This window comes from Mixophyes fleayi, chromosome 1 (genome assembly GCF_038048845.1).
Source record: "Mixophyes fleayi isolate aMixFle1 chromosome 1, aMixFle1.hap1, whole genome shotgun sequence".
In the NCBI taxonomy this organism is placed as follows: Eukaryota; Metazoa; Chordata; class Amphibia; order Anura; family Limnodynastidae; genus Mixophyes; species Mixophyes fleayi.
In genome coordinates this window covers 342,981,020-343,038,800 of record NC_134402.1, presented here as the reverse complement: position 1 = coordinate 343,038,800, position 57,781 = coordinate 342,981,020, and the positions used below count along the sequence as shown (strand labels likewise).

At 42.8% G+C, this 57,781-nt stretch overlaps 2 protein-coding genes across 5 annotated transcripts; both read right to left on the bottom strand.

The window, feature by feature from the left end:
- Nucleotides 1-9,791: 9,791 nt before the first annotated feature.
- LOC142161360 (serine/threonine-protein phosphatase PGAM5, mitochondrial-like) lies at nucleotides 9,792-21,865 on the bottom strand. Of its 2 annotated transcripts, none has more exons than XM_075216916.1 (6): nucleotides 21,626-21,865; nucleotides 21,023-21,198; nucleotides 19,924-20,034; nucleotides 15,966-16,051; nucleotides 14,387-14,517; nucleotides 9,792-10,459 (listed from the first exon to the last, which is right to left on the bottom strand). In XM_075216916.1, the coding sequence occupies exons 1-6, from the start codon at nucleotides 21,775-21,777 to the stop codon at nucleotides 10,312-10,314; spliced, it is 804 nt and encodes a 267-aa protein (XP_075073017.1). In that variant the 5' UTR covers nucleotides 21,778-21,865; the 3' UTR covers nucleotides 9,792-10,311. The 2 variants fall into 2 exon arrangements, with proteins under 2 accessions (XP_075073017.1, XP_075073008.1); XM_075216907.1 differs by having other exon boundaries at nucleotides 9,793-10,459; nucleotides 19,909-20,034.
- Nucleotides 21,866-28,526: 6,661 nt separating this feature from the next.
- On the bottom strand, nucleotides 28,527-35,891 carry LOC142108770 (serine/threonine-protein phosphatase PGAM5, mitochondrial-like). 3 transcript variants are annotated; one of them, XM_075192630.1, is made up of 6 exons: nucleotides 35,652-35,891; nucleotides 35,049-35,224; nucleotides 33,935-34,060; nucleotides 32,937-33,022; nucleotides 31,395-31,525; nucleotides 28,527-29,239 (listed from the first exon to the last, which is right to left on the bottom strand). In XM_075192630.1, the coding sequence occupies exons 1-6, from the start codon at nucleotides 35,801-35,803 to the stop codon at nucleotides 29,092-29,094; spliced, it is 819 nt and encodes a 272-aa protein (XP_075048731.1). In that variant the 5' UTR covers nucleotides 35,804-35,891; the 3' UTR covers nucleotides 28,527-29,091. The 3 variants fall into 3 exon arrangements, with proteins under 3 accessions (XP_075048731.1, XP_075048740.1, XP_075048749.1); XM_075192639.1 differs by having other exon boundaries at nucleotides 33,950-34,060; XM_075192648.1 differs by lacking the exon at nucleotides 33,935-34,060 and having other exon boundaries at nucleotides 35,652-35,890.
- Between the last annotated feature and the right edge of the window lie 21,890 nt (nucleotides 35,892-57,781).

Below are 57,781 nucleotides of genomic sequence, written 5' to 3'. Positions count from 1 at the left end.
CTTACTCCTGTGGAGCAGCCCCCCGGCACCTCTCCGCTGCCTGCCTGCCTTCCTCACCTCCACCCGGCCTCTCTCTGAGTCCTGCACCCGCTTGACTTACCTGCTCTCGACCCCTCCGGCAGTACTTCTATCAGGTCCCCGGCTCTGGCCCAGCTGCCTCCTACCTGGCTCTCTTCCACCGCTCCTTCATCGATCTTCAGCGCTTCCTGGCCAGGTTCTTCCCTCCAGTGGACCTCCATTCGGCTGTTCTTCCCGGGTCCTCCCGCTGTCTGGTCCACCCGTCCGAGGCCTTCTTCCGGTCGCATCCACGGTCTCGAGTGCCGCTTCTCTCCACCTCGTGGGCCTCTTCCGGTTCTCTGCCTCTAGCTGCTGCTGCCTCGTCCCACGCTGCTGTTGACCGACCGGCATTGGACCTGTGGACTGCTCCAGAGATCGATCCTGTCTCCGCTCCTGTGCTTGCTCCAGGGATAGCCCGGGTCCTCCTGACAACCGACCCGCATCGTGGCACGTGTTCTACGGATCCTCCGACCTGCACTGTGGCTTACTCCCGGCTGACTCCCGGCACGTGTACTTCCGTTCCACCGCAACCTCCGACGCTAACGTGTACTTCCGTTCCACTGCAACCTCCGACGCTAACGTGTACTTCCGTTCCACCGCAACCTCCGACGCTAACGGAGGCTCCTCTCCACGGATGGTCTCTTCACCCTGCTGCTTCTCCTATCACCACCTCTGGGTCTCTCACCCCCCCTTCCACCCTTTCAGTCGGGGTCCCTCAGAGCCCTGTTCTAGGACCCTTACTCTTCTCTCTATACACCTCTTACCTGGGTGCTGTGCTCGCAGTGAATGCTGGGCGTGATGTCACGCCCAGCATTCACTGCAACCACAGCACGGAAGAGGGCAGAAGAGACTCAGCGGCGCGGAAAAAAGAAGAGGATCAGACTTAAGGTAAGTTAAGGGGGCCCCTATATATATATATATATATATATATATGTAAAAAAAAAGTGATTATATATATAATCACTTTTTTTCTACATACATATATATTTTTTTTTTACACACACACACACACACTATTTATATATATATATATATATATATATATATATATATATATATATACCGTATATACTCGAGTATAAGTCGACCCGAATATAAGCCGAGGCACCTAATTTTACCACCAAAAACTGGGAAAACTTATTGACTCGAGTATAAGCCTAGGGTGGGAAATGCAGCAGCTACTGGTAATTTTTTTTTCTTCAAAAGCTCATTTCTGTTTAATTACTGTAATTTCAGTCAGAGTTTTAAACACTCAGGATAATCACAGTCTTAAAAAATGATGTCATAACTCAAACATTTCTATAGGGATTCTCACCAGATCTTTTGTAGGTCTATTAAAGTCCATATTAGAGGACTTTAAATGTTTATGTGCCATTCATTCTCGTTTTACTCACACTCCCAAAAACCAGGCATTCCAAGGATAATTGTGAATGGTCTTGTATGCATTAGTCTATTTATCTTAAATGAACATGCACTACATGTCTTCCATATATTTTAATGGAGATGTGATGGCTTGCAAATAGTCCACACTTTAACCTTTTACTTTACTTTACTGTATATTTGGCACAATATTTTCATGGACCTATTAGCTGCCCTATTTTACAATGTGCACCAACTTAATATAAAGCCACACTGTTTCCTGACCAGCGCAACAAATATACTTTACAAGGAGACAGCGAGACAGCGAGAGAGACAGCAAAACAGCGAGACAGCGAGACAGCCTTTCACTTACCCCGCAGTGCGTTCCACTGACAGGAAGTTCGGCATTTGCGTTCCAAATGCCGAACTTCCTGTCAGTGGAACGCACATGCGTTCCACTGCGGAAGATAGGAGCTCAGGGACCGGACACCAGGTTAGTTCACCTGTGTATAAGCCGAGAAGGCTTTTTCAGCATACAAAAATGTGCTGAAAAACTCGGCTTATACACGAGTATATACGGTATATATATATAATTTTTTTATTTTTTTAGGGGCCCGGTAAACTGTATTGCCCGGGGGCCCATAAAGTAGTTAAGGTGGGCCTGATAGGGTGTCTGTGTTTTTTTACTGTTAATACAGTGTGTGTGAGTGGGGGCCACTATGTTAATACAGTGTGTGAGTGGGGGCCACAATGTTAATACAGTGTGTGTGAGTGGGGGCCACTATGTTAATACATTGTGTGTGTGAGTGGGGACCACTATGTTAATATAGTGTATGGGGGGGAGGGGGTCTTAATATAGTGTGGGAGGTAGGCTATTTAATGGTGGAGTGCATGTGGGGGTAATTATTTAATGGATGCTATTTTATTTATGGGTGGCTATTTAATTTAATATTGGGACCTATTAATTTAAGGTCAGGTGACGGGACCTTTAATTTAATGCTGAGGTGATTTGGGGATGTTAATTGAGTATGGGGCTGATTTTGGGAAGGAGGGTTATTTATTTAATGTGAATATGAATTATTTAATACCGGGGATGGTTGTGGGAAATGGTTATATTTATATTAAAAAGATGTAGGGATCTTCGGATTCCTCCGCATCTCCCATAGAAAAGGTAGTATTTTTTTCGTGACTGCTGTTCCTGAAGTGTTTTAATAAATACACACAATCTTTCAATCCTTATCTTTGTGGTAAGGATTGAAAGGGATTGTGTTAAAAATTTGGTCTTTGCCAAGATCGGTTTCATCCAAGTCAAGCAACCCTCCCACTACTGGAACAATCCTTAGTGATCTACATTTACGCTTTTCAAGAACGTGTGTTAATTTCTGACAAGACGCCAGACAAACGCAACAGACTTTGGGACTACTAGTTTTCTAATGGCCTCAGGGGAGGCATTGCCCCGTACTTACCTCATACATTGCTTATGTTGTGCTCTTTGTCCGTGTCTTTTTGTTTTTTGTTCTGCAGGTACTGGAGACCTCTACCAACATGGCCGTCAACTGTTATGACCTTCAAAATTTGGGCCTACTTGACCAAGTCTTCTGCTACCTCTTACTTGTTTATACCCTACCACAGCTAAGTTCTCTACTGTACTTTACTGTGTTTAGTTTGTATTATGTTATACAAAGATTGGCATCCTGATTTTAACACTGCTTTACTTGTTTTGCACTAATGTTCCACATTATATACATGTATATTTTGTTCACTGTTTTGGTCCTACCATGCACCTTGGACCATTGTTTTCACCACACACATCTAATCACCTAGTGGCTGCCAATGCCACATCACCTCCTACTGGTCATTAAAACCAACTTTGTACACTTTTAGCTTACTAGCCATCCACCTACCTTGGTCTGATTCCTCGGGCTATTCATATTGATGACCCTAGCCCTTAATCTCCCACTAAGACTGACTTCATGGGCTCCTGGTGATCCGAGACCTGCATATTTATCTCGACTGTGCATAATATCCCCAATTACCACTTATGGCAATTAAAATTTTGACCTTAAATGTAAAGGGACTGAACTGTCCATGTAAAATAACTACCCTGTTTCATACTATCCGACAACTAAAGGGTGACGTAGTGTTCCTACAGGAAACTCACTTTTCAGGCTCACGCCACCCTGACCTCAAATTTAAATTTCTCCCGTGTTCTTATCACGTTTGTGACCCAGTGCGCAAAAGAAATAGGAGTTGCAATTCTTTTTGCAAATCAACTTCTATTTAAACCATCTAAGGAAATCAGAGACCCAGAGGAGCGCTACCTACTTCTTGTAGGGCAACTTGATAACTGATACTTTCCTTAATATGTATGCCCCAACTCAAACCAGTCTCACTTTTTCCAAACTATAAGTGACCTCCTATTTTTACATCGCAAGGGTATTATTATTATTATTATTAATTTTTATTTATAGGGCGCCACAAAGTATCCGTAGCGCCATACAAGGACAAACAATGGCACAGTACAAGGTGAAACAGCACAGTACAAGTAACAGTAAGCACTATAACTCTGGGGGCTCAGGCACAGCATGAAAGAGAGGGAGGGACAGGAAAAGTGAGTATAGGCAGGTAACTATGGCCCAAGAGGGTGGACACGGATGACAGGTTGAGAGTCACTGAGGGGAGCGGAGAGAAGCGAGAGGAGACAGAGGGCAGAGGGACTGAGAGGAGGTGAGCTGAGTAGCTGGAGAGCACAGTTAAAAGTGATGGAAGCAGAAGGTAGGAGAGCCCTGCTCAAAGGAGCGAACAATCTAAAGGGAGGGGAAGGCAGACAGACACATGGATGAGACGGAGAGACGGGAGGAAGGGGAAGAAGGGATGAGAAAGAGAGGTAGCCGACCGGTGGGAGTTTAGGCATGAGACTGGAAGGCTTTAAGGAAAAGGTGGGTTTTTAATGTTCGTTTGAAAGAGGACAGATTAGGGGAAGTTCTGATGGAGCGGGGGAGCTTGTTCCAATGGAGGGGAGCGGCGCGGGAGAAGTCTGGATACGTGCGTGAGAGGAGGTAATCAGAGGGGAAGTGGTAAAGTGGTTTTGGCAGGAGACTTCAATGCCACATTAGATAAACATCTGGACAGATCCCAGCCTACCCCTAGATCTACCATTCAAAGTGTGACCGCCAACTCCAAGGGTTTGAGAGCTCATCTCTCCCAGCACCTCTTGTTTGATGCATGGAGGCTTAAAGATACTTTTACTGCTAGAAATTGCACCTTCTTTTCCCCAGTTCACGGGGTGTACACCCACTTGGACATGGTCTTTCTTTGTGTTGAGCTAACGCAGCATATTCTCAATGTCGATATACTCCAGAGCACTTGCTATCCACAAATCCACCGGACAACCAGAGGACTATAATAAACTAGAGGTGAGCTCAACCTTTTGCTATCAAAACTGAAAACACTCAAATGTCTGAATCAGAAGTTTTATGAAAAGCGTGATAAGGTGGACAGGTTGCTGGCGTCCAGGCTGATGGCCAAAATGTCCTTTAGCAATGTTACTCGAAACAAATCACACTGAGGTGTCACCGCACAGGATCCTGACCAAATTACAGAGGAATTCCAGAAATTCTATAGCAAACTCAATAAAATTTCACCTAAAGGTATCTCTCCTCCTGTGCCTGTGGAATCTATTAGAGACTTCTTGTCTCAATACCACAAGCCTAGACTCCTTTCTTGTGCGCTTGAGGTGCTGGGTGCAGATTTCACTCCACAAGAAATTTACAGCGTCATGAAAAGAATAAAACTAAATAAAACCTGTGGCCCAGATGGCTTTACCGCCATGTACTATAAAACATTTAATACCTTGCTTTCGCCTTATCTTACTGATGTAATCAATAGTGTGCTGAGGGAGGCATCCTTCTCCAAGGATGCTCTTGAAGCTAGAATTATTGTCATTCCTAAGGAGGGCAGAGATCCTTCAGATTGTACCAATTACAGACCCATCTCACTTTTGAACACAGATGTTAAAATATATCCAAAGGCTCTGGCAGAGCGTCTTAATGCAGTATTACCTCAGCTAATCCATAAAGATCAGTTTGGTTTCACACCTGGCAGACAGGCAAGCGATAATACTAGGCGTACTATCGATCTTATATTCTGTATTAACACCTCCAAGACCCTAGCCATTGTACTATCATTGGATACAAAAAAGGCTTTTGATTGAATCAGTTGGCCATTCATGCTGGAAACTCTTAAAAACCGTGGATTTGATGGTAATTTCCTGCATGGAATCCAGACCCTTTACTCTGGCCCCTCGATGAGGGTCTTGGTGAATGGAGTACTCTCTTCCTCACTCTTGTGATAGAGCCCATGGCAGCGGGAATACGTCTCTCCCCGATATTAGAGGTCTTACATTTGGGTCTGAAGAGTATAAACTCAGTTTATTTGCAGATGAAATCTTGCTTACACTGGTCTTACCTCACACCTCTTTCCCAATCTTATTCAATGTCCTCGCTTCCTACGGCTCTCTCCAGGGGGATAAAGTTCACTTTTCGAGACTGAGGCCCTTGCACTTCAACTTCCACCTCCTACCCTGGATCTCCTTAAAACTAATTTAAATTTTTCCTGGCAACACTCCAAATTAAAATACTTGGAAGTCTTTATTACTTCCAACTATGAAACTTTGTACTCAACAAACTGTTCACATGTTATTAACACAATTAAGCTGGATATTATCAGATGGCAAAATATGATTATTTCCTTGCTTGGTAGGATTGTCTCCTTTAAAATGAACATATTACTCCATTTACTTTACCTATTCCAAACACTCCAGATGAAGGTACCCAAATCTGTTCTGCTACAGCTGGTTCTCCCAATTTGTCTGGCGTCACAAACCCCCCACTTACTAGCTTTGTGGTTCTGCATAGAGCTACACACAAAGGAGGTAGGGGATTTCCAGATGTTAACCTTTATTATAATGCTACCCACCTTGGCCAAGTCGTGGCATAGTTTTCAAGTGGACTTGGGCCAAGGTGGATAGATTTGGAATCCTCCGCTTGCAAGATGTCTTTTTTGGGCTCGGCCTTGGGGATACCAGCAAGCGATAGACCTAGAACTATGAAAGCCCGCCCTGTAATCTCCTTTACTTCCAACATATGGGACTATTGTAGATTGCATTTCAAGACCACCACAATACCCTCTCTCCCATAGTGCCTTTCTGGGATCACCCTGCTTTCTCACCAGGACAATGCCACTCTCGTTTTCAATCTTGGTACATGAGAGGCATAAAGCTGATTAGAGATGTGCTTGATTATATTGTAATCATTATATTTCACTGGTGTCCATCAAAGAAAAATTTGAATTCCCATCAATCAGCCTTTGTGTACCTTCAGTCAAAACCTGACATTACAAGAGTGCTAACCCTTCTGGAATCTACGTGTGTCAAAGATCCCCTTCAAAGAGGTATTATGTCTAATTTATATAACCTCGTCACCTCCAGACAGACCAACTGCCCAGCCCTCAAACTTAGATGGGAGGCCGACTCGGGCAGGCCACCAGATGAAGCAATCAGAGAGTGGGTCCCGAAAACCTCTGTCTCCTCTCTTGTGAAAGAAAACGCGTATAAAATCTATTTTGGATGGTACCTTGTTCTGACTAGGTTGAAAAAAAAATATACGGGACTACATCTGATTGGTGGGGGGGGGGGTGCAGAAAATGATGATTGCTCCTCCACATATGGTGGTCCTCCCAAAAGATTGCTCATTTTGGCTGCTTTAATAAGTGATGTTACATAGCTAAAAATTACCAGATGTCCCTGGTCCTTCCTTTTGGGCTCTCCATTAGAGACTCTTGATAGGTATGCAGAGAAGCTGTCCATACAAATCCTTAATGCAGCCAGATGCCTAGTGACTACGAACTTTGGGGGGAATAATAAAAAAAAAATGGATCCCCCATCTAGACAATACCTCATCAATAAAATATGGCATCAATGGAAAAAATGTCATCATATCTAACCAATAAATCCCACAGATTCTCCCAAATCTGGTGGGATTGGTGTAATAATATATATATATATATATATATATATACACACACAGCTCCTCTAGTTCACATGACACCAGTGCTCACCCCTAGGATATTTCATCCCTCTTCTTATGGCCTGTCAGATTTGATTGTCAAGTGGATTTTGTTTTGCGCAAATAGAGAAATGCTGCCTGCTGGGAGTCCCGTGTTTTGTCTCAGTCTACACCTTACATCCCTTATTACATTACAGAAAACTCAGACTGATGTCACTCATTTGTTTGATATAGTTCAGACCATATAATGGACTGTGTAATTTATTTGCCTTTGTTACCTTTTTTGTACATTCGTCTGTGTAAGAGCTGGAGCTGTCAAACAGCCCCCTCCAGATGTATATACTGTCAAACATTTTGGCCTTTTACATTGTATGTATACACTGTGTTGGTACTTTATAAATAAAAGGTATCAAAAAAATAAAAGCAGTTTTTAATAAATATGCCCCAAATGAGGTAATAACCTTTTATTACAAGATGCACATAATTCCATGTAATAGCATCAGTTGCCCCAAAATGTTATGTGTGGGATAGAACAGCAGAAGTAAACATTTGTATGACTGCATATAGAATGAAGAGCTGAGTGAACCAACATCTAGGCAGAAGGTTCACACTTATCTAAGTATTATTGAGCAGAAAAACAACTATTTGTATTAAGTTGGCACTTTTACTAAAATTGAAAAGTATCAGAATAATACAATCTGACCAACCTAGTGTGTATGTGGGGTAAGAAATGTGATAATCAAATAGCTATATGTGAAACAGCAAACACTATAAAAATGTATTGAGGTTCATGAAAACAAAAATGATTAGGCTTAATTACAAGGGTACTGTTAAAAGACAAACAAAATCAAGTTTTAGATGAAAAATTCTCACCTATACTAAAGCACAGAATTAAACAAGCATAAAAATGTGAATATTGTTGCATTCTCTCAAGCATGCTTGAAATTGTAAAATTACTTTTCTAATGAAAAGATGCAATAGTGATATGGAGAATTAAGACACCCCATCAAATTTAAAGCACCATTTAATCTCTAATCACTTTCTACTTCATTTTATATTTTGTTGGCAATTTTAAGAGTAAGCAATGAAATAAATATTGCTATATACATCACACATAGTGGTGAAAGTAGGGGTGTATACAGTGGTGTGCCGTATCACTTCTGCCGCCTTCATTGTAAGGCTTTTATTTACATTACTTTTTTATACCACCACTACTAAATTATTACTTTGGCCACACACACACACACACCTATCAGCCACAACATTACAAGCACCTGCCTAATATTGTGTAGGTTCACATTGTGACACCAAAACAGCTCTGACCCATCATAGAGCAAGGACTCCACAAGACCTCTGATGGTGTCTGGTGATATCTGGCACCAAGACATTAGCAACAGATCCTTTCAGTTGTGAGGTAGGACCTCCATGGCTCGGTCTTGTTCTCTAGCACATCTCAGATACTTGATCTGATTGAGAGCTGGACAATTTGTAGGTCAAGTTACATCTTGAATTTTATCACGTTTCTCAAACCATTCCTGAATATTTTTTGCAGTGTGTCAGGGTGCATTATATTGCAGAAAGGGGACAGTGTCATGAAGGAATACCTTTACCATGAAGGAGTTTACCTGGTCTGCAGTATTTAGGGAGTTGGTACATGTCAAAGTAACAGTCACATGAATACCAGGACCCAAGGTTTACCAGCAGTAAGTGTCTTGGAGCATCACACTACCTCTGCCTGCTTTCTATAGTGCATCCAAGTGCAATCTCTTCCCAGGTAAAAAAATGCAGATGCACCCAGCCATCCACATGATGCAAAAGATAATGTGATTCATGAGACCAGGCCACCTTCACCTTCTAATGCTCAGACACATCAAGTTAAAGAACTGACTGTTTACTTGCTGCCTATTTCCCACCCCTTGATAGTTACCATTGTAATAAAAAACACCCCCATTTGCTGAAGTATTGGCAACAGTGGGCTGAATATATATGGAACACACATCTTTGTAGGCATGCTGTACCTAGTTGTCAAAGTAAAATGGCCCTTGTCATTTACCCTCCATGGCCTTTTCCAAGATTCTGGATAGATGATACTAATCATTTTGGACATCCACCATTTAAGGCACTATGGAATTCAGATAGGACTACCCATGACTTGATCAGTACTTGAATGGGTGGCTGTCCAACAACCCCATTAAATTTTAAACAAGTAATTTAGAAAATACAAACATTACAAAAGAAAGTCACAAATCTGACAAACTGCAGAATTAGTTTTGTAATGCGTTTATTGTACTAGAATATATAAAACTGAAAAACCCTCAACTAGAATGTTACTCTGTATCAAGTACAATTTGGACAAAAAAAGCCATTTCAAACTAAACAGACAAGTACAGTGATATAAAGAACTAGAAGCTCTAATGGGCACCTATAACCATTCTTCGCTTAAGTGGATAATTAATTTCAGATACAGCATTAATCTTTAAAGCATCAGCTTCACCATTTTCTTTCCAATAGGTTTTAAACATTGTGCTTGTTATAGGGGAGGCAGGGCTTCCATGTGTTTCCCTCACTATACAACCTGTGTGCGTGTGTGGCTATAGTGCAAATGGAAAGCTATAAATACAAGTGACATCAATCTGCAGACAGGGTAAGTAATATCTTCCACCAAGTGAAACTGTACTGAATGTTCCAGTCCAACAAGTGGTGTTAACCAGACTAGACACAAGTTTAATGGCTTGCATTAGACAATGCTACATTAGTTGGGCAGTAAAGGGTTAGGCGACCTACTCTATAGCAAAAATATATTGCACACGATTTAGCAACATCGACCCCTTTATCTGCTGAGGCATTTAACAGGCATATATCCAGCATCACCAAGTGACCGGAGGCTCACATTGCCATTGTGGTGGATAAGAAGTTCAGTAATGCTGCCGTGGTGGAGAGACATTCGTAGCCAGGCATCAGGAGCCACTTGTAGAGCCCTAGGATGCATGGGAGGAAAACAGATAATGAATATAAACACATAATATAAATACACACTATAATAAGAAGCCTGCCAGTATTGCACTGTAGTCTAGTCCTAGTAACAGAGCAAGCTGCCGGGTCTAGACATGACACTGCAGTTTAAACTGTTACAATCATGTGTGCACAGACCGGTCAGGACATTCAGACCCACAAGACAAACCTCTATATCCAGGCCCGATTTTTATAAATGGGAGGTGTATAAACAGTTACATCCACCCAATAGCTGGGCAGCCAGGCACTGTCATACCAGTTCAGCTGGGTGATATAAGAATTTTGATTGGCTACCCAGCTTTGAAGTAGCCAGGGTCACTGGTGGTCAACTCATTGTGAGTCAGGTGCAATGCAAAGAGTATTTGTCCCCCCACTCTGCCAACAGTTATCATGGATTACATTGAACCATGAAGGTTTGAAGAATTAGAAAGGCACCATGTCCTTCTAAATAATGGGAGCCACAATATTGATGTAATCAATACCATGGTTACTACTTATACTGGGTGAACACTGTTCTTTTAATTATTCAATTCCATTAGGATGGGGAAGCCACTGTAGTTTGCGCACACACACTTGTGGCCCTACAAGTATGTTATGTTGTGGCATTAAGTGCCAGCATGCACTGTTTTCAGAGTATAACCCTGCTAACCAAGAGCCTGTGGTACCAGGAGAGGCCCAGAGCAACTCAGCATTGGGATAGTACAATGAGTGAGGGACCATACATTGTGCCCCCCCCCCCTCCCCTCCTTTAGAGGATGGAGCAAGCTGGCCCTTTAGAAAGTGTAAGGAGTAAAGCCAGATGCTGCATGTACAGTTTGCCCTGAATCACAAGTAAACCTAGTGGTTTGGCTCCAAAAATCTGCTTTTTCAGAGCACATACAAGGCTATCCTTTAGTAAGTTTCCTCCCTTGATCTTCCTTAATTTTGAGCAATTAGTATCACAAGAAGAGGCAGACTAAGAATAAGCTTGAGGGCAAAGAGCAATGGCAAGATTCATTTAGCAAGGGGAGACCTACAGTCATTTAAGATTCTAGAACACCTTTGTCTTTACAGCACGAATAGATGTGAAAGTATGTATTACATCAATTAAATGCATTTTGCATGGATCCACTAACAAGGCTTTGCACTGAAGGCCTGAGTCAGTTTTTACCCTAGAAAGAAAGTACAGAACAGAGGTGCAGAGTTTCTTCTCTTCCACTCATCACACCCTCTCATTGCTGGATACAGGACTTTTTTTTCTGTCTGCACCCACTTTGTGGAATTCCCTCCCCCACACAAAAAGAATTTCCTCTAGTCTTCAAACGTTTTCTGAAAACCCACCAATTCAGACAAACGTACATTACTTGATCTCCCTAGGTTACCCCATTACCACCCTCTGCACAACTAACAAGACAACAACCCTCTGACCAACTTTGCTGTGTGGCTGATCATACAGCCCACTCAATACTTTAAACTAAGGATGAGCGGGCTCGGATTCCACTAATCCGAGCCCACCCGAACAGTGCGGATCCGAGCACTGTTCGGGTACTTCCGGCCGCCAAAGGAATCCGAAACGAGGCTATGACATCCAAGTCTCGCGAGACTCGGATGTCATAAATTCTCACCTTGCGGCCGCCATCTTCATTTCGCCTGACATCAGGGAAGAGGGAGGGTAGTGGTGCTCTGTCCTTGCTGAGTCCAGTGGTGTTTTTGTCCTGTGCTTTGTTCTGCTAAGTGCATAGTTATTTTAAAAGTATAAAAAAAAATTCTAGTGCTATATATTCTTGCAGTCCAGAAACATTAGTACTGAAATCTATAAAAAAAAAATTGTTCACTGTTCCAGCAGTATTAAAAAAAAAAAAAAAAAAAAGTACTGTAATACAACGTGTGCTGCATATAATGGAGTACCAAAATTTGGAGGATAAAGTAGGGAAAGATCAAGACCCACTTCCTTCTAATGCTGAACCTGCTGCCACTAGTCATAACAGACGATGAACTGCCATCAACGTCGTCTGCCAAGGGCGATGCCCAATTTCCTAGTAGAGGACATGTAAAATCCAAAAAGCCAAAGTTCACTAAAATTAGCAAAAAATAAAATTCAAATTATCTGAGGAGAAACGTAAACTTGCCAATATGCCATTTACGACACATAGTGGAAAGGAACGGCTTAGGCCCTGGCCCGTGTTCATGACTAGTGGTTCAGCTTCACCCATGGATCCAAGCCCTCCCCCCCCCCCCCCACAAAAAATTTGAGAGTTAAGCTGTCATCAACACAGCAAACAACTCTGCCTTCTAAAGAGATGACATCAAATCCCCAAGGCGAGTCCAAGGGTGTTGGTGGTTGCGAAGCCTGACCTTCCCATCACTGTACGGGAAGAGGTGGCTCCTTCCACCATTTGCAGCACGTCCTCTGCATATGCTGGAAGGATCACCCACAGTCCAGTTACAGATTTGGCTAATGAAGGTGTGAATGTTGTACACCGGGAGGAGGATATTGATGTAGCTGGCGCTGAGGAGGAACTTGACGAGGAGGATGCGGATGTGGTTATCATAAATGAGGCACCAGGGGGGGAACAGTTGTTGTCCATGGGATGAAAAATTCCATCTTGCAACTCTTTTCTTGGCATTATGTGACCGTCCAACAGTCATTTGCCATGAGCACGAAGTACGACAGTAGTCATCCTATGGCAAAGCGGATAACTGCGGCCTTAACAGCTATGTTGGTGTTAGACGTGCATCCGGTGTCCGCCATCTGTGCAGTGGAAATTAGACAAGCTGAAGGAGGTATTGTGGCCCCAGTACCAAATTGGGTACTGGGGTCACTCCACTACGCAAACCGGAAATCTTAGTATCAGATATTAAATTACGTTCACTGTTCCTGCTACATCAAAAAAGCATGAACATGCCCTGCCATCAAAAACAACAAGAGGTAGTGACGCGCTTGAAAACCACCCTCTATATGCTGCAGAGGATGGAGGAGCAGAAAGAGGCCATTCAAGCCTACACAGCCACGTGTTTGTGCCGCCCACTTGTGTCGCTTAGCCTAGACATCCAGCTACCTCGGTGCAACCTTTTGGCCTAAAAACAATATTGTGAGGTGTTCAGAATAAACTGGAAATGAATGTTATTGAGGTTAATAATAGTGTAGGAGTGAAAAAAAAATGGATTTTAGCTCTTTTTTAAAAATAAATCAGAACCCAAAACCCTAAATCAGAACCAAAACCTTTCGTCGGGCGTTTTGGCAAAGCAAATCAGAACCCAAAATAATAAAAGTGGCCGGTGCACACCCCTACTTTGAACCAGCTAGAATGCCAAAGTATAATGTACAATATGATGTAGCACATGCCCTTGTGCATCAAACCTACATTGTCACAGATTATAAGCTTGAGAGCAGGGCCCTCTTACTTCTGTCTGTAAAAGCCAGTATTGTTTTATTACTGTGTGTTCCCAATTGTAAAGTGCTATGGAATTTGCTGGTACTATACAAGTGTTGATGAAGTGATATCATGCACAGCATGTCAGCATTCAACATACACCATCAACCTTTAATGTGGTGTGTAATTGTGGTGCCAGAAACTCTGGTAGAAACAGGTTTAGGAGTGTGAAGCCCTTGTTTACAACCCCTAAATCCTGAACATATTTTTGAGCATGAGAATAGAGGTCAGCTTAATTTCAGAAGAAATTATTTCAGATTTTGGCAAGCCTGAGTGGGTGATCCTCCACCAATGGCATATAGCATACTTGTCACTTTGCAAACTGCCATCCTCAATTAGCAAGAGTTGAGCTTGTATATGAAAGTTCACTTATCACATTAGTTTGACATACTGCAGAGTGTAAATTGTATGAAGCAGACTGAAATGTTCAAACTCCTATTGCAAAGTTAAATATATTACAATCATTTATTAGATAATTACCTGCATACAATATACCGAATGACATTATCATGACAGACCAATATCTCATAAGAGTCTTCATCCTGTTCATAGTCTGCACGGTGGATGTACTCCCGGAATGCTGACTCAATACGTGGGCCATCCTCATAGTACTAGAAAGAAAAGGGATTTTCAAGATATATTACATAACCAGTTAGGGTTAGACATTGTGAGGACACACTGGAGAAACAGGACAAATGAGACATTCAATATTATATCCAGAGTAAGACATGGCCACTTAAGTGACCTACAGCATATTAATTTATACATTTTAACATCAGCCTTGCTTGTGCTCAAAAGTTGTAGTAGAGCTGTGTAATGGTTAAAGGTGAACTGGAAAGATCTACACTGACCATTTGCTTATTACATAGTACTTTGTGAACTGCAAGTCAAAACACAAGTCACCTGGGAGATGGCATTTAAGAGCATGAATGTTGAGGAGCAAGCATAACAGCTACTGAGTCAACCCATCATCATCATTTATATAGCGCCAGCAAATTCAGCTAGGAACAAGGTATATGGTGTGTTCTTGTGGGTGAACACTGGCACAAGGCACTATGTAGTGAGCAAATATGCAAGAGTGTAATCTGGTTAAGACACCCATGTGGATGGAACCCAGTGTGCATCAATTAAGACCAGAGCATAAATGCAATAACCCTGTCAAAGACTCTTTTGGAAAGTCATGCACAGACAAGACCCAATTTTTATTAATTTTAATTAGAAGTTGATTGAGTATTGCAAAAATCTCTGATATACTGTATAAGAACATTTAACAGCACATGTTGAGAAGTCATTGGTGTTCCTTGAACCTATATTGCCCAGATAGGTTACGAGTGTTAAAGGAAAATGACCAAGATTCCCACATTTTAGCATAGTTTGCCTGCATTGTTTTCTATGCTAGTAGTTCATTCCATACCACAAGTAGGTCAAATACTATTAATAACTGGTTGACATATGTCTCAGTCAGCCACCAACCAAGATTATAGGTCTTCTGAACCTACTCTGATGGTTGGCAGTTGGAACTTCAAGGATGAGGAGTAGCTTAGGAACAAAGTGGTCGTCTAAACATAGTATCAAATATTAGATATGATGTCACATCAGAATGTGGGAAGTTTTGGGCTCTACCACTATATATGAATGATTTAATCGGTTCTTTGATAAAACAAAGAAATGTTGTCAGTTCTATCTTTTGAAGCCCCGTTGTCACATAACCATTGTTTAGAATAGTTTGCATATATCCTTTAGCCCTTATGGAGACCTAGAAGCAGCATTATCTCCAATTTCCACCCAGTTCTGTCTCAACTCGGAGGTCAGCTTCCCAGGCCAACTGTGGAGTGTCAATTCCCAGCTTTGGTTTTTAATTTCCAGTCCATGTGCAACAACTTCCTTTACTGCCATCAGCATTTATATGTACCTGAACTAAGACATTTGCACAAAAATCATGGATAAACCAGATATTTGAATTTATAAATGCATCAGAACTTTTAGAGTTTAGATATAGAATGCAATACAAATTAACAAACACAAAAGGGACAGTGGGGATGATTAAAAAAAAACTCACCATAAACTCTGGCTTCCATTGAGCAGGTGGATCTGGCCTGATGGGAGCACCTTCCTGCAGCAAGTCAGAGCTCGATGTGGGCACACCTGTCAGAACAGCAGTATTAAACCAGACAGCTGACCATGCTGCAGAGTGGTTAACACTAGGACATTTAGATCAGCAATACACTTCAGGGGCTGCATTGAGCAGCTATCCAAGGTTCAGACCTGCTAAAGCTACCCTTAGGAGTAAGTTAAATATATTTAATTAAAGACACCTATCTAATAACTTGGGCATTTAAAGTAAGTGTTACAAGCTATAACAAATCTGACAAAGCGGGAAGGAGCTGGGAGCTGCAGGTGAAGGCTCACAGGGATGTCTGTTACCAATCACAGATTTAGATCAACTCTGTACCTATAGGTGGTCTGTACCCCAGGACAAATACACATTTTTTTTCTTGTACAAGATCAGAGTACAGAAGTGCCCACTTGCTAAACATCTGTCTCTAAACAAGGCAGTTATAGGGACAGACATGTATTACTAACCAGGATCCAATAGGCTTCAGCTAGGCTTATCATTAACAGATCCAACACAAGTGCATCAGTATTCCTTACTAGAAGTTACTGTTAAATCCATGTCAGTAATGTTTACATGGGGTGGCAGATTCATACTCTCCCCAACTACAACAATGGGCAGGACTTCAGCAGGGAAGTGCTCAGACAGTTCAGTAATGTAGTTCAGATTTGGATTTATCAGTAACTAGCCAAGTGTCAGAACTACAACCACTGCATGACCCCCCTCCCAGAACACTGGTCACTACACCCTGCATCGATCATAGTAGAGCAATTACAGGTTTGGATTCAGCACACATGCTCAGAAGAGCCGTAGGACAACAGACCCTCTACAAATTTTGCTATAGAGACAGATTTAATGTTCTTTCCCTGAATTTGAAACTTGGCCCATTTAGAGATCAAAGCATCAGATTCATTCAGCAATCACAGGTGCAGGCAGCTGCCATCCTTCAAACTGAACTTCAGAAACGTCAAATTGTAGGAAGGTGTTGATGCAATTTGTAAAGAGTGACAAGTAATGTTGCTACCTTTTCTGAAAAAAACCTTCCTAGCAAGAATATTCTTCCACTAGAACACGCATAGCCTCCTCCCTCTCTGCACTGTTAACACTGAATGACAGGCGTGATGTCATCAAGGCACGCCTGTCATTCAGTGAGGAGCAGCGCGGAGAGAACCAGGAAAGAAACAAGAAACTAAAAGAGAGGCACAGTATGGGGGGAGACGAGAGGCACAGTATGGAGGACAAAAAAATGGGGGGGGGGGGGGGGGGGGGGGAGACGAGAGGCACAGTATGGAGGACAAAAAAATGGGGGGGGGGGGGAGACGAGAGGCACAGTATGGAGGACAAAAAAATGGGGGGGGGGGGGAGACGAGAGGCACAGTATGGAGGACAAAAAAATGGGGGGGGGGGGGAGACGAGAGGCACAGTATGGAGGACAAAAAAATGGGGGGGGGAGACGAGAGGCACAGTATGGAGGACAAAAAAATGGGGGGGGGAGACGAGAGGCACAGTATGGAGGACAAAAAAATGGGGGGGGAGACGAGAGGCACAGTATGGAGGACAAAAAAATGGGGGGGGGGAGACGAGAGGCACAGTATGGAGGACAAAAAATGGGGGGGGGGGAGACGAGAGGCACAGTATGGAGGACAAAAAAATGGGGGGGGGGGGGGAGACGAGAGGCACAGTATGGAGGACAAAAAAATGGGGGGGGGGAGACGAGAGGCACAGTATGGAGGACAAAAAAATGGGGGGGGGGGAGACGAGAGGCACAGTATGGAGGACAAAAAAATGGGGGGGGAGACGAGAGGCACAGTATGGAGGACAAAAAAATGGGGGGGGGGAGACGAGAGGCACAGTATGGAGGACAAAAAAATGGGGGGGGGGAGACGAGAGGCACAGTATGGAGGACAAAAAAATGGGGGGGGGGGAGACGAGAGGCACAGTATGGAGGACAAAAAAATGGGGGGGGGAGACGAGAGGCACAGTATGGAGGACAAAAAAATGGGGGGGGGAGACGAGAGGCACAGTATGGAGGACAAAAAAATGGGGGGGGGGAGACGAGAGGCACAGTATGGAGGACAAAAAAATGGGGGGGGGGGGGAGACGAGAGGCACAGTATGGAGGACAAAAAAATGGGGGGGGGGGAGACGAGAGGCACAGTATGGAGGACAAAAAAATGGGGGGGGAGACGAGAGGCACAGTATGGAGGACAAAAAGGGGGGAGACGAGAGGCACAGTATGGAGGACAAAAAGGGGGGAGACGAGAGGCACAGTATGGAGGACAAAAAGGGGGGAGACGAGAGGCACAGTATGGAGGACAAAAAGGGGGGAGACGAGAGGCACAGTATGGAGGACAAAAAGGGGGGAGAAGAGAGGCACAGTATGGAGGAAAAAAAAGGGGGGAGAAGAGAGGCACAGTAAGGAGGAAAAAAAAGGGGGGAGAAGAGAGGCACAGTAAGGAGGAAAAAAAAGGGGGGAGAAGAGGCACAGTAAGGAAAAAAGGGGGAGAAGAGGCACAGTAAGGAAAAAAGGGGGAGAAGAGAGGCACAGTATGGAGGAAAAAGGGGGAGAAGATAAGGAAAAAAGAGGGAGAAGAGAGGCACAGTAAGGAAAAAGGGGGATAAACACAGCATGAGGAAAAAAGGGGGGGGGGAGAGGCACAATAGTGGGGACAATTAATTAATTTAAGATAGGGTGGTTTGGGCGCTACTGAATGTAAGGGTGAGTTTGGGAAGAATGAGGTCCCTTTAGTAAATGTGCCTATGAATTATTTAATGGTAGTGACCGTTGCGGGAAATAGGTATATTTCTGAAATGTAAATAATATTAATTTATTGCTGGGGCTGTTTGTAGGGAGGGAAATAGTATTCACATTTAATAAATAAGCCTATTATTTTAATGTTGGAGGAAGGCCTAATTATTAATCATGGGTGGTACTGATTTAACGCTGGGGGTGGCTGTAATTTTCTAAATGTACCCATTTTTTTTTTCCAAATAGGGCCCCTAACATTCCAGGATTCAGACAAGCAGCAACTAAAGAAACCTGCAGCACAGGTGGTGAAAGTGAGAAGAACAGGTAGGAGAGAGCAGCAAAGTCTGTGAAATATTGTTATTCTAGTGGGACAATCCCAATTTTTGGTGACCGTTCAATGGTGTACACAACAATGCAGGTTTTTTGTCTGTAGGAGGGTGGCCTGGCCATGCCCAATGATGCATTATCAATGGTATTTTAATTTGCGGTATCATTGCTAGTTTTAGGGTGTGGTATCATTGCTAGTTTTAGTGTGGTGTTAATACCCATTTTAATGTGGTGTTTTGACGATTGTTTTAATGTACAGTATTTTAGTTTGTGGAAGCAATGATTTTTCTTATGTAGACAACCTAAGCGAGCCCTCTGGGAGAGCTGTAAGCGTCATACTGTGGGCTGTAGGTGATGTAATGCAGGATGTGTCACTATGCCCTTAATTTTAGATCTTAGGGGCCCCCCTGTCTTAAGTGCCCCGGGCCCCCCGAAGCCTTAATCCAGCTCTGAGAACACTGGTAATGTTTTGTTTTTGTAACCAGTCCACCAGCAAAGAATCAGAAGTAATGAGGATGTGCTATAGGCAGCACCTTCTACAATCTTTGTTTCAAACTATATAAAACATGGTGTACATACCACAAGCACATCACCAGGGCCCTATAGCAAAATTTGGCTAGAGCAGAGCAAGGGCCCTTTTTGAGCATGTGCAGTCCTGTGCATTTGCCCATTGCAAGGTCTTGAAGGTGCAGGGAACAGAGCAAGTCTGCATTGTTAGAGCCCCTCACCTCCAGGCCCCACATTGTCTGCACCCCCAGTAGTCAAGTACTGCAACACCTCTCACACATGATTAGTAAGCATAGAAGATACTAACCTTTCAGGTATTTACCAATTATTTTTGATGTCTCTTTGGCTCTGGTCAGAGTAGAGTACACCATTTTCGTGTAATCGTAGCCTAAATGTGCCAGGCGCTGGCCAGTCAAGTCTGCTTGCTCACGACCTGTGATATATTATAAAAGCAAACCATTAAAGTACTCTAGTTGGATGACAATGGTTAGAGACAATTAGAATGAGCAGCTGGACAAAGTTTAAAACAAAATAAGCCTACAGCACAGTAGTAGTGACAGTCTGATCAGTGGATAATAAGATTATAGTTACTTGTGAGACAAGGATGAGCAGATGACCAGCAAGGAGAGTTAAGGTTTCTTTTCCATGCCTACTCTAGCAGAGATTTACACATTCAATGAACCATATGTTTACCAGGTAGTTTATTTGTTACTATAATTTTACAGTTCTTGTCTTAGGCACAAATGTGATCTATCCAGAGTCACAATGACTATACTGGGATTCAATTGTGGCCATCTTTATTTGTGTGTAGCTCCAAAGCATTTATTGATTTATTATATTGGCAGCAGATAACAGGTCAGTCATTGATCTGCATGCACTACTAACCTTTACATTAAGTGACTGAAGAAATATGCTTACATTGTAAAACATACTGTAATACTAACCAGGAATGCCAGCATGTTTTCAGGGCCTTGACCAGAGTGTCCATCTCCAATTAAAGTATTGTTGCAGATATACAAATTAGAGAACATGTTGGCAATATAAACAGTAATTCAACCAGTACAATGGTTGCTCTACTTCAATTTCCAGTAACAGTGCTCCAGAGACCAGTTTGCACAGAAAGATCTGAAAGGCCCGAGTTACTCCAGAGAAGGTCACAAACAGCTGGTTACATACAGGAGTGTTTTTGTCCAATAATCAGGCAAATCAGCCAACATACAACCGTTCGGTCAGAAGTGAGGTTAGCGTGTATAGCATATATAACATTTTCCGATCAATGACCGGCCATGTAGTGTGTATGTACTCTTGCTCACAATCTCCACAGAGTTTACAGAGTCAGGGTCTTTTCAGTACACACAAACACATCCCCTACAGTCCAGTACATAAAGTAGAGCATCACATTTAATGGACACAAAGCATACCAAGCGGTGTCAGAACACATTCCGCATCAGTCTTCCCATCCAGATTGTATTGTCCATGCCGAATGAGGAATATATGGCGCCTGGCCCTGGCTTCATACTTTTTCAATTGTCTTTTCAATTCCTCTTCAGTATCACCTTTCACTTTACTGAGGTTGATCAGAGACATTGGCTCACGTCTAATAAAACAAAAAGAAAAACATTTTTTGTCTCTTGAAGACAGACATGACACTTGCAGTTCACAATACTTCAAAGGCAGCAATATAGCATTTCATTTAAACGGATTAAAGCACCAGAATAGAATAAAGTCAATTATTGCCAGTAATTAGCAGCACAGACTATACTATGCAACAAAGTGAGTACACATGATAACTCGCTAAAGAAAAGTTAACACAAAATAAAATAAACCCCTAAAACTATTAAAACCCAGTTGAAAGACACTGGGCAACATGCTGGTGCTAAATAATAAAATGGATAAGTCAGGTGAGAAGTAAATGTCTCAGCTTCTAATCATCAGCGGTTTATATAATCTCATCTTTAATGACTAGCGACATTAACAGATAAGTACCGAAGCCCAATGCATACTAAATGAACCGTATCACTCACCGGTCCCAGTTACGGTCCCAGCGCCCGGTGCAGACAGGCGGCCAAGAGCCGATAGATGTATTGGAGTCATCCCCGACCTTCCCCACAACCGCAGCGGTGAGAAGGGCAGAAGCAGCAGCTCCCCCGGCCACGATCACTCTGCGGAGAAACATCTTCAACGTTCTATACGAAGCACATACTGGAAACTCTCCCTCACGGCGCTTTATATACTGCCGGGATACAGCGGCAATAGAGGGACAATCCTCGACACATGCTGGGAGCTGTATGTATTGCCGGATTACTTCTATTATAAACATAACAGTGTCCCAGAAATAATAGTTCCCTGAAAAGTATAATGTTTTTAATTCACACTATACCTTTTCCATAAGCAATTGTAAAAGGGAATTGCAGTTGCCCATAACCCCCCTCTAGATCAGTTTAAAATACTTTAAATAGATGAGAGAATGTGTTATGTGTTGTATTTTTTTCCAGAGTAAAACGTGTACAGTATAATGTACTCTATATAGGGGTCTATTTATGACCCCTCCATTTTCTTCATGTTAAGCAAGTATCACTTCTTATTGTAGTGATAAGAAAATAATTTATTTATTTATTTTAATTCTTCAGCCAGTACAGCTGCTCCATAGCTGCCTGTCCTGGTGAATAGTTTATATTAAAGTGATCGCCAGCACCATTATAATTACAGGTTCTCCATAAGTAGAGAGCAGCATGGGAGATGTCTTGATAGACCTTCTTTTTGAAGACCCTTTATTAATTATCAGGGGTTTGCCCCATTAATTATCAACTGTCATCGCAGAATAACAGATCATTTTTGGCAAGTTTTTATTAAAAATCATTCCGGGACAGCGCTTCTGATAGGAGGCTGTCCCTGCGATGATGTCACTTACCTTAACAGTCCCATTGTCTGTCTCTTCTCTCCGGTCACTATGACAAAGGGGCACATTTATCAATATTCACATAAAGTGAAAAGTAGTTTTCAATCCTTATCGCAATGATAAGGATTGAACTACTTCTCACATTTATGTACAGCCCTGCACAGAAACAGCAGTTCCGAAAAACTGCTGTTTCAGTGATAAAAAAAATCATACTTACCCCCCTCTTCGGAAGCGCTGTCTTCGGGTCTTCTCTTCACTCTTCAATTGCGCATGTCCAGTTCCAAGAACTGGACATGCGCACACAGATCCCCTCTCTGTCTCTGCAACGATAGTTGCAGAGAGAGAGCGCTGAGTGACAGGGAGGGATCATGTGATCCCTCCACACATGCGCTGTACAGCTCTGCTCTTCAGAGCACAGCTGACAGCATTAGATTTCTTCAATTTGGATGATGTACGCCAGCTTCAGACAAGTTCCCGGAAAAAATGTTTTTTCAGGACTTGTTAGATTGCGGCCAGGAGCAGTCACCATTCTGTTGAATGGTGACTGCTCCCAAAAACGAAGAGGAATGCAAAGCAGCAGATATCCCTGATATAATATCCCTGATATCTGCTGCGATGCCCCCTTAATAAATTTGCGGAGGACACTGTGGGACCTTAATGACCCGTTAAAAGCACTATCGTGCTTTATTAAATATGCCCCACTGTTGCTTTGATATTTTGCGATAGTAATCAGAGGGAAGACAGAGCAGGTAAGCTGCGGTGAGGGATCTGGAGAGCCCTCTACCGCAGTGATGTCCCATTGGATTCAATGGCTAATGCCACCTTCAGATGGCATTAGTAATTGTGGATGAGTTCTGGAAAACGTTGATTTTCGGAACTTGGTAAATAAGGGAACAGACGTTAAAATATATGCAAAGGATCTGGCAAAGCGTCTTAATACAGTGTTACCTCAGCTAATCAATAAAGATCAGGTTGGTTTCATACTGGGCAGACAGGCAAACGATAATACTAAGCATACTATCGATCTTATATACTGTATTACCACCTCCAAGACCCTAGCCATTGTACTCTCATTGGATGCAAAAAGGCTTTTGTTTGAATGAGTTGGCCATTCATGCTGGAAACTCTTAAAAAAAATGTGGACCTTTACTCTGGCCCCTCGGCGAGGGTCTCGGTGAATGGAGTACTCTCTTCCTCACTCTTGTGATAGAGCCCATGGCAGCGGGAATTATTATTATTATTATTATTATTATTATTATTATCATTTATTTGTTAGGCGCCACAAGGTTTCCGCAGCGCCGCACATAGTACAAACAGTAGACTATACAGGGTATAATAGTACAGAACAATAAACAAAAGTACCAATACTTCAGAAACTCCAGGCAGACAGATGCAATAGACACGGAGCAGAAGAACGGGTAAGGAGACAGGAGGGAAGAGGGCCCTGCTCAAGCGAACTTACATCCTAAGGGAGGGTTAAACAGACCAGGCACAAGAGGAGCCAGTTGAGGGAATAGGAGAGAGGGGAGAATGAGTGGAGGAGATGGGGGTTAAGTGGATGGTTGGTAGGCTTTGAGAAAGAGATGAGTTTTGAGTGCACGTTTGAAGGAGCACAGAGTAGGAGAGAGGCGGATGGAGCGAGGGAGGTCATTCCAGTGAAGGGGGGCTGCACAGGAAAAGTCCTGGATTCTGGAATGGGAAGAGGTGATCAGAGTGGAGGAGAGGCGGCGGTCATTGGCCGAGCACAGGGAGCGGGTGGGAGTGTGAATGGAGAGGAGGCTAGAGATATAAGGGGCAGTAGAGTGGGAGAGAGCCTTGTAAGTGGTGGTGAGGAGTTTGAATAGAATTCTGTAGGGGAAGGGGAGCCAGTGTAGGGCAAGGCAGAGAGGGGAGGCAGAGGAGGAGCGGCGTGAGAGGTAGATGAGTCTTGCGGCCGCATTGAGTATAGAGCGGAGGGGGGAGAGACAGGAGTGGGGGAGGCCGGTGAGGAGGAGGTTGCAGTAATCCAGGCGGGAGATGATGAGTGCGTGTATGATGGTTTTGGTGGCCTCCTGAGAGAGAAAGGGACGGATGCGGGCGATGTTGCGTAGTTGGAAGCGTCAGGCTTTTGGCAAGAGAATGAATGTGGGGGGCAAAAGAGAGAGAGGAGTCAAGGAATACGTCTCCCCCCGATATTAGAGGTGTTACAGTTGGGTCTGATGAGTATAAACTCAGTTTATTTTCAGATGGTATCTTGCTTACACTGGTCTTACCTCACACCTCTTTCCCAATCTTATTCAATGTCCTCGCTTCCTACGGCTCTCTCCCGGGGTATAAAGTTCACTTTTCCAAGACTGAGGCCCTTGCACCTCATCTTCCACCTCCTACCCTGGATGTCCTTAAAGGTAATTTTAATTTTTCCTGGCAACACTCCAAATTAAAATACTTGGAAGTCTTTATTAATTCCAACTATGAGACTTTCTACTCAACAAACTTTTCACATGTTATTAACACAATTAAGCTGGATCTACTCAGATGGCAAAAAATTATTATTTCCTTGCTGGGTAGGATTGTCTCCCTTAAAATGAACATATTACTCCGTTTACTTTACCTATTCCATACACTCCAGATGGAGGTACCCAAATCTGTTCTGCTACAGCTGGTTCTTAAATTTGTCTGGCGTCACAAACCCCCCACTAACTAGCTTTGTGGTTCTGCATAGAGCTACACACAATGGAGGTAGGGGATTTCCAGATGTTAACCTTTATTATAATGCTACCCATCTTGGCCAAGTAATGGCATAGTTTTCAAGTGGACTTGGCCCAAGGTGGATAGATTTGGAATCCTCCGCTTGCAAGATGTTGCATTTCAAGACCACCACAATACCCTCTTCCATAGTGCCTTTCTGGGATCACCCTGCTTTCTCACCAGGACAATGTCAATCTCGTTTTCAATCTTGGTACATGAGAGGCATAAAGCTGATTAGAGATGTACTGGATTATATTGTAATCATTATATTTCACTGGCATCCCTCAAAGAAAAATTTGAATTCCCATCAGCCCTTGCGTACCTTCAGTTAAAACATTATGTCGAATCCCTCTCAAAACCTGAAGTTACCCCTCTGGAATCTGTGTGTGTCAAAGATCCCCTTCAAAGAGTTATTATGTCCAACTTACATAAACTCCTTGTCACTTCCAGACAGACCAACTGCCCAGCCCTCGAACTTAAATGGGAGGCCGACTCGAGCAGGCCACCAGATGTGGACACCTAGTCAGCAATCAGAGAGCGGGTCCCCAAAACCTCTATCGCCTCTCTTGTGAAAGAAACCGATTATAAAATCTATATTAGATGGTACCTTGTTCCGACTAGGTTGAAAACAATACATGGGACCACATCTGATCTATATTGGCGGGGGTGCAGCAAATGACGATCGTTCCTCCACATCTGGTGGACCTCCCCAAAGATTGCTCGTTTTGGGATGATGTGGCTGCTTTAATAAGTGAAGTTACATAAATACAAGTTACCAGATGTCCCTGGTCCTTCCTTTTGGACTCTCCATTAGAGGCTCTTGATAGATATGCAGAGAAGCTGTCCATACAAATCCTTAATGCAGCCAGATGCCCAGTGGCTACGAACTTAGGAGGGAGAGGAAAAAAAAATACACAGATCCCCATCTAGACAGCACTTAATCAATAAAATATGGTTCGTGGCATCAATGGAAAAAAAATTGGCATACCTAACCAATAAATCCCACAGATTCTCCCAAATCTGGTGGGATTGGTTTATATATAACAGCCCTTCTAGTTCACATGACACCAGTGCTCACCCCTAGGATATTTCATCCCTCTTCTTATGGCCTGTCAGATTTGATTGTCAAGTGGATTTTGTTTTGTGCAAATAGAGAAATGCTGCCTGCTGGGAGTCCCGTGTTTTGTCTCAGTCTACACCTTACATCCCTTATTACATTACAGAAAACTCAGACTGATGTCACTCATTTGTTTGATATAGTTCAGACCATATAATGGACTGTGTAATTTATTTGCCTTTGTTACCTTTTTTGTATGTTCTTCTGTGTAAGAGCTGAAACTGTCAAACAGCCCCCTCCAGATGTATATACTGTCAAACATTTTGGCTTTCTCCATTGTATGTATACACTGTGTTGGTACTTTATAAATAAAAGGTATCAAAAAATAAAAGCAGTCTTTAATAAATATGTCCCAAATGAGGCAACAACCTCATATTACAAAATGCACATAATTCCATGTAATAGCATAATTTTCCCCCCAAATTATATGTGTGGGATATAATAGTAGTAAATATTTGTATGACTGCATATAGAATGAAGAGCTGAGTGAACTAACATCTAGGCAGAAGGTTCACACTTATCTAAGTATTATTGAGCAGAAAAACAACTATTTGGATTAAGTTGGTACTTTTACTAAAAAGGAAAAGTATCAGAATAATACAATCTGACCAACCTAGTGTGTATGTGGGATAAGTGTGATAATCAGAATGCTGTATGTGAATCAAACACTATAAAATTGTATTGCGGTTGATGCAAACAAAAATTAGGCCGATTTACAAGGGTACTGTTAAAAGACAAAGTCAACATCCCCATCAAGTTTTAGATGAAACATTCTCACCTATACTAAAGCACAGAATTAAACAAGCATAAAAATGTGAATATTGTTGCATTATCTCAAGCATGCTTGAAGTTGTAAAATTACTTTTCTAATGAAAAGATGCAATAGTGATATGGAGAATTAAGACACCCCATCAATTTTAAAGCACCATTTAATCTCTAATCACTTTCTACTTCATTTTATATTTTGTTGGCAATTTTAAGAGTAAGCAATGAAATAAATATTGCTATATACATCACACATAGTGGTGAAAGTAGGGGTGTATACAGTGGTGTGCCGTATCACTTCTGCCGCCTTCATTGTAAGGCTTTTATTTACATTACTTTTTTAATACCACCACTACTAAACTACTACTTTGGCCACACACACACCTATCAGCCACAACATTACAAGCACCTGCCTAATATTGTGTAGGTTCACATTGTGACACCAAAACAGCTCTGACCCATCATAGAGGCAAGGACTCCACAAGACCTCTGATGGTGTCCTCTGATATCTGGCACTAAGACATTAGTAACAGATCCTTTCAGTTGTGAGGTAGGACCTCCATGGCTCGGTCTTGTTCTCTAGCACATCTCAGATGCTTGATCTGATTGAGAACTGGACAATTTGTAGGTCAAGCTACATCTTGATTTCTATCACATTTCTCAAACCATTCCTGAATATTTTTTGCAGTGTGTCAGGGTGCATTATATGGCCAAAAGAGGACAGTGTCATGAAGGAATACCTTTACCATGAAGGAGTTTACCTGGTCTGCAACAGTGTTTAGGGACTTGGTATTCATGTGGCTGACATGTACCAGAACCCAAGGTTTACCAGCAGTAAGTGTCTTGGAGCATCACACTACAGTGCATTGAGGAGCAATCTCTTCCCAGGTAAACAATGCAGATGCACCCAGCCATCCACATGATGTAAAAGATAATGTGATTCATGAGACCAGGCCACCTCCACCTTCTAATGCTCAGACACATCAAGTTAAAGAACTGACTGTTTACTTGCTGCCTATTTTTTCCCACCCCTTGATAGTTACCATTGTAATGAGAATAAAAACGCCTCCCATTTGCTGAGAATAAAAACGCCTCCCATTTGCTGAAATAAGTATTGGTAACAGTGGGCAGGATATATATGGAATATACATATACCTTTGTAGGCATGCTGTACCTAGTTGTCAAAGTAAAATGGCCCTTGTCATTTACCCTCCATGGCCTTTTCCAAGATTCTGGATAGATGATACTAATCATTTTGGACATCCACCATTTAAGGCACTATGGAATTCAGATAGGACTACCCATGACTTGATCAGTACTTGAATGGGTGGCTGTCCAACAACCCCATTAAATTTTAAAGCAATTTAGAAAATACAAACATTACAAAAGAAAGTCACAAATCTGAGAAACTGCAGAATTAGTTTTGTAATGCGTTTATTGTACTAGAATATATAAAACTGAAAAACCCTCAACTAGAATGTTACTCTGTATCAAGTACAATTTGGACAAAAAAGCCATTTCAAACTAAACAGACAAGTACAGTGATATTAAGAACTAGAAGCTCTTATGGGCACCTATAACCATTCTTCGCTTAAGTGGATAATTAATTTCAGATACAACATTTATCTTTAAAGCATCAGCTTCACCATTTTGTTACCAATAGGTTTTAAACATTGTGCTTGTTATAGGGGAGGCAGGGCTTCCATGTGTTTCCCTCACTATACAACCTGTGTGCGTGTGTGGCTATAGTGCAAATGGAAAGTTATAAATACAAGTGACATCAATCTGCAGACAGGGTAAGTAATATCTTCCACCAAGTGAAACTGTACTGAATGTTCCAGTCCAACAAGTGGTGTTAACCAGACTAGACACAAGTTTAATGGCTTGCATTAGACAATGCTACATTAGTTGGGCAGTAAAGGGTTAGGAGACCTACTCTATAGCAAAAATATATTGCAAACAATTTAGAAACATCAACCCCTTTATCTGCTGAGGCATTTAACAGGCATATATCCAGCATCACCAAGTGACCGGAGGCTCACATTGCCATTGTGGTGGATAAGAAGTTCAGTAATGCTGCCGTGGTGGAGAGACATGCGTAGCCAGGCATCAGGAGCCACTTGTAGAGCCCTAGGATGCATGGGAGGAAAACAGATAATGAATATAAACAAATAATATAAATACACACTATAGTAAGAAGCCTGCCAGTATTGCACTGTAGTCTAGTCCTAGTAACAGAGCAAGCTGCCGGGTCTAGACATGACACTGCAGTTTAAGCAGTTACAATCCTGTGTGGACACCTGTGGACAAACTGGTCACCACATTATTTTCAGGCCCACAAGACTAACCAGGCCCGATTTTTATAAGTGGGAGGTGTATAAACAGTTACATCCACCCAATAGCTGGGCAGCCAGGCACTGTCATACCAGTTCAGCTGGGTGGTATAAGAATTTTGATTGGCTACCCAGCTTTGAAGTAACCAGGGTCACTGGTGCTCAACTCATTGTGAGTCAGGTGCAATGCAAAGAATATTTGTCCCCCCACTCTGCCAACAGTTATCATGGATTACCCATCTTCACATTGGATTACATTGTACCATGAAGGTTAGAAGAATTAGAAAGGCACCATGTACTTCTAAATAATGGGAGCCACAATATTGATGTAATCAATACCATGGTTACTACTTATACTGGGTGAACACTTTGTTCTTTTAATTAGGACAGTGGTACTTATTCAATTCTATTAGGATGGGGAAAGCCACTGTAGTTTGCACACACACTTGTGGCCCTACAAGTATGTTCTATTGTGGCATTAAGTGCCAGCATGCACAAGAGCAAGCACTGTTTTCAGAGTATTACCCTGCTAACCAAGACCCTCTGGTACCAGGATGAGCCCAGAGCAACTCAGCATTGGGACAGTACAATGAGTGAGGGCCCAGACATTGTGCCCCCCCCCCCCCTCCTTTAGAGGATGGAGCAAGCTGGCCCTTTAGAAAATGTAAGGAGTAAAGCCAGATGCTGCATGTACAGTTTGCCCTGAATCACAAGTAAACCTAGTGGTTTGGCTCCAAAAATCTGCTTTTTCAAAGCACATACAAGGCTATCCCCAAATAAGTTTCCCCCTTGATCTTACTTAGTTTTGAGCAATCAGTATCACAAGGAGACAGACCAAGAATAAGCTTGAGGGCAAAAAGCAATGGCAAGATTCATTTAGCAAGGGGAGACCTACAGTCATTTAAGATTCTAGTACACCTTTGTTTGTCTTTACAGCACTAATAGATGTGAAAGTATGTATGACATCAATTAAATGCATTTTGCATGGATCCACTAGCAAGGCTTTGCACTGGAGTCCTAAATCAGTTGTATATTTAATAGAATCTTTTTACCCTAGAAAGAAAGTGCAGAACAGAGGTGCAGAGTTTCTTCTTCCACTCATCACACCCTCTCATTGCTGGATACAGGACTTTTTTCTGTCTGCACCCACTTTGTGGAATTCCCTCCCCCACACAATAAGAATTTCCTCTAGTCTTCAAATGTTCTCTGAAAACCCACCAATTCAGACAAACTTATATTACTCAAATCTCCCTAGGTTACCCCATTACCACCCTCTGCACAGCTAACAGGAGAACAACCCTCTGACCAACATTGCTGTGTGGCTGATCATACAGCCCACTCAATACCTTTGCATTCTAGCTGGTCCACTGTGCAATATGATGTAGCACTTACCCTTGTGCATCAAACTCCCATTGTCCCATCAATTGTATGCAGGGCCCCCTTATCTCTCGGTCTGTATTAGCCAGTATTTATTACTGTGTGTTCCCAATTGTAAAGTGCTATGGAATTTGCTGCCACTATATAAGTGTTGATGAAGTGATATCATGCACAGCATGTCAGCATTCAACATACAGTATCAACCTTTAATGTGGTGTGTAATTGTGGGGCCAGAAACTCTGGTAGAAACAGGTTTAGAAGTGTGAAGCCCTTGTTTACAACCCCTAAATCCAGAACATATTTTTGAGCATGAGAATAGAGGTCAGCTTATTTTCAGAAGAAATTATTTCAGATTTTGGCAAGTCTGAGTGGGTGATCCTCCACCAATGGCATATAGCATACTTGTCACTTTGCAAACTGCCATCCTCAATTAGCAAGAGTTGAGCTTGTATATGAAAGTTCACTTATCACATTAGTTTGCAATAGGAGTTAGGACTGTTCACTCTACTTCCTACAATTTACACTCTGCAGTATGGCAAAGTAAAATATATTACAAACATTTATTGGATAATTACCTGCATACAATATACCGAATGACATTATCATGACAGACCAATATCTCATAAGAGTCTTCATCCTGTTCATAGTCTGCACGGTGGATGTACTCCCGGAAAGCCGACTCAATGCGTGGGCCATCCTCATAGTACTAGAAAGAAAAGGGATTTTCAAGAAAGATTACATAACCAGTTAGGGTTAGACATTGTGAGGACACAATACAGAGACAGGACCCATGAGACATTCATTGTTGTATCCAGAGTAAGACATGGCCACTTAAGCGACCTATAGCATAGATATTAATTTATACATTTTAACATCAGCCTTGCTTGTGTTTAAAAAGTTGAAGAGCTGTGTAATGGTTAAAGGTGAACTGGAGAGATCTACACTGACTATTTGCTTATTACATAGTGCTTTGTGAACGGTCAGCAAAAACACAAGTCACCTGGGAGATGGCATTCAAGAGCATGTCTTTAGAGGAGCAAGCATAACAGCTACTGAGTCAACCCATCAGCTAGGAACAAGGTATATGGTGTGCTCCTGTGGGTGAACACTAGCACAAAGCACTATGTAGTGAACAAATGATATGCAAGAGTGTATTCTAGTTAAGACACCCATGTGGAAGGAACCCAGTGTGCATAAATTAAGACGAGAGCATAAATGCAATAACCCTGTCAAAGACTCTTTTTGGTTCTAATAGAAGCATCAAAGGTCATGCAGACAATACCCAATTTTTATTAATTTTATTTAGAAGTTGATTGAGTATTGCAAAAACAGTGATATACTGTATAACATTTAACAGCACATTTTAAAAAGTAATTTGTTTTCCTTGAACCTATATTCCCCAAATAGGGTACGAGTGTTAAAGGAAGATGACCAAGATTCCCACATTTTAGCATAGTTTGGCAGCATTGTTTTCTATACAAGCAGTTTACTCCATACCACAAGTAGGTCAAATACTATTAACTGGTTGACATATGTCTCAGTCAGCCACCAACCAAGATTATAGGTCTTCTGAACCTACTCTGATGATTGGCAGTTGGAACTTCAAGGATGAGGAGTAGCTTGGGAACAAAGTGGTTGTCTGAACATAGTATCAAATATTAGATATGATGTCACATCAGAATGTGGGTAGTTTTGGGCTCTACCACTATATATGAATGATTTAATGTTCTTAAAAGAAAGAAATGTTGTCAGTTCTATCTTTTGAAGCCCCATTGTCACATAACCATTGTTTAGAATAGTAGCCCTTATGGAGACCTAGAAGCTGAATTCTCTCCAATTTCCACCCAGTTCTGTCTCAACTCTGAGGTCAGCTTCCCAGGCCAACTGTGGAGTGTCAATTCCCAGCTTTGTTTTTTAATTTCCAGTCCATGTGCTACAACTTCCTTTACTGCCATCAGCATTTATATGTACCTGAACTAAGACATTTGCACAAAATTCATGGATAAACCAGATATTTGAATTTATAAATGCATCAGAACTTTTAGAGTTTAGATATAGAATGCAATACAAATTAACAAACACAAAAGGGACAGTGGGGATGATTAAAAAAAACTCACCATAAACTCTGGCTTCCATTGAGCAGGTGGATCTGGCCTGATGGGAGCACCTTCCTGCAGCAAGTCAGAGCTAGATGTGGGCACACCTGTCAGAACAGCAGTATTACACCAGACAGCTGACCATGCTGCAGAGTGGTTAACACTAGGACATTTAGATCAGCAACAGGGAAGCCACTACACTTCAGGGGCTGCATTGAGCAGCTATCCAAGGTTCAGAGCTGCTAAATATACCCTTAGTAGTAAGTTAAATAAATTTAATTAAAGACACCTATCTAATAACTTGGGCATTTAAAGTAAGTGTTACAAGCTATAACAAATCTGACAAAGCAAGAAGGAGCTGGGGCTGCAGGCGACGGCTCACAGGGATGTCTGTTACCCATCACAGATTTAGATCAACTCTGTACCTATAGGTGGTCTGTACCCCAGGACAAATATAATTTTTTTTCTTGTACAAGATCAGAGTACAGGAAGGAGAGAAGTGCCCGTTTGCTAAACATCTGTCACTATAAAGTCAGTTATAGGAACAGACGTGTATTACTAACCAGGATCCAATAGGATTCTGCTAGGCTTATCATTATCAGATCCAACACAAATGCATCAGTATTCCTTACTAGAAGTTACTGTTAAATCCATGTCAGTAATGGTTTACATGGGGTGGCAGATTCATACTCTCCCCAACTACAACATTGGGCAGGAGTTCAGCAGGGAGTGTCAGAACTACAACCACTGCATGACCCCCCTCCCAGAACACCAGTCACTACACCCTGCATCAATCATAGTAGAGCAATTATGGGTTTGGACTCAGCACACATGCTCAGAAGAGCAGAGCATGTGCAGTCCTGTGCATTTGCCCATTGCAATGTCTTGGAGGGACAGGAAACAGAGCAAGTCTGAATTGTTAGAGCCCCTCACCTCCAGGCCCCATATTGTCTGCACCCCCAGTAGTCAAGTACTGCAACACCTCTCACACATGATTAGTAAGCGTAGAAGATACTAACCTTTCAGGTATTTACCAATTATTTTTGATGTCTCTTTGGCTCTGGTCAGAGTAGAGTACACCATTTTTGTGTAATCGTAGCCTAAATGTGCCAGGCGCTGGCCAGTCAAGTCTGCTTGCTCATGACCTGTGATATATTATAAAAGCAAACCATTAAAGTACTCTAGTTGGATGACAATGGTTAGAGACAATTAGAATGAGCAGCTGGACAAAGTTTAAAACAAAATAAGCCTACAGCACAGTAGTAGTGACAGTCTGATCAGTGGATAATAAGATTATAGTTACTTGTGAGACAAGGATGAGCAGATGACCAGCAAGGAGAGTTAAGGTTTCTTTTCCATGCCTACTCTAGCAGAGATTTACACATTCAATGAACCATATGTTTACCAGGTAGTTTATTTGTTACTATAATTTTACAGTTTTTGTCTCAGGCACAAATGTGATCTATCCAGAGTCACAATGACTATACTGGGATTCAATTGTGGCCATCTTTATTTGTGTGTAGCTCCAAAGCATTTATTGATTTATTATATTGGCAGCAGATAACAGGTCAGTCATTGATCTGCATGCACTACTAACCTTTACATTAAGTGACTGAAGAAATATGCTTACATTGTAAAACATACTGTAATACTAACCAGGAATGCCAGCATGTTTTCAGGGCCTTGACCAGAGTGTCCATCTCCAATTAAAGTATTGTTGCAGATATACAAATTAGAGAACATGTTGGCAATATAAACAGTAATTCAACCAGTACAATGGTTGCTCTACTTCAATTTCCAGTAACAGTGCTCCAGAGACCAGTTTGCACAGAAAGATCTGAAAGGCCCGAGTTACTCCAGAGAAGGTCACAAACAGCTGGTTACACACAGGAGTGTTTTTGTCCAATAATCAGGCAAATCAGCCAACATACAACCGTTCGGTCAGAAGTGAGGTTAGCGTGTATAGCATATATAATATTTTCCGATCAATGACCGGCCATGTAGTGTGTATGTACTCTTGCTCACAATCTCCACAGAGTTTACAGAGTCAGGGTCTTTTCAGTACACACAAACACATCCCCTACAGTCCAGTACATAAAGTAGAGCATCACATTTAATGGACACAAAGCATACCAAGCGGTGTCAGAACACATTCCGCATCAGTCTTCCCATCCAGATTGTATTGTCCATGCCGAATGAGGAATATATGGCGCCTGGCCCTGGCTTCATACTTTTTCAATTGTCTTTTCAATTCCTCTTCAGTATCACCTTTCACTTTACTGAGGTTGATCAGAGACATTGGCTCACGTCTAATAAAACAAAAAGAAAAACATTTTTTGTCTCTTGAAGACAGACATGACACTTGCAGTTCACAATACTTCAAAGGCAGCAATATAGCATTTCATTTAAACGGATTAAAGCACCAGAATAGAATAAAGTCAATTATTGCCAGTAATTAGCAGCACAGACTATACTATGCAACAAAGTGAGTACACATGATAACTCGCTAAAGAAAAGTTAACACAAAATAAAATAAACCCCTAAAACTATTAAAACCCAGTTGAAAGACACTGGGCAACATGCTGGTGCTAAATAATAAAATGGATAAGTCAGGTGAGAAGTAAATGTCTCAGCTTCTAATCATCAGCGGTTTATATAATCTCATCTTTAATGACTAGCGACATTAACAGATAAGTACCGAAGCCCAATGCATACTAAATGAACCGTATCACTCACCGGTCCCAGTTACGGTCCCAGCGCCCGGTGCAGACAGGCGGCCAAGAGCCGATAGATGTATTGGAGTCATCCCCGACCTTCCCCACAACCGCAGCGGTGAGAAGGGCAGAAGCAGCAGCTCCCCCGGCCACGATCACTCTGCGGAGAAACATCTTCAACGTTCTATACGAAGCACATACTGGAAACTCTCCCTCACGGCGCTTTATATACTGCCGGGATACAGCGGCAATAGAGGGACAATCCTCGGCACATGCTGGGAGCTGTATGTATTGCCGGATTACTTCTATTATAAACATAACAGTGTCCCAGAAATAATAGTTCCCTGAAAAGTATAATGTTTTTAATTCACACTATACCTTTTCCATAAGCAATTGTAAAAGGGAATTGCAGTTGCCCATAACCCCCCTCTAGATCAGTTTAAAATACTTTAAATAGATGAGAGAATGTGTTATGTGTTGTATTTTTTTCAGAGTAAAACGTGTACAGTATAATGTACTCTATATAGGGGTCTATTTATGACCCCTCGCATTTTCTTTATGTTAAGCAAGTATCACTTCTTATTGTAGTGATAAGAAAATAATTTATTTATTTATTTAAATTTGTCAGCCAGGACAGCTGCTCCATAGCTGCCTGTCCTGGTGAATAGTTTATAGTAAAGTGATCGCCAGCACTATAATTCCAGGTTCTCCATAGGTAGGGAGCAGCATGGGAGAAGTCTTGATAGAACTTCGTTTGAAGCCCCTTTATTAATTATCAGGGTTTCGCCCCATTAATTATCATCTGTCATCGCAGCATAACAGATAATTTTGGTAATCATTTATTAAAAATCATCCCGGGACAGCGCTTCTGATAGGAGGCTGTCCCTGCGATGATGTCACTTACCTTAACAGTCCCGTTGTCTGTCTCTACTCTCCGGTCACTATGACAAAGGGGTATATTTAAGAAAGCACGGTAGGGCACTATCGTGCACTTACCGTGTAAATTAGGCCAGGATGTGCTCTCCGCAAATTTATTAAAGGTGCATCGCAGCAGATATCATTGATATCTGCTGCTTTGCACTCCTGATCGTTTTTGCGAGCAGTCACCATTCAACAGAATGGTGACTGCTCCTGGCTGCAATCTAACAAGTCCCGAAAAAATGGTTTTTTTCAGGAACTTGTTGTGTTAATGTACGCCAGAAGCTGGCGTACATCATAGGAAATGCAGGTGAAACTTCTGTACTTCGTTATGTCCACCTCTGCTCTCCGGAGCAGAGCTGGACAGCGCATGCGCAGGGAGTGATCTTGTGATCCCTCCCTGTCACAGCCTCAAGTTCTCCGGTCGGCACATGCGCAGTAGCATGAAGAAGAGACAGTGCACCGAAGAGGAGGAGATCGGGAGACAGCGCGACCGAAGAGGCAGTGGTGAGTATGTTTTTTTTTTATCACAGAAACAGCAGTTTTTCGGAACTGCTGTTTCTGTGATCCATTTTTAATAAATTTGAGAAATACATCAATCCTTATCCATGCGATAAGGATTGATAAGTATTTCTCGTTTTGTCCGATACATGATAAATGTGCCCCAAAGTTGCTTTGATATGTTGTGATAGTAATCAGAGGGAAGACAGAGCAGGTAAGCTGCGGTGAGGGATCTGGAGAGCCCTCTACCGCAGTGATGTCCCATTGGATTCAAAGGCTAATGCCACCTTCATTTGGCGTTAGTAATTGTGAATGAGTTCCGGAAAACTTTGATTTTCGGAACTTGGTAAATAAGGGACTATCACATTTAGCTGCTGGAGTTTATTGAGAAAAATGAACTATTGCTGTCAGTGGTATCATTGCCTGCCTTTTAACAAATAACTCACTAACAATGGATAGCCATAGCCCTCAACAGTCCTGATTTTGCACATGGAAGTTAATTTCCCTAGATTAGTTTATGGCAGGGCCGGACTGGCCATCTGATACTTCTGGCAAATGGCAGAAGGGCCGATGGCCGGTAGGGCCGGTTCGAGCAGTCAGTGCACCGACACTTCCAGGTTACATGTGCCGCGCGCAGCGGCATAGTGCAAGTCCTGGAAGGCAGGTCCTGAAAGCCACTGAAGGCAGGTCCTGAAAGGCAGGTAGCAGCTGAAGAGCGGACAGGAGACAGAAACAGAAGAAGCTGAGAAGGTAGGTAAAGAAAACGGGGGCAGTGGAGAAGAGAAAGGGTGCCACACAATAACAGGGGGGGGAGGGGGAGAAGAGAAAAGGTGCCACACAATAACAGGGGGGAGGGGGAGAAGAGAAAAGGTGCCACACAATAACAGGGGGGTGAGAAGAGAAAAAGTGCCACACCAAAAAATGGGATAATATGATTTGGGCCACTACTGCGTGGCATAATATGAACTGGGGGCACTATTGTGGCATAATATGAACTGGGGGCACTATTGTGGCATAATATGATTTTGGGGCACTACTGTGTGGTAAAATATGATTTTGGGGCACTACTGTGTGGTAAAATATGATTTTGGGGCACTACTGTGTGGTAAAATATGATTTTGGGGCACTACTGTGTGGTTAAATATGATTTTGGGGGACTACTGTGTGGAATAATATAGGGAAGTGGGAGAATGTCAATATAATGTGGGAGGTAGGCTATTAATTTAATGGTGGAGTTTAGGTGGGGGCTAATTATTTAATTTGTGCTATTTTATTTGTGGGGTGATGTGGGTTAATTTTTTATTAGGGCCTAGCAATTTAAGATAGGGTGATTGGACATTTAATTTAAAGCTGGGGTGGTTTGGGGGCTATTAATTAAAAGTGGGGCTGTTTGGGAAAAAAAAATGTGAATATGAATTATTTAATGGCAGTGATGGTTGCGGAAACAGGTATATTTATTAAACGTAAATGCTATTTCATTTATTGCTGGGGTTGTTTGGAGGGAGGGAAATAGGTTTATTTAGCAGCAGCAGCAGCAGCAGCAGCTATTTATATTAAATGTGAATACTAGTATTTTAATGTTGGGGCTGGAGGGAGGCCTAATTATAAAACATGGGTTGTATTGATTAAACACCAGGGCTGGTTGGAGTTTTCTAAATTACATGTACCCATTTTTTTTTCCAAATAGGGCCTCCAACATTCCAGTATCCAGACAAGCAGCAACTAAACTAAAGACACCAGGAGCCAGAGGTGGTGAAAGTAACAAGACAGGTAGGAGAGAGCAGGACAGTCTGCCAACTGTCCTGAATCTGGTGGGGAAGTCCCGAATTTTGGTGACTGTCTCGTTTAGTGAGATTTGGTCCGACTACAAGGACAGTAGGGAGGTATGTCCCGCTTCACACTGTACTGCTTGTGAAGGCAGAGCTGCGTGAAACTAACAGTATTGCACACAGTATTGCCTGTGTATTTTTCTAACATTTGTCTAAAATGATAGCCATGTTACATAATAGGGACTCCCTGTCTTAAATACCCCAGGCCCCCCAAGCGTTAATCCAGTTCTGGTTAGCAAGAGGGAGCGGATAGCTGCTCCAAGTCTCTGGATAGGACACAGCCTGCAGAGCAAGCCGAGGAGCTCTAAGTCTCACAAGATTTGGTAATCTTGTGAGCCTAAGAGCTTTCCTGCTCACTCTACAGGAAGTTCCCACCCTGATGGATGTCAGCAGCACCAGAAGCATAGATAAGTACAGTGGGCTGGGGTTGTCATAATGTGTCTCGGGGGGTGGTGTGATAAATGTAATGTTTTATTTTAATGTATGTATCATTGCGTCATGTTGGTCACACCCACAACACAATGTGGTCACGCCTTTTTCGGTGCTGCCGTGCAGGCCCACCTCGGTTTCTTTCCTGCTGGAACTGAGGTGGGCCTGTGGACTTTAAATGCCAGGGCTGATTTTTAGTCCCAGTCCGGCCCTGCTTTATGCCCATTTGTCAAGATACCCAGGGGAGAAGACTATCCCGAGGTCCAGATGCTGCTGGTAACCTTCTCAGATTATGTTGATGACGCATCTTTAACTTCATTGGACCACTATTATGAACTAAGGTGCATTGGATCACTATTATGAACTCAGATGCAAGGTATTGAATGTCTGTGTGGTGGAATAATAACACACCTAGGGGCCTATTTATGATTGTCTTTTTCATGAAAATCAGATGCACAGTTGTTAACAGTGCATTGCGCTTTGCATTTCTCTTCGAACTGCAGAGCAGTCCCCATAGATGTCTATGGGGACTGCCCTTATCCGCAATGTAACAAGTTCTGAAAATCAGAACTTGTTCACGTTAATGTACACTAGCTCAGGCAAGGTCACATTTAGATGCTCTCTGTAAGATATATCAGTATTTGGGATGCTCTCTGTATTGTATTACAGTCACTTTGATATTTTAACATTTACTTTATACTTTCTGTATTGTACTATCTCTATTGCTATCTCTATTGTACGGTGGTCACTGGGATGATCTCTGTATTGTATAGCAGTTACTAGGATGCACTATGTATTGTATATCAATCAAAGTAATGCTTCCTGTATTGTATATAGGTTCCTAAAATGCCTAAATAAAAGTCCCTAAAAGATCTGCCGTTGTTGTGACTCTGCCTTCCATTTCATGTTGCATTCCACTGATGTGGATTGGGATAATGGCTTGATAACAATGGCTAATTTTGTATTGGCCCCACCTACCATTTATTTGGTCCCGCCTACATGAGGCCACTTTCAGAAATTTTTCCAGAGCCAGTTTAAGTTGCCAATCTGCCCCTAGCTATGAGACACCTAGTAGCCGTTAGGATGTGACCTATCAGTTTTTTGCAGGTTTTCGACATGTTAGGGAATGGGCATGGGAGTAGATGATGAGAGAGGTTAAGGGGAAGGTGGAACTCTGTGATGAATGTGATTAAGTCATGGACTTCTTGGAGAGAGTGCCTTCTGCTCCACAGCGGCATCTGCTGGAATTGTAAACCAAGCGGTATATGGTACCAGATACCAGCGGAACAGCAATCTGTACTGTTCAAGTTTTATTTGCATTCAGGTTGAGCTTTTAGCAACTCCCTCACGTAGTTGGGACCAGTCTTCCGGGCTCAGGGATTCACTCATGTCATGCTCCCGCAGCTAGTGAAGTTCTTTGGTCAGTTGACCATGATTAATAAAATGAGAATAGACGTTAGAAATAAGACCTCCGGAGATGGATCTACCCAAGCAAATGGCTTCCACCGCATAAGGGAGGTGATGGGTTTGGCGCTTTATTTTGCTATTGTAGAAGTAATGGAGCTGCCAGCTGTTAGCAGTCGCGGCGGCCGCGGGCACCGCCGCGACTCTTACCTTCCTCCTGCAGGAGTCCTGGCCGTCACTATGATCTACGACCGGTCAGACGCCAACAGCAGTAGCGCCGCGTCCCGGCGGTTGGGGACAGCCGGGCGCGTGCGCAAGAACAAACAAGCCTGTGGGCTAACTAAGTAATTATTACTGTCAGTACCCCTGTCCATGTGATTTAGTGTCAGGCTCTGATTGGCTGGTACTGGTATTTAAGGCAGTGAGGTCTGCTTCTGAGCTCCAGTCTGCTTTTATTTAATTTTATTTCTTGGCCCTTAGTTTTTCAGTGTTCCCTTCCTATTATGCCCTTGGAGACACCTGTTGCCATCACTTTTATCGATGGTTCTCAGCTTCCTGGAGGTGTGTTTCGCTACCAAACGAAGCCGCTCACTCTCCGTATTGGAACTCTCCACTCCGAAGTAATCTAATTTCTCGTTTTACCACACTCCACCACTCCTGTCATCTTGGGTCTTCCCTGGCTGAGTGTACATTCTCCAATCCAACTCCAATCCAACTGTTTAACTCAAGTCAAGCCTGTACGGATTCTATCCTCCTCCACAGAGTCTCCCCTTCTGGGCCTACCTCCTCAATATCAGGCTTTCTCAGACATATTCGATAAGGTCCAGGCTGAAATCCTGCCTCCTCACCGCTCTTGGGATTGCCCTTTAGAACTACTCCCGGGCAAGAATCCTCCTAAAGGATGAATCTTCCCACTCTCTCAGACAGAAACGTTGGCCATGTCCGTATACGTCAAAGAAAATCTCTAGAAAGGCTTCATCAGGCCGTCTGATTCCCCAGCCAGAGCGGGGTTCTTTTTTGTTAAGAAAAAAGACGGATCCATCCGCCCCTGTATTGATTATCGGGGACTTAATGCGGTAACAGTTAAAAATCGCTACCCCATCCCAGAGATGGATTTAGACCTCATGGGGCCCTAGGCAAGATACTGGTTTGGGGCCCCATCCCTGAAAAAATCCATAGCACTATAGCTTTTTAGCATAACATATACCCGGGCTGGCTGGCAGGCTTTAGTCAGTATGGCAAGCATATAGCACTGGCCCATAACTAGCGGCCAATTTTTAAAGGGTGGTCTCACTGCCGGCCCTGGGAGGACCCTCTGGGGACTACTGGGCCCTAGGCAATTGCCTAGGTTGCATAGTGGTAAATCCGGCCCTGCCCCATCCCTCTCATTACAGAGTTGTTTAACCGCATCAAGGGGTCCAAGGTCTTCTGTAAGCTGGATCTACGAGGGGCCTACAACCTTATCTGCATAAGCTCCGGAGACGAATGGAAGACAGCATTCAATACCTGTGATGGTCATTACAAGTACCTAGTGCCCTTCAGACTCTGTAATGCACCGGCAGTGTTCCAAAGCTTCATTAACGAAATCTTTAGAGACCTCCTCTACTCTTATGTGGTCGTTTATCTTGATGACATCCTCATCTTCTCCCAAGATATCCAGTCGCATCACATGCATGTCATTGAGGTTGTCCAAACTCCTCTCCCAGCCCTTCTTCCTAGAGGTAGATGCCTCCGCCATTGGAGTAGGAGCGGTGCTCCCCCAGAAGTATCTGTCTAACAGACTTCTTCCTTGTGCCTTCATCTCCCGCCAGTTCCTACCTGCGGAGCGGAATTATACGATAGGAGACAGGGAATTGTTGGCTATGAAGTTGGCTCTCTCAGAATGGCGCTATCTTTTGGAGGGGACCCAGCATGTGGTCACTATATTCACCGATCACAAGAACCTCTTGTATTTACAATCTGCTCAGTGCCTAAACCCTCGCCAGGCCCGTTGGTCACTCTTTTTCTCCTGTTTTAACCTCCACGTGACTTTCAAACCGGGTCACTTAAACAAAAAAACAGATGCGCTTTCCTGGGCCTTTGACTCTCAGTTGGACTCTGATCTATCCCTCAGTCGTCCCATCTTGGATCCAAAATGTCTGCTAGCACTATCCACCACCAACTCCCCTTCTCCCGGGAGAACTTTCCCCACCTTCTTAGGAAGAAGCTGCTCCGCTGGGTTCACGCCTCCAGGTTCTCTGGACACGCTGGGTTTCTCAAAACCGATGAACTGCTATCCCGCTCTTACCAGTGGCCCCCTCTTCGACCAGACATCAAGGAGTTTGTGACCGCCTGTAACGTATGTGCCCAACTTAAGAGTCCATGTGCGGGTCCTATGGGCTCATTACAGCCTCTCCCCGTACCAACGAAACCCTGGACCCATATCAGCATGACCTTCGTTACCGACCTCCTGCTCAGTAGTGGATGTAATACCATCTAGGTCAGCGTGAAGCGCTTCTCTAAGATGGTCCTCGCCCAGCATTTCATTAGGGAAATATTCCAACTGCACAGTTGTCCTCTGGAGATTGTATCCGACAGGGGTGTTCAGTTCACCTCTATGTTTTGGCATGCCATGTGTAAAACCCTCGGTATCCAACTCAACTTTTCCTCCGCCTATCACTCATAGTCCAATGGTCAAACGGAAAGGATGAATCAAGATCTGGAGACCTTCATCAGACTATTCTCCTCTGCCTCCCAGGACAATTGGGCTGACCTTCTGCCATGGGACGACTTTTCGCATAATAACCTCTTTCATGAGTCTACAGCTGCTACTCCATTCTTTGTCATCAATGGGCTTCATCCTTTGCTCCCCAAGTTCTTGAAACCTCCCACCCACCCATGTTCCTGCTGTTGAGACCATACGTGACTTTTCCACCATTTGGACCAAAGTGGTTGCCTATCTCAAAAAGACTTCCTCTCGTTACAAAACCTTTGCGGACAGAAGGCGTCGAGCAGTACCAGCACTCAGGGTGGGAGACAAGGTCTGGTTATCGACCCAAAATATTCGTCTCAAGGTCCCATCTATGAAGTTTGCCCCCCACTTCATTGGACCCTATAGGATCCTATGAGTTATTAACCCAGTCTCCTACAAACTTCAACTTCCTGCTTCCCTTCATATTTCCAACTCCTTCCACATTTCTCTTCTCAAGCCCTTAATTATCAACAGGTTTTCTGTTCCTGTACCTGCCTCTATGGTACCCAAATTTTCTCATCAAGTGAAGTTTGAGATCACACACAGATTCTGGATTCTAAGACCTGCGGGGGAACCATTACGTATCTGTTAGACTGGAAGGGCTTTTTTTGAGACTCACTGGACTCAGTGGTCTCTGTGCAGTTCCCTGGACCAATTCTAAAAAAATGTTTTATGTAGCTATCGGCATCTGGCTCATCAGTGCTTGGGTGATTGCAGTATTGTTCTTTGAGTCTAAAGAGTAGACTGGATTGGTCTTGTGTTAGTTGATATTGCGCATCTCATGTTCCTCTATTGTAATCCTCCTTGACAACTGAACTGTATGTTCTTGCTTAATTGCTATGTTTTTGGATGTTAGATCTGTGAGTGGGACCTAAACTCCTAGGGTCTAATGGTCGGGACCCTCGAGTGAGAAGCACCACCCGCATTCGGGGAGGGAAGGAGTGCCTGGACCGTAAGAGAAACGTCCCTACTCTACAAGTAACATCCTATCATAAACGTGACTCATTGGGACTAGTTCCCACAACAACATCTGGATACATTTGAATTTTACAGTACATGTATGGAACTATCCGTTATTGAACCATTTTGAATATCTTTACATACTTTGCATCATCCACTGGACGGACTTATTTCTGCATAGATATAAGTTCTATAGCTGCATTTTGTTTTTATGTGATTATTTAACTTGAACTGCTTTAATTTAAATCTCGCAGCCTACATCCTGCGACATTACCAGTATGTCAACATCTTGCTGCTTATGCATGTTATAACTATGGATGTTATTCTGGCCAGAACTGATAATTTTTATAATATTCATGTCACAGTGATACTTATTACATTAAAGTGATTTCTTCACGAAGTGGGATTTTCTCACAAAGTGGATGAAAATGCACAGTTAGACAACACAGCAACTAACCCTCATCCTTCTCTTCTCTTTTCATCTCCAGGTATGTCCAGATTCTACTACTCAGAACTACATTAATTTCTGTATCTCATCTCTGCAACTGTTTTTAAAGTATGTCCAGATTCTACTACTCAGAACTACATTAATTTCTGTATCTCATCTCTGCAACTCTAGCCTTTTAAACAAATGTTTTCTTTCCTCTGATTAGCTGACCAATTAGCACATCTGTAGAGTATTCCTAAATTACCCTGACTACATCTTAGCTTCAGTCTATGGGGAGACGTATGTAGGGGTAAACGTGTGTGTTTTGTACACTAAGTGGGATTTTCTCACAAAGTAGATGAAAATGCACAGTTAGACAACACAGTTGGACAAACATTGGACTACATTTGACTGGATTTCACTTCCAGCAATAAGCAACATCTGACACAGCCTATTTCTGCACTACTTGTCTTTCTATATGGAACACTGCAAAGAGGTAATTCTTTAAAATCCCCTTTGACTTTAACTCCTTTTATCACAATGTGAAACAAATTGCTTTTCTTGGACTCTTTTCATGGCATGATCTTTAGAACTGTGTCATCTTTCACCCCTCCACCAACACAAACATTTGTTCATATTGCACCTGCATTACTCCACTCACCTCTAGTTAACACCCATGAACTGTTGTCCTATTTATTTTCTCTAACAAGCACAACCTCCACCTGTCGCCAGAAAATAAAAAGTCACAAATCTTGCAATCCCCTTGCCTATCTTTATCTCACTCTGCTTCTATTAGCTGGTGATATATCACCTAATCCAGGTCCCCCACACTCCTCACACACACATACATCAGAGCACTACCGTTCTATAGCAAACCTCAAACACATCACCTGTCTCCCCTCTCTTCCAAAGTCATTTAAATGTGCCCTTTGGAATGCATGCTCTGTTTGTAACAAACTTACCTCCATTCATGATCTCTTCCTCTCAAAAAACCTCAACCTTCTGGCAATAACAGAAACATGGCTCATGCAATCAGACACTGCCTCACCTGCAGCACTTTCACATGGTGGCCTCCATCTCACCCACACCTCCAGACCTGAAGACAGACAAGGAGGTGGGGTTGGACTACTTCTCTCCCCACAGTGCACGTTTACAGTTCTACCAAATGTCCCATCACTCACGTTCACATCTTTTGAAGTACATGCTATTCGCATCTTTAATCCAGCTCTCTACGTGTTGCGGTGATCTATCGTCCCCCTGGAGCACACCAACAATTTATTGAGGATTTCTCTGCATGGCTCCCTCACTTCTTATCTTCAGACATCCCCACCATCATCATGGGTAACTTCACCATCCCCATTGATAACCCACCTTCCAAAGCTGCTTCCAAACTACTCTCTCTAACCTCCTCACTTGACCTCTCCCAGTGGATTGAATCTGCTACGCATAAGGATGGCCACTGCCTTGATCTTGTTTTCTCTAGACTATGCTCAGTTTCTAATTTTCTTAACACACCCTTCCGCCTCTCGGATCATCACCTTATCAGCTACTCACTCACCCCCACTGCTCTAACCCCTCTACTGTCTAACTCTACCAAGCCTCCTCATACCCGCAGAAATCTGAATTCTATTGATCTTCAACAATTTTCCACCTCTCTCCAAACACCTTCTATCACCTATCTCTACATTCTCATCCCTTGAGATGGCAGACCAAACCTTAGCAACGGCCCTTGATAAAGTGGCTCCAGCTACACTACATACTACACGTCGACTTCGATGTAAGCCGTGGCACACTAAAGCAACACGAAATCTTCAAAAACTGTCCCGTAAAGCAGAACGTCACTGGCATAAATCTCGCACCTCTAATGACTTCTTCACATATACTTCTGTCTACCACTCCTATCGAAATGCTCTGGACACTGCAAAACAAACATACTTCCAATCTTTTATCTATGCTCAGGCTTCTAACCCCAAACGCCTTTTCAATACATTTAAATATCTTCTCAATCCTCCCACCCCGAACCCTCCATCTACTATCAGTGCTCAGGATCTTGCTTCCTACTTCAAGGACAAGATTGACAAAATCAGACTAGAGATGATATTCTCTTCCTCGACAAGCAATCAGATCAATTCCTTCCCACTACCCTCTGACACCCTCTCTTTATTTGACCCCACAAATGAAGAGGAAATTTCTATGCTCTTCTTCTCTTCCTACTCTACCTCCTGTCCTCTTGATCCTATTCCCTCACAAATTGGTAGATCTCTGTCCTCTGTGCTTATTTCACCTCTAACTCAAATCTGTAATCTCTCGCTCTCTACTGGCATCTTTCCATCACTATACAAGCATGCAGTGATTACTCCTATTCTAAAAAAAAACAAGATTCCGACCCAAACTCTCTATCAAATTATCGGCCCATCTCTCAGCTGCCGTGCTCCTCCAAGCTTCTAGAGAGACTTGCCTACACTCGCCTCACACACTTCCTTTCCGCTAACAACCTGTTGGATCCTCTTCAGTCTGGCTTTCGTTCTCAACACTCCACAGAGACTGCGTTGACCAAGGTTGTCAATGATCTGATCACTGCTAAAACTGAACACCATTACTCTCTCCTAATTCTCCTGGATCTCTCGGCTGCATTTGACACCGTTGACCACTCTCTTCTCCTACAAACGCTGCAATCCCTAGGTCTTCAAGACACTGTTCTATCCTGGTCCTCATCCTACCTTTCTAATCGCTCTTTCACTGTTAATTTCTCTGGAGCCACCTCTGCTCCGCTTCCCCTATCAGTTGGAGTACCACAAGGCTCGGTGCTAGGTCCTCTGCTGTTCTCTATCTATACCGCTTCTCTTGGAAATCTAATAAGTTCCTTTGGCTTTCAGTATCATCTCTATGCGGATGATACCCAAATCTATCTATCCTCTCCTGATCTCTCGACATCTGTGTTGTCCCGTGTAACTGACTGTCTTTCTGCCATTTCATCTTGGATGTCCTCTCGCCAACTCAAACTTAATCTTTCTAAAACAGAGTTAATAATATTCCCACCCACCAACAAGAGCATACCTGACATTTCTATCTCTGTTGATAACATGACCATAAATCCCACCCCACAAGCTCGCTGCCTAGGTGTAATCCTTGACTCATACCTATCCTTTGTTCCCCACATTGACTCTATATCTAAATCCTGCTACTTACATCTAAAGAACATTTCCAGAATTCGCACATATCTCACGCAAGACACTGCAAAAACCTTAATTCATGCACTCATCATCTCCCGCATTGACTATTGCAATTCCCTCCTTACTGGTCTTCCAAAGAACAGACTCAAACCTCTACAATCTATTTTGCACGCTGCGGCAAGACTGATTTTCCTTGCAAATCGTTCTTCCTCTGTTAAATCACTCTGTATGTCTCTACACTGGCTGCCTGTTTTGTACCAAATCCAATATAAAATACTTTTACTAACCTACAAGGCCATCAACAAAGCTGCACCAACATACATCTCCTCTCTTGTCTCAAAATATCTCCCAACTCGGCAACTCCGTTCTACACAAGATCTGCGTCTCTCATCCACCCTCATTACATCCTCCCATTCCCGGTTACAGGACTTTTTCGGGCTGCACCCACTCTATGGAATGCTCTCCCTCGCACAGTAAGACTCTCCTCTGGTCTACAAACTTTCAAGCGTTCTCTGAAAACCTACCTCTTCAGACAAGCTTATAATATTCCTCAGCCACCCTCTTAACCTTGCTACCTTTAGCCTGTTACACAGTTTCACACAAGACAACTACCCCCTGACCAACATTGTTGTGTGACGGGATCATTTAGCTTATGAGTCACTTTTACCTTTGCAGTCTGGCTGTGCCAAAATGCATAATGTAGACTTAACCTCATGTGTCAATCTCCCATTGTCCCATAGATTGTAAGCTTGCGAGCAGGGCCTTCTCACCTCTTTGTCTGTTTTACCCAGTTTGTTTATTAGTTTATTATGTTTGTCCCCAATTGTAAAGCGCTACGGAATATGTTGGCGCTATATAAATAAATGATGATGATGATGATGAATTTTAACACACCTGCAATTACATATCCTCATGCGCCCTTAAACCTAACACAACGATTTTTGTACTAACCTCTACAGGGTGTGAACTCCTCTTATCATTATAGTCTCTACTTAGTGGCTACACTTACATCCAGTACGAAGGGCGGCTTCTCCCACTACCATTTTTATCTTACATTTTTAACTTACTTGCCCTCCTTTTTGCCACTTCTTTTCATGTGTGAACAATATAACCCCCACAAAATAAGCTCTACAATGTACAATTTGTGGAGCAATTTTAAAAAGCAAAAAGGAAAACCAAAATGAAAAAAGTGTCTGGCCTAAGTGGAATAAGCACATTTTTTGTATATCTTCTTACAATATTTGATGCAACTTCAGATAACTGAATAGACCACGTTTTCAGGATAACCTAATGTGTACTCCCACAATTGAATAATACCTTCAACCTCAAAGCCCCAAAACGTTTGTTGAAAGTTCTTGCCTTATTATGTAGTAACCTCCTACATGTATTGCAAATATTTTTAATTTCACAATCGGTTTTATCCTTGCACAATGATGTTGCGGCCTAGCTTCCATATGCGTTAAATTAGGTTAGGGTAGAGGTCGACAGGAAGGTGTATCTGCAATCCAAATGGAAGCAAGTTTCTGTATGCTTGGACTATAGATACAGGCGTTGACTCTCATTAAACTATTATTTAAATTACTGTATATACATTAAAAATAGTTCAGAACACAAGGAGCACATTGACGGGACATTAGTAAGATAGCCCATACCCGATGTTTCAGGTCACAATCTAATTCCAAGGGTTATTGCAAACACATTTACATTGTTCTCTGTCCAGTAAGGAAACACTATAGGTCAACTTTAATGAACCAATAGCCAACTGAAACTAAATAGAAGGAAAACTTTCAAAATCTATTAACTTAACCCTTACTGACCCACCAATGAAAAAAGAGGCTGTAGTGTATATAGAATAAGGTAGTTTACAGAAACTGCTTTGACATACTGAATTGGTCTTTAAAGGGTTGAATCACCAAGGTACTTAGTGATTTACACACAGAACGTTGTTTAGTCATTACGTGCTCCATTTGTCCATTCTGAAACAATTACTTTTATGCTCTTAAAGCAATGAAAAATAATAGATTGTTTCAATAGATGCATATTTGAGTAGGGTACGTCAGGGTCGGATTTACAATGGGCCTGATGAGGCTGCAGCCCCAGGTCTCTCCACAGAAATAGTCTCAGAACAGCTAGGAGTAAAAAATATATATATTTTTTGTTAGGGCACCTGGTGTAGGGAGGGTGGTGAGTCTTCCCTAGTTGCCAGGGGGCAGTCCTGTCATTGGAAAGCAACAGGCAGCCAATCGCGAGGCTGCCTGTTGCCGAGTGGGGTGGGGGCTGCGTCTACAGAGGCTGTGTGTGACTCGTGCTCTACCAACTTCCACCCAGTCCCAGACGGAGGTCAGCGGCATTCAACACAAGAGATAGGAACAATTTATTTTTAACAGGGGATATGTGAAAATATAACATGCATGTGTTAATGGCTCGTGTCTATTAACATAGGAATCAGTTCCTTTTCTTACAACAAAATGACCAACTTTTTCAATGGAGATTATGCCCTGGTACCACTGACAGGTAACTGTGTTTGACTATTTGTATTTTGAAGACTGCTCAGATGTATGAACACTTGAAGAAATAATAGTGATATATAACAAGTCTTATACATTCCCCTTTGGCCATTTGAGGTTTTAGGAGGTATGAAAATTACCATTAACTGATAGTCACATTCTCACACATTAACTGCACAGTTTGTGTCTATAAAAATCATATTTTGCTCTCTGTATTGAGTGGCGGTCTTATGGCTGCCCTATGTATTGTTTGGCAGTCCCAAGGTTGCCCTCTGTATTGTGTTGCCGTGACAAGGGTGCTGTGTATTGGGCTGCAGTCACAAGGGTGCTGTGTGGTCTTCTGCTGCTGTAGCACATCCACTTCAAGGATGTGCTGTGAATTCAGAGATGCTCTTCTGCATACCACTCATCGATAATTGAGTTACTGTTGCCTTCCTATCAGCTGGAATGAGGCTGGTCTCTGTAAACGCTAGAGACTGTTGTGTGTAAAAATCCCAAGAAATCAGCAGTTTCTGAGGTACTGAAACAAACTGTATGGCACCAACAATCATTCCATAGTAAAAGTCACTTAGATCACATTTCTTCTCTATTCTGGGGTTTGGTTTGCAATTTATGACCATGACTGCATGCTTTTATGCATTGAATTTCTTCCACATAAATGGCTGATTAAATATTTGCATTAACTAGTAGGTATACAGGAAAACCTAGGGGTGTGTGTGTGTGTGTGTGTGTCATCAACATTGTATAGCGCCAGCAGATTCCGTAGCGTTTTAAAATTTTAAAATTGGGAACAAACAGTAATAAAACAATACTAGTTAATACAGACAGAGAGCAAGAGGGCCCTGCTCGCAAGCTTACAATCTATGGGACAATGGGCATTTGATACACAAGGGTAAGTGCTCCATCATATTGAATATTGGTCCAGCTAGAATGCAGAGGTAAAAATTATTTAGAGGGCTGTATGATCAGCCACACAATGTTGGTCAGAGGTTTTGCATCTTGTGTTAACTGTGTAGAGGGTGGTAATATGGTAACCTAGGGAGATTAAGAGAGTAGTTGAGGCATATTATAGTGGCAGATGAGGAACAGAAGATTTGTGATAAACTTACCTGTGACAGTAAGGGCACCATTTACCTATTAGAATGTCCATGTGGTAAGCAGTATGTGGGAAGAACTATACGCAACCTACACATTAGGATTTCTGAGCATCAAAGGAACATTCGGAAAAACTTGAGACACATAGTTGCTCAGATCATTTTGCAAAACATCATGGAAAAGATCCCTCATTGTTGAAATTTATAGGGATCAGTAAGGTCTCAAAAGCATGGAGGGGAGGGGACTACATGGGTCATAATATTTGAGAAGTAAATGGATCTACAATCTCAAAACCCTTACACCAAATGGGCTGAACAATGATTTTGAATTGGAAAGCTTTCTCTAGACCTCGCTCATGCAATTGATACAACAGCCCTCCTTTTACCCTGTATGTATATATTATATATTTTTCACCCAGCCCCGTTCATACATCTTGGCTATCAAAGTCATAATATTGCTTTATGTCTGGTGACACTCCAATTTATTTGATCCATGGCCCCACAAATGAACTTATATCTAGAGACTTGTTTGCAACTCTGTGTAATAATTATATGAAGCCATGGGCAGTGTATTTGAGTTAACTATTTCAAAACTCTCTATAATCGCTATGTTCGCTTCATTTTTTCTGGACACTTACTGTAAGATAGAGGGAGAACTGTCACACCCTACTTCAATTTATCATGTATATTGTTATACAGGAACTCATTTCACATTGTGTGCACACAGTCTGGATTAAGGACTGAGTCTTAACCTCTGGCTTTTATTGGACTATTTCTGTTTGAATTTGATTTTTAATTTTGTGTTTTTGGATACATTCACTTATTCAGTGTATTTGACCTGCTTATTAACAACATATTATTTTGCTGCCCCAGTATACTCGGTTTCATTTCTCTACTTCCATCCATAACACACTATCAGGCACCTTGGGAACACCTCCCTGATTGTACGGTATGATAGAGAAGTACCTGCCTGTATTTCTCAGCATTGAGGACACCATAAATCTTAACCAAATCCCCAACTTTATTTGCTGAAATGCAGCTCTAAACTTGCAAGGAACCTCCACCATGCTTCACTGTTGCCTGCAGACACTCATTATTGTACTGCTGGCTAAGATGTTATCAGCGCCCAGGACATGGAGCGATTTTAAGGAAATCTCTTGCTCTAAACATCTTAAGAGTAGGGGCTAGATTTACTAAATTATTGCTCAACCATTGTCCAAATACAAACACACCACTTGCATATGAACTTGACCTAGGTGGTTTATTAAACCCCAGTATTCTAAAGTCAATGTTATCACATACTGATATATCACTATTAGATAGCAGGTCTTGTGTTTTGTACAATGAAGAATATTACAAGCCACCTTACTTACTCTTCTATACTGGGCTATAACTACAAGTGCTAGAACAAACTAATAAAAAAAAATAATTCGATTTTTAATTGTTATTGTGAACATATGCCTTGCAACTTCACTCCTTAGCTATGCTAAGAGTTGCAGTTGGCACCTACTTATGCAACTCCAATGGTGCTGGAGTTGCAGAGTAGTGCATCTGCTGCCTAGCTTACACCTTATGTAGAGCTCTGCAGGCAGCGTTCTTGTGCTCGTTGCTTATGTAACAAGCTGCAGGACCCAAGCAATGGTCCATGGTGCTTGTAAGGGCCCAGAACTCTCTGAATGAGACTTTTCAACATTTTCCTCACTGACTGGCTCTCCCAAATAGAGTACCTGTTATTCAGTCACAATAGTGGGCCATACCAAGACAATTAGGGACATTCAAACACAACAAATGATGGGTGAATATGCCTCTGTAGACACTATATAAAGCTGGAGAGCCAAAGATTGTTTCTTGTCATTTTGTGAGCCACACTGTATACTGTCATTCTTTACTACACGTTATACATTGCTTTAGACAAATGTTCCATTCACCCATGGCCGGATTAAGGAAGGGGGGGGGGGGCACGTGAGGGTCCACCGCCGCCGGCCACACGCTGATCGGATCACCTGTCAGTTGGTGATCCGATTCTAGAGTGCTTCTGCGGCTGTGGGCCCCCCCTGACACAGGCGCTCCGCCCCCAAACACAATTTGACAGCTGGCCTGAAGTACAGCAGCCGCGGTGCTGCTGTGCATCAGGCCATTCCAGATGGCCGAAATTAAGCTGCTGCGCATGTGCAGCTCCTCCCATACCAAAAGAGACTGGGGTTGCAGTGCTGAACGTGGCTTCCAAGGTAAGTCACACTGTCACTTGGAGTGTGTGTATGTATTGTGTGTATATGTATGTATGTATGTATGTATGTATATATGTGTATATGTATGTATCTATGTATGTGTATATATATATATATATATATATATATATATATATATATATATATATATATATATATATATATTAGATTATAGGCATACTTGCTATCGTGTTTATTACAGTTGGGAAAACGTACCCAACCCACTATGATATATTATTGTGTTTTTTGAGCTCAGTAGCACTTTGATTTTTTGGAAGATCAAGTACCTGTTTCTGGAGAGGACGTTTGGAATCCTTTAATACCCAGATAAGCTACACATCTATATTTATTTTGGTACGTGGATTGAAATGGCACCATTTACTGTATAAAATTTTTATGTGCATACTACACCATGTTTGGTGCTTTGGCCTTTTCTTATGATTTATTTTAGATATACACTTGCAACTTGAGTTTAATAGAGGAGCAGACAAACTGCATGGTAATTTGTAATTTATTTAGTTTGACTTCACCCAGGCTTAGGCTGGCAGTTTTCGGCCCGGGGGGGGCTTAGGCGCCCACATCACGTGACACGCGATGCGGCCGCCTGTGCGCTGATGCGGCCGCCTGTGATATTGATAATTTATTTCATCCACGGGGGGGGGGGGGGATTGGGGGAGGTGGCCGGCCCGAACAGCCGTTAGACTGACCGGCCCGCTGCCCCCGGTCAAGCCCGCCTTTGACTTCACCTATCTGTTACAACTCTGCCTGTTATTTGTATCTAGCAGCAGTACCTTATACCACCAGAGGTGCTGCTGTTCTGTTCCTGAACTTTTCTACATGCCTGAAGGAGTTAATCACCTTGCATTATGCCTAATTAGAACTGCACCTGTCGCACTGCTTTAAATACCTGCCTCAAGCTGTGCTCTGCGCAGTTCATCCTTGTATACCTGGCTGCTGCTTGTGTTCTCCCTGTTCCAGTTTGATTCTGCTGATATTTGATCTCCCGTTGTGACCTTGGCCTGTTTACCGTTTATACTTGTCTGCTCGAGACCCCGACCCTTGCCTGAATACTGGATACTGCTTGACCTCTCGTTACCTTGTACCTTGGCCTGATTACCGGACTATGCAAGTTTGCTTGTGACATTTACTTTGCCTGGACTCTGTTTGCTTCCTGGACAAGACTTTTGCATCCTGGAATTGGGTACCTCACCCTTCTTATCCCTGCATTCAAACTATATTAGCATTCTGTGGAACCTGTTATTTCTGTGTACCTTCCTGCCACACCTGTTCATGTTGGGAGTTATACCCGTTTATGAAAACCTGCATGTTCCTGGAACTGAATCCTTGCTTATATATTTTGCTGGAATAAAGAAATTTGTATTATACTTCCGTGGCTGTTTGCTGAGTTTACTAGGAATCGTAACACTATCACAGTTGTTTTATTTGTTTTGCCACTTTTTTTTTGTGCAAACAGAGGCAGTGATGAGTGTTTTCTTTTAAAGAGAAGGTGGGTGTGTCACCTGTCCATCAAGCTAAGGCTGGGGGAGGAGCATCATGTATAAAAGCTTGTTTGTTTCATTTGTTCAGAGAGACCAATGCTGGGTGAGCTGGCTAGTCCTGAGAGAGAGCTGGACTATGTATAGCTAGTGTTTAGGGTATCCATGATTGCTGTACAAGTATACGGTGTCAAACGTTTACCATCCTGACAATAAAGCACCATAAAAAGGAAGTTGTTGTTCGCGTGTGCTTCTGCAGTAGCGGGCTCCTGCCACAAGTGGTGTCAGAAGTGGGATGCTCCGGGAAGCAAGTTTCCGCTACCCAACCCGCGCAGACGTCAACATGGAGGAAGTACTGAAAACCCTCGTGAATGTGGCCGCTGCGCAGCAACAGCAGCAAGCTCAGATGCTACGAGTTGCCAAGGCAGAGGTGGAAAACACAAGGCTCTTAAGGGAAGAGTTAAGCCAGGTGAGGCATGACAGAAATGAACCACCTTGTCCTGTTCTCCTGAAAATGTCGCCAGGTGATGACATAGAAGCATATCTGGTGTCCTTTGAGAGACTTGCAAAAAGGGCAAAATGGCCTCCTAAAGATTGGGTTGAGAGACTGGCGCCATATCTGACTGGTGAAGCTCAGCGAGCTTATATGGATCTAGATGAGGAATGGGCCTCTGATTATTTGTGCCTAAAGTCTGAGATATTGGCTCGCGTTGGAGTTTCCGGGCCAGGCTGAGCCCAGCACTATCACCAATGGCGCTATAATAAAGAAAAACCGGTCAGAGCGCAAGTGGCTGAGCTTTCTAAAATTTTATAGAAATGGCTGAAGGCTGAGGAGAATTCGCCTTCTCGGATTATTGAAGTTCTGGCGATAGATCACTGCATCCGGGGGCTGAACCGAGATTTGCAAAGGTGGGTGCTGCAATCAGACCCACAAACTTAAGAAGAGCTTGCCACCGTGGTAAAAAGATTTTGTGCGCTACAGCAAATGACTAAAGAACCTGCATTTGTGCCAAAGCCGCTGCCACGCCAAAAGCCAGGTTTGACAATCCTTGCCCAATGGCAAAACTGCTATGGACAGAGGGCCAGGGGCAAAGCTGTCTAATCTGAAGTGTTTTGAATGTGGTGAGCCAGGCCACTTTAAGGCAGAGTGTCCTAAACTACAGGAACCCATGGACTGTTCCGTGGCACATATTGGGCCTGCGTTTCCAAGCTCTTTTACCATGAGTCCCACATCAGGAAGTCCTTGTTTGTTCCGGGTGACTGTGCTAATCAACCAAAACCTTGTTCTGGCCTTGGTTGACTCGGGGAGTGAACTCTCATTGGTTTCCAGCTCTGCCTTACCCAAAATCATAACTTCTCGGTTGCCCAAAGTGAAGGTTCTTTGCGTACATGGCACGACAGAGGAGTATGAAAGAACAATACTACCAGTCACACTCAAAGACAAAACTGTTATGGTGGTAGCTGCCATAGCACCTAAACTCCCATATCCACTCATTTTGGGGCGAGACTTCCCACTGTTTAATGATGTCCTCGGTGAGCGGATCCGGCCGGACATGCCGGCAACTGATGCAACGGTCGGAAGCCCGGTCTTAAAGGAACCGCCTAAGAATCCACAGCATCTGGACATCGATCTTTGGGAACCGCCAAACCGGAATGCCATCCTGGGAGTCATAGCAGGAGTTCCACAAAAGCATCCACTTGCGGGGAAACATGGACAGTCCAAACTAGCATTGGTCGGTGATGTCGCAGATGAGCCCACCCCGCCTGTCAGTGAGGATACGGACTGGTCTGCAATACCAATTTTGTTTCCTTTGCAGGACTTTGCTCGAGACCAACTTAATTATGCCACTTTGGAACATGCCTTTAAAAGTGTGACTGAGGTAAATGGGGTAGCGAAAGCCGCCCAGCCTGAGGAAGGTATACCATATTTTATTGTTAAAAATAATTTCCTGTATAGAGTTGCTACTGTACAGGGGGATAAAGTAGAACAATTAATGGTTCCTCAGGTCCATGTAACCCTAGTGTTAAAAGCAGCACATACACATGTCTGTGGGGGACACCTAGGGGAGGATAAAACACGGGAACGAGTTCTGCTTAGGTTTTACTGGCCCGGTGTACACATGGCAGTGAAAAAGTATTGCCGGTCCTGTCCCATTTGTCAGAGAACCTGTCCCAAACCCATGTACAGGGCACCTCTCATTCCGATACCAATAGTACAAGTTCCCTTTGAACGGATAGCTATGGACCTTGTGGGGCCACTGGAAAAATCTGCACGTGGGCACCAATATATACTAGTGGTGCTTGACTATGCAACCAGATATCCAGAGGCAATTCCCCTACGAAACATAAAGTCCAGCACCATAGCTAAGGAACTTGTATTGATGTTTACACGATTGGGAATACCCAAAGAAATTCTCACAGATCAGGGTACTCCTTTCATGTCTAAACTGATGAA

Coding starts and splice junctions, on each gene's coding strand:
- LOC142161360 (XM_075216907.1), bottom strand. CDS start 21,777: ATGTTTCTCCGCAGAGTGATCGTGGCCGGGGGAGCTGCTGCTTCTGCC. Junction 21,199..21,625: donor TGGGACCGTAACTGGGACCG/GTGAGTGATACG, acceptor TTGTTTTATTAG/ACGTGAGCCAATGTCTCTGA. Junction 10,460..14,386: donor ATTCGGTATATTGTATGCAG/GTAATTATCTAA, acceptor CATGCATCCTAG/GGCTCTACAAGTGGCTCCTG.
- LOC142108770 (XM_075192630.1), bottom strand. CDS start 35,803: ATGTTTCTCCGCAGAGTGATCGTGGCCGGGGGAGCTGCTGCTTCTGCC. Junction 35,225..35,651: donor TGGGACCGTAACTGGGACCG/GTGAGTGATACG, acceptor TTGTTTTATTAG/ACGTGAGCCAATGTCTCTGA. Junction 29,240..31,394: donor ATTCGGTATATTGTATGCAG/GTAATTATCCAA, acceptor CATGCATCCTAG/GGCTCTACAAGTGGCTCCTG.